Below are 64,931 nucleotides of genomic sequence, written 5' to 3' on the forward strand. Positions count from 1 at the left end.
ATGAATACCATTGGATAAGGGAATAGTGTAATAACTTTATAATAAATTATTTTGAGACTGATGTCGTTGAAGTTTTTATATTTCCAAAATTTTTGGAGATAAGGAAAAGGATCATTTTTTTTCGGGCTATTAGAACGAATCAATGGTTTTGAGGGCGAAGATTTTACATTTTTTGTCTTAAATTTAATTCTGCCCTAGATTGGAGGGAGGATAGACTATCTATCAACAAGTGAACAACCTCTCTAACAACTACAGCCTCGTCTATAACTCCTTCTTCTTCTTTAAAATTTTTTAGGTGTAATCTTGGACCAAATATAATTCAATGGCTTTGGAGCCTACCTTTGAAGTTGAAATAATCTGAATCATCAATGGTTAGAGGGCTTACACCAAACCTTATTTCTGCTAAGGTTGTCAAGTTAGGAAACATATCACAGTTCATATTATTAACTGAACAATGTAGTAAGCATACCAATCGATGCCCTTTTTTTACCCTTTACGAATATAATAATCGCTTCTATAGCAAATTCAAATTTAAGCAATTTTCTGACCTCTTGAAAAATGACGAATTTTCAATCAAAGTATGAGCTATCGGTCGTTTTCTATAAAATGATATTATGCATTCTTAGCGCCGTTTTCACGGTCGTTTTCGACAAAATAATGCGACATTTTCTCAATGACAAAATTATTTAAAATAAGGTTGATTAGGTTAGGTCAAAAAGTGCTTAAATTTGTGATAGAAGCGATTATTATATCGGAAAAATAGCATAAAAAAGGCATCGAGTGGTGTTTTCACCGTATTGGTAAGTTTATAATATGAGCTGTGATACGTTTACTGTCAAGTTTTCAAACTGTATTTCTGCTGGGGTTGTCAGATATTCAAAATTAAAACGCACTATCAAACAGTTCGTGGTAACGAACTGTAGTAAGGAGCGACCTGGCTCAATAGTAAACGAAACTTTAAAAAAATGAGTTTTGATACTAAAAGATACATTAAAAAATCGGATTTTAAGCTGATTTTAAATATATAAATAACATCAAATTTAGTTTTTGTCATCAAAAGTTACGAGCCTGAGAAAATTTACCTTATTTTGGAAAATAGGAGGTAACACCCCCTAAAAGTCATAGAATCTTAACGAAAATCACACCATCTCATTCAGTGTATCAGAGAACACTATTGAAAAAAGTTCAAGCTCCTATCTACAAAAATGTGGAATTTCGTATTTTTTGGGTGGGGTTCTTCTCCTAAATACCTCGCTCTTGATGCTAAAGTATCTTTAGTAATTTCAACAAGTAATTTCTGTAATTTCAATACGGCTTTTCTGATTCAGGGGTAATTCTGAAAGAATTGGGACAAAACTTAAGCTTTAGTGTAAAGAGCGAGGTATTAATGAGGGGAAAACCCCCTCATATACATAATAAAAATATAAGAATATAGAAGTTTCTTACGTAAGTTAATTCTTAAGTAACGTATATTTTTTACTTATAAAAACGTTCGTTAAAAATTAGAAGTTCTAGTTGCCTTTTTAAGTAACCGAAAAATTGGAGGGTAACTAGGCCTCCTTCCCCATCGCTTATTTCTCAAAATCGTCGGATCAAAACTAAGAGAAAGCCATTTAGCCAAAAAAAAAATAATGTGCAAATTTCATTTTAATAATTTATGTGCGAAGAGCCAAAAAAAAACTAAGAGCCAAAAACTGAGGGATTACCTACATAGACTGAGTCTCAAATGAAGACCTCCAAAAACTACTCTGTTTTCCCCCGCACCATCAAGGATCAGATCAGAAGCCAGCAACTGTGCTGGCTGGGCCATATCCAGTGATGTTGGCCAACCAGCTTCCACAAATCACTCTTGAAGAACAGGTTCACGTCACATGCCCTTGAGGCCAACCTTGTAAGAGATGGACCAACAACTTCCCAGTCCATAACCTCCCCAAGCTAATTTGTCTAGTGCTATATAGATCAAATTACCATCACCACATTCATCATTTGCTCAGAAGAGAATTAGGCCATGTTATACATGGCCATGAAGGCCAATCATCAAACCATGTTATACATGCAAATTGACTCCTCATAAGAGTACAAAGTCATGTTGTGTGAATTGACACACTGTTTTGCTGCGGGCACAACCCCTTATCCTGGAAAATATTATCGCCTCTTTTTCAGTCTTTGGCAAATCCTAAATCTTCATTTCAAAATACATGTTCAGACACTATCTTCTATCACTGTGCATAGCAAACTAAATTTAGTTTTGTCTTTGTGGCTATAAAACTAGATTTTCCCAGCAAAATTCTTGATTGTGTCTTGAGTAATGTACAAGTACCAAATATTTAATTAAAATGTACCTGCAAAATTTAGTTTTGTCTTTGTGGCTATAAAACTAGATTTTCCCAGAAAAATTCTTGAGTGTGTCTTGAGTAATGTACAAGTACCAAATATCTAATTAAAATGTACCTGCAAAATTTATTTTTGTCTTTGTGGCTATGAAACTGGATTTTCCCTGCAAAATTCTTGAGTGTGTCTTGAGTAATGTACAATAGGGACAAAGAAGGGGACTACCTAACTCCCCTCTTTGTTCTTTACTGTGGGGCCGTTATAGGGCGATATATTTTTTATTGATGTTTTCTGGGGGACGTAAGAATCATCTTAGGTGCATTTGAGAAAATCCTCCTTCTCTCTCTTATCAGTTTGGGGGTAATATTACCTTACTTTATCAAATCACTCAGCCTTAGTCTAAGACGCTATGTAAGTAGAATATTATTTTTACCATTCATTACGGGGATTGCTGCACTATCTGTGAGCAACACTAGGTCTACTCTGATTTTTGTTCATTCACAAGCCACCAGGGGCTTATTTGGTGGAAAAAAGATTTATTCCTACATTTGAATAAACAATTGAGAAAAACCACCCCCAAAAGTAAATTTGAATCTTTTTTTGTTTTTTAATCATTTGTGTTACACAATTGTGAGGCTAGTAAACAAGTTTAATAAATTAACAAGTTTAACAAGTAAGTTACCTTCTTTTGCCCTGAATCAGGGTGCCCAATAGAGAAACAACCAAGTCAATGGCCTGGAGCTACTGAGACAGCTCTGGCACTAACATAATTGCTGCTATGCAGTGCAATTGGAAGATAACAAGGAAAGATCCTATTTTCTTCTGGGGCCCAGGTGCCTCTACCCAGGCTTTGCTGTCGGCTCCCTCGCTTAAAGAAAACAATACAGCTAAAATAGATTCAAATTGGAGTATAAACTTCGATATTAATCAATACAAGTAAGACCATTGTATGGCAGCACTTCTTTTCAGCTCCAGAACTGGCACTTCAGTAGCTTCCTTAGCCTCAACATACAACTAATGCCAAGTGTAGTTGTTGGAAATGGATGTGTATAGAGTCTGGACCAGTGAGAAAAAAGAACTAATAGTGCCAACAGATTCAACACAGCTCGCAATGACTAAATTTAACGTATGTGCATGGCAACAAATGTAGATTGCCTGTGGTGATTTCACTCTCAAACTTGCTTGAACACTGGAGAATGGTAAGCTCATCATATTTATTCCATCGTAGAACTGTACAACAAAGCTGAATTTCATATCCATTTTGGAGCAATTGGAGAAGTGTGTTGTAACAAAAACTGACTTCTTGGTTTTGGTTTGAAGTAAAATTTTGTAAGCTCAGTATAGCAGCTTTTGAGTCACTACAAATAGCAAATTTTCTTTCTTCTTTGTCCTTTATTGCGGCCTTTTGGATTAAATCAAGCGCTATCTCTATTGCTTCAATTTCAGCTTCAAAGACTGTTGAGTATTGTTCTAGAGATCTGGATACCACTAAGTTCTTCTGAGGAACAAAAGCATCAGCTCCCACTCCCTTTCCTTCTATTTTGGATCCATCAGTATATATTAGACAGAAATTTTGAAATTTTTCTGTGATAAGTTTGTTAAATTCCATTTTTGTGTATAGTGGACTTCTTTCATTTTTTTGTTTTTTTTCTATGGTACAGGGTATTTGCATCCAAAGCCATGGTGGGGTTTCAATGGGTTTCTTATATTGCAACATTCTAGTAATAGAGAAATTCAAGCCTTCTATTCTCATCAGTGCTTCTGCTTTCTCAAATGGGTTTAGATGTTTCCTTAGTTTATTTGGGTTCATGGTATGGAATAGCCCATGCTTGACAATATGTTTCTTGATTGGATGATTTTTATCTGCTGTCCATAGTTTTGAATATATTTAAGTAATTGTACATCTCTTCTTGTTGACAGTTCTTCTATACCAGATTCAATTAATAAGAATGGAATTGGTGTGGTATGTTTTGCACCAAAAGCAATCCTTATAGCTGTGTTTTGTATAACTTCTAGCTTATTTAGCTGACCTTCATTTGCACTGCCATATATAGTGGCCCCATATTCAATTTTTGATCGTATATACTTGCTAAGAAATTCTCTCATTACTGCTGGGTTAGCTCCATACCTCCCCCTTGCCATCATTTTCATAAGATTTATCTTTTTAAGGCATGATATTTTCAGATTTTCTATATGTTTCGTAAATCTCATCTTACAGTCCAGTATTATCCCTAGGGCTTTATATTCTTTTACTATTTCTATATTTTCTCCATAAAATTTCAAAAAAGGTTGTCTGATATTTCTCCTTTGTGTTATTACCATGGCTTTTGCTTTGGATGGTTCAAATATTATATCTAGAGTACTTGCCCATGTTTCTATTTGGAGAAGTATTTGTTGGGCTTCTTTTTCAGCTTCCTCTACAGTATCCTGGACAGTCCAAGTCTTATTGTCATCAGCAAAAATACAGCCATTGCATGCATCATCTTTAATAGGAATGTCATGTTCAGATATGTTATAATAATCAGGACCAAGGACACTTCCCTGTGGAACTCCTCTTTTAATTTGAACCTTGTTTTCTAATTTTGACTCTCCAACAAGTACAGCAACTTCTCTGCCAGACATATATTCTATTGAAAAATTCATCAGTGTGCCTTGGATGTTTGCTTTTACAAGTCCATTTAATATTTGTCAGTGAACAATGTTGTAAAATGCACCTTTAACATCTAGAAATGTAAGTATCATGACTTTCCTGTTATTTAATGTGTAGAGTGAATCTCTCAAAATGCTTAGAAGACTGTCAGTTGTGCTTCTCCCTTGCCAGGATCCATTTTGAATATCCTGAAGAATTTGTGTTTTTTCCACTGTGTAAACCAACCTTTTTCTGACCAGTCTTTCATAGATCTTTCCTACAACCGGCAGAATGTTATAAATTGGTGATTTTCCACTAAATTACCAGGTTTTGGTATCATTAAAGCTATGCCTTTTTTCCAACAATCTGGAAATCTTCCCTCTTTCCATAAAATGTTAATTATTTTTAATAGTTCTTGTCTCCATCTAGTTGGAAGATTCTTCAATAATGCTGGGTGGATTCTATCAGGCCCAGGGGCTGTTTCTGGCAATTTATTTAGCACAACTTCTAGTTCTACATCTGTGAAAGGCAAATTGTATGGTTCATTACTTTCCTCCTCTGCAAGTTTTCTTGCTTTAGCAAATACTTTAGAGTGAAGGACTGTCTTTATAAATGGATCCTCTTTGCCTATGGTCTGACTTAGGTGCCTAACTCCTGCTTCAGCTTTCTTCTTGTCATCAAATATTAGCTCTCCATTAAATTGCACTGGGGTGTTTGGATTTGGAGGGTTATTTCTACTACCCATTCTTTTTATAAATCTGTAGACTTTCCCATTTCAATCTCTAAAATTTAAACCCTCTACAAACATTGTCCATGAATCACTTCAAGCATCACTTGTGGCTCTTACAAATTTTGCTTTAGTTTAATGTAGTTCTCTGTAGATAGAATTTTTCCATAGTCGTTTGCTGCCCTATTCCATGCTTTCTTGGTATTTTCACATTCAGTATTCCACCATATAGGTTCTTTGTGGCTAGTCTTCCCTTTTTTGCTCTGTGGGATGATTTTTTTTGCTGTCTCCAGCAGAAGTTGTTGGAATTTACAAATTTTGTCCTCTATGTTTTGAAAAGAATTGAGTTCTTTCTCCAGTTCAATAGATCCCAGACTTGTTCTGTACTCTTTCCAATTAACTTTTTTGAATATGAACCTTGGCTGGTTATCAATATTTGGGCTTTCAATTCTGCCTTCAATATCCACAATTACAGGAAAGTGGTCACTGATGAGGTCACTATTTATTTCTGATGTGACAGCTGTCTTAGTTGCCATTCTACCACATGCAAAGGCTAAATCAATTGTTGAATATAGACCCCTGTGTGGATTTGCCCTAGTGGGTAACGCATATGGTGTCAAAAGAATTATTTCATCTTCTCCTTCTAGGATTTTCTCCAAGGCATTTCCACTACCATTTTTATTTCCACAACCACACCAAATATCAGAGTGGGCATTAAAATCCCCAACTATTAAAAACTCTTCTGTTGGTTTTACAGCATTTTTTACTAAATTAAAAACAGTCTCCAAATCCATATTGTTTCCTTCTGGGTTATACACATTGGCTAATATCAGTGCTGGTTTTCTATATCTATACACTCTACACAACAACACTTCTACCTTCTGATTTACTAATGATCCAAAATTTAAAACCTGATGGTACACTGTCTTTTTGATGGCTGTAATCAATCTGCCTCTTCTACCTTCTTCTTGATCCTTTCTAATTATGTGAAAATCTTTCATTAAACATGTATCTCTGCTTGTCAGCCATGTTTCTTGTAGGCAGATAATATCAATTTCTTTATTCTTTGCAAAGTTCTCAATCAAGTCCTTTTTAACTCTTTTGACTGATTGAGTGTTGAATGATAAAATTCTCATTTAAGGGCTTATGTTGATTAGCTTTAGAATTTCACTTGATTCTAGTTTCTCATTGAATAATGTTATCATAAGAGAGCATAACTTCTGGACCCTTCCTTGTAATTCCAAGTCCCTCAAGTCAACCACTTCTGGTGCATTTGAAACAAAAATCACTAGCTTTGTTAGAATGTCTTTTTGGATTGTTTTGTTCATTGATCTCTCTGGCCTTTTTTTATTTAATGCATCTGCATAGGATCTATATGCTATGGAAGCCATATTAAAGCCAATATTTTTTTCTTGAGATAATCTTAAAATATTTTTATTTTGATCTCTTACCCTACAAAATCCAGAAGTAGAAGAATGGTTACCCATACAATTTACACAGCTATAATTTTGGAATTTTTCTTCTTTTAATGTTACTTTCTTAAGTTCACAATCTTTTGACTGGTGAGGACCTGCACATCTGAGACAAACTGGTTGTGGTGCCCTGCATTGTGCCTGCATATGTCCATACTTTTGACACTTGAAGCACTGGATAATAGGCCTTTGGTATCCTTGAACTTCTCTTTTCCTACCATATAGCCATAGAGCTGAGGGCAAGAGATTATTTTCAAATGTAATACAGACTGATAGGCTATCTTCTAATTGTTTTGTTTCTCTATTAAATCTTTTCAATCTTTTTACAGATTTCACATTAGCATTAGACTCAGATTCAAGATCACTTTTAATCTCTTCTTTGGTGATTTCTTTAGGTATTCCTCTTATTACTCCTTGACATCTGGGTTTAAATTCCTCTGCTTGGACTTCTGTTTCACCTATTTTCTTAATTGTCAATGCTTTTGCTACAGCAGATTCAGTTGGAAGAAATATTGTGACTCTCTTTTTATCTTTGCTCAGTTCAAATTCAAAGTGCTCAGGTTTCAATGCTTCTCTTAGGCTTAAAGTGGTTTCTCTTTCCATAGGCAATATTTTTGTTTCAACTTTGCTGGACAAGATTACTCTATTGTCAAATCTGTCAAGAATCTGGATTCCCTTATTTTTTGGGTGGTACTTAGGAGGAGCTGTGTAGCAACTTTTTGCAACTCTATTGTTTTCCTCAATGAGGGTTGGGGATATAGCTCTTTTGGCTCCTTTTCCTAAATCATGAGATAATCCTAGCTTAGGGAAATTTATGATACCCTCCACTTCTTTAGGGTTTGCACTGCCTAAATTCATGGCTTCATTTGAGGGAAGAGGTGGGTAATTTTCATCTATTGAATTCAAAATTTCGAATGAATTTGATGTAGGGACTGTAGCAATGAATCTTATAGTGTGGCTAGATATAGATTTGATGCTGACTGTATTGACTATTGTGGGGGGCTAGAGTTGTGACATATGGTGATTGTCTTGCCTGATTAAATCCTGGTGTCTGCTGTATAACCTGACCCTGGTACTGTATAGCTTGAGACATAGGTACAACTTGTGGAATAAATGTTGTGTAGCCTACATGGGGGCCTGCCCCTGCTCATTATTTGGACCTACTGCATTTGGCCCCACCATCACTCCAGGAGAGTGATGTGGATCCCAATTTACCTGAATCCCAGGTAAAACACACCACTATACCCAAAAAATTACCAAAAATATCAAACCCTCAATTCAAAAATAATATACCACGCTGAGCCGTTTTCCTCAAGTCCTTTCCTGTGTGATGCGGTATTCAGAAAGATTCAAAAAGATATCCGCGTGATAAATATTGAAAACATTTACGAATAATGTGCTTCCAAAAATGTTGTTAAATAAAAAAAAATTAGTTTTTTTTAACTAAAAGTAAAACTGAAGCTTAAACTTTGAAGTTGAAGGTTTAACTCCCCAAAACATATTTTTTTATTGCCATATACTTGCACCCGAAACTAATAAGATTAAGATAATTTGTAGAAAGCTAAAGATTGAAGAAATGTTTGACTCCATTATAAGCTTACAACTACCTCCTAATACTGAAAGGCCGATTTATAGGGTGATGATCCAAATTATGAAAAAGACAATGGAATACGAGCTAATTTATTAATGAAGATCTATTGTGCAGAAGAGAGCGAGAGTGAGTAGGAAGAGCCGTATTGGTACCAGCCGGCCTCTTGGCCTTAAACTGCTTGGGACAGGCAGCTCAAGTACTTGCACTTCCCACAAACCAAACAGAAGGGAAGAGAGGATGAAAAAGAAGGATTGCTAGTGCCATCTTGAAGTCAAAGGGGTAAAAGGACTGTATGCAGTCTGTATATCCTCATACAAATTCTGGAATTGGAAACTGAAAGTGAAAGTGTTTTTTAACGAATAGAAATTACTCCGTGTCCGAAAGGGATTGTTCCTTCCTCAACGACCCACTCTATACGCTAAATTTTGGCTGTTTCTCGCAATTCTACTTTATTAAACAATAAAAAACTTTAGTGTAAAGAGCGGGACGTTGAGAAGGGAACAGCCTCTTTCATACACAGAGTAATTTCTGTTCGTTTTAAGTTTTAATGTCGCTCCTTACTTTCTGTTGAAAAACAAGTTTTTTATTTAATTTCTGAACGTTTTTGAATTAATGCATGTTTGATTTTGGCTCTCCGCACATAAATTATTAAATTGCAATTTGCATATTAATTCTTTTTCGGCTAAATGGATTTCTCTTAGTTTTGATGCAATGATTTTGATAAATAAGCGATGGGGAAGGAGGAATAGTTGCCCTCCAATTTTTCGGTTACTTAAAAAGGCAACTAGAACTTTTTATTTTTAGCGAACGTTTTTATTAGTAAAAAATATCAGTAACTTAAGAATTAACCTACGTAACAAACTTCTCTATTCTCTTATTTTTATTGTGTATATGAGGGGGTTTTTCCCCTCGGTAATACCTCGGTCTTTACACTAAAGCTTAAGTTTTGTCCCAATTCTTTCAGAATTACCCCTGAATCAGAAAGGCCGTGTTGAAATTACTGAAATTACTTGTTGAGATTACTAAAGATACTTTAGCATAAAGAGCGAGGTATTTAGGAGAAGAACCCCTCATATGCGTAATAATGTCCTTTCGTCTGAAGTTTTAATGTTACTCCTTACTTTCAATTGAAAAATTTTTTTCATTGTTTTTTTTTATAATAATACTAGAAAATTCTGCGCCCTTTTCATTGAATTTCTCGTCCCCCATGACAAATTCCTCCAAGGAAAGATCCTCCCACATAGCTCCCTCCCCTCAACCATCCCAAACCAAAAAAATCCCCCTGAAAACGCCTGTACACTTCCCAATAACCATTACTGTATGTAAACAATGGTCAAAGTTTGTAACTTGCAGCCCCTTCCCCGGCGACTGTGGGGGAGAAAGTCATCCCCAAAGACATAGTATGATTTTTTACTATGCTGAAAAAAAATGGCTATCTTAAACTTTTGATCCATTGACTTTGGGGAAAAATGAGCATGCGAGGGGGCTAGGGGCCCTCTAATTTTTTGGTCTCTTAAAAATGGAACTAGAACTTTTTCATTTCCGTTAGAATGAGCCATCTTGTGACATTCTAGGACCACTTCGTCGATACGATGACCCCTGAAAAAAAAAAAAAAAAAAATGAACACGCACCCGTGATCTGTCTTTTGGCAAAAAATACGAAATTCCACATTTTTGTAGATAGGAGCTTGAACTTTTTACAATAGTGTTCTCTGATACACTAAATGAGATGGTGTGATTTTAGTTAAGATTCTATGACTTTTAAAGGGTGTTACCTCCTATTTTCCGAAATAAGATAAATTTTCTCAGGCTCGTAACTTTTGATGAAAAAAGCTAAATTTGATGAAATTTATATATTTACAATCAGCTTAAAATCTGATTCTTTTAATGTATCTTTTAGTATCAAAATTCATTTTTTTAGAGTTTCGTTTACTATTGAGCCAGGTCGCTCCTTACTACACTTCGTTACCACGAACTGTTTGATAGTGAGTTTTAATTTTGACTATATGACAACCCCAGCAGAAATACGGTTTGGAAACTTGACAGTAAACGTATCACAACTCATATTATAAACTTAACAAAACGGTGAAAACACCACTCGATGCCTTTTTTATGCTATTTTTCCGATACAATAATCGCTTCTATCACAAATTTAAGCACTTTTTGACCTGACCTAATCAACCTTATTATGAATAATTTTGTTATTGAGAAAATGTTGCATTATTTTGTCGAAAACGACGGAGAAAACGGCGCTGAAAATGCGTAATATCATTTTATAGAAAACGACCGATAGCTCATACTTTGATTGAAAATTCTTCATTTTTCAAGAGGTCAACAAATTGCTTAAATTTGAATTTGCTATAGAAGCGATTATTATATTCGTAAAGGGCATTAATTGGTATGCTTACTATATTGTTCAGTTAATAATATGAACTGTGATACGTTTTCTAACTTGACAACCTTAGCAGAAATACGGTTTGGTGTAAGCTCTCTAACCATTGATGATTCAGATTATTTCAACTTCAGAGGTAGGCTCCAAAGCCATTGAATTATATATGGTCCAAGATTACACCTAAAAATTTTAAAGAAGGAGTTATAGACGAGGCTGTAGTTGTTAGAGAGGCTGTTCACTTGTTGATAGATAATCTATCCTCCCTCTAACCTAGGGCAGAATTAAATTTAAGAAAAAAACTGTAAAATCTTCGCCCTCAAAACCATTGATTCGTTCTAATAGCCCGAAAAAAATTGATCCTTTTCCTCATCTCCAAAAATTTTGGAAATATAAAAACTTCAACCACGCCAGTCTCAAAATAATTTATTATAAAGTTATTACACTATTCCCTTATCCAATGGTATTCATTCGACATTACGTTGGTCCTCTGTATTAAGTCTTGGCTCTAAGTAAATTAAATCCCGTTTTACTGTTATCCGTTTTACTGATATATGACAGTATCCTTTTTGGATTTAACGTCTATCTAAAAAAATTGCTTATTTAGTCAACATCCCCGTTCTAGCCCTACAATGTTCTCGAACACTAGTACAGCGAAGAAAAAATATATAAATCAGGAGGATCAAAGTTTAACTGAATAGATATTTTCCCATTAGATCATTTAATTGAATACCATTCAGCTAACAGTTTTCGGCTATTATTTCTTCAGTTTTGACTTTCCAGTTATGAATATTAAGCGTAATAGCGACAGCATGTCAATTTAAAAGAAATAAAAATTACTTAAAAAAAAAATTCCAAGAAAGCATTCAATAAAGGAAAATAAAGTAGTAACATAATCTTAAAGGAGCAAAAATTAGCCAAATACAAAGGAGTTAAACTTCAGACACAGTTTACTACGATTTATTAATATAAAACTTCACCGATATTTCTTCAAAAGGCCAAAATGCTCTTAGCACTATAAAATACAGTATTTTTGGTACAAAATGAATCTAAAATTAAAAGTTTGATTTTCTTGCAAAGGGAAAATTCCTTTTTAACTATAGAAAAGGGACAAAAGGAAAGCTCCAACTTTGTAGCCTGACTTCAACTTTCACTGAATACCAAGTACTTTTGATACGATTCCTGTGCCTTAGACTCTATTTTTTAGTAATAATTCAGAATTTTTTAAAAGAAGGTATTATTATTCTAAGAACATATTTTGATGTGGTCTTGGAATGGTCACGTATCTTAAAAATACACAGTACTGATTTAAAAATCATTTCAGCTTCAAAAAGATACAACTTGACAAAATAACTTTAGCCAGTCCTTCTGACGTCAAGCATTAGCAAACACTATTTTTCACCCTATGATGAAGCTAGACAGCTTTTTAATTCATCAAGCGAATCTTGGCTCCAACTTTACTTAGAAACTAATACATTTCAGGCCTTTTCCACTTTCTCCTAAATTTTGTGATATAAGAAAAAAAAAGATCCAAATCGAACTGTTGCTCTGGTAACAAAATTAACAAAATAATTCGAAACACGTTCCCTTCTGCTTTCTAAAAGAATGATTGGTACAAGACTCAGCAGCACTTGGCTTTCTTTTTTTCCAAAGAAAAGATGGAAAGCTAATATTTTTTTTTATTTATTGTCTAAAGATGCTAAAACACTTAAACAAGAATAAAATACATCAGTTAACTATATTCCCTCATAAATATTGAGCTCAAATTATTAGGGAAATACACAAAGCGAATTCAAATCATTTTGGCTTTTATGGTATTATTTTTTATAAGCATTGTATGGTATTATTATTGTTAATCTATCTAATGCTTTTGGATTCGCCTGCCTAAATATTTGATAAGGAATCGGCTCTATAAATAACTACTAGCTGTGGGAAATTTGTAGCACATAAAATATTAATGGTGTCATGGGCTTACATGGCGAATTTTCATATTCTTAAATCAGCACGGAAGGGGGGAGGGACAGCCCCAATTTTATGCTTCTAAATATAAGATCAAATTTCTTTTAGAGTTATTTCTGTCGTAGAGAAGGCTAACACTCCTAACACTATAATTGGTGGAATAGTAGCACTGCCTAGGTAAAGGGTGGAATGACTTCAATGTAATTGTACAATTTTTCCTTAGGTCACTTCCCAGAGGTGATTGTGTCAAAATCCTAGAAGGAACTCACTAAGTTGAAAACAGGCTTGTAGGATCCTTTTAAATTTCAAAGTAACTAGAGAGGAACCCACCCAACCCGACTCTCAAAAATACCCTTCCACAACTCCTAAAAATATTCAAATAAAATTTTTAAATTGCCATTTTGTTCAAAATAATCGAAAGAGCCTGTAGCTATACCTCCAGGTTCGTCAAGATCCTTTAAAGCCTCAGGGACAGAGCTGTAGACTATGTAAAATGCCCATTGTTTTTATATTACGTATGTAACATATAATACAATGGTACTAAGGAAAAACCTTAAGGAAGGTTTCCTTTAAGGAAGGAAAAGGGAAGGTCTAAGGGATAGCATTCACTAGTCCTAAACAGAGAGAAACTATGTGAATGCACGGGATTTACCTATAACGTAAGAAATAAGATAAGATACTATTTCTGAAAAATTACTAGTACAAGCCCAGACGGATCACATTCACAGCTTACAATCAAAAGGCACACAAACATACAAAAAAAAATTATAAAATACAAAAACTCGCAGAATTAAAAAGGGATCAATTGAATAATAAAAAAAACAAGGACAATTTAATCTTGTGACTAAAACCTACAAAACACAATTTAGTAAAAAAAAAAATAATAAATAAAACGCAAGGAAAAAGTCAGGGAACAGTTTTTCAGGGAACAGATAATGGCATTAAGTTACAGAATTGAATGAATGTTGAGGGTGATTTTCAACAAAATAAAAAGGCACTACGTGCATCCTGGTTTGTCAAAAGCGCACCAGCAACATGTTAAAAACGGCTAAAAGTATTAATTTGAAACTTTTAGAAAGCCTTGGGGGATATTGAACCACATTAAGACACTGTATGTATCTTTGTTGCTAAATGAGTGCATTTGTAATATCTCAAGAAAGGCTAAAGATATCAAATTGAAACTTCCACGGATGGATGAGGAGACTTTTAGCTAAATTGAAAGACACTATGTGCTTCCATTAAAGTTAAATATCTGATATCTTAGGATCGTCTAAGGTATTGAGTTTAACCTTCTAGGGAAAATTGGGTAGTTAAAGTTAAAGCTAAGTTAGGTCATAGGACACTATGTGCATCCAGAATGTCCAAAGGGCGTGTTTATTTGATATGAGAGGAGGAGGGAATGGGCTTATAAGGGGAAATAGATTTTTATAGAAAAGATCCTAAAGCAGATTCTTAGTGCGAAACACTTATTTTCAGGCTGATTTGTATGAAACTTCTGACCACGAAAACACGTCCACTTGAAAGTACAGAACCAACAAAAACTTGAATCAGAAAATATTGTTGTCCTGACTCGTGAAGGCATATTTTTCTTCTTTTTTAAACAACAATTAAGACATATTTTTAATGAATGAGGCAAAAACTAATATATTTAACAATATGAGCAGTTTAAACATAGTAGAACATGATTAAATTTTTATAATAAAATAGATGATCATTATTCATCTATATTCACAGTTGTAACAGGATGGGGCCAGGATGACCTTAGTCCTATAATGGGTCCCAAATTAAACAAATTTACAATCGATTGATTTCAATAATTATTCCCACTTCATCATTCCCAATTCCACAGTCCCATTTATCTAAAAATTTTGACCTACATTCGAAAAACAAGATAGTCTTAATTCTTTATCCATTAGCGCGTGTATCGGTGACGGAAGCTGTCACTATAATAGACGAGCTAATTGATGACAAGGGACACATCGATAATTTTTTTTTTTTATTCAGTTGAAATTTTAATTTATTTTAAATTTAAGCTCTGATCGTTTTCGAATAATATTCAAGCCTAATAAACATGGTGGGTACCGACAGCACAGACATACTATTTATTGCTGTTATTAAACAAAAAAAATTATTCAACTGAGAGTAAGGAGCAATATTAAAAATGAAAACAAACATAAATTATTACGGTATATAAGGGAGTCCACCCCTAGTCAATACCTTGATCTTTACGCTTAAGTTTTTAATACTTTCAAAAGAACTATTCATTCTAATTAAATGGACTTTGTGATTCAGGGGTCATTCTAATAGAACTTGAATTAAAATCAAACTTTAGTGAATATTTAGGCGGATGTCGACCTAATAAAAAAAAAGGTTTCAAAAGGACATAAATACAATATCATAAGCATCACCACTCTATAATAGCTCGAATTATTATTGAAACTTTTAAAGGAGCTAATTCAATTCAAAATTAAAGGTTCTGGTGCCCTTTCAAGAAATTGGAGGGCAAGCAGCCCTTCTCTCATTCACACTCATTTTACAAACGTATCAAGCCAAAATTTGGAGGCAGTCAAAATTTGAAGGCAAAAGAGTTAATTGATGACAAGGGAGATATCGATGAAACTTTTTTATTCAGCTGGATTTTTTTTTAAGCTCAGTTCTGATCTTCTTCAAATAATGCCCAAACACAATAAATATGGTGGGTACCACCACAATGGACGTCCTCGCTTTTATTAAATAAACAAACAAAACAATTTTTTTTAACGGAAAGTTATGAGTCACATCAAAAATTAAAACAAACATAAATTGTTACGTAAACAAGGGGGATCGCCCCCTAGTCAATACATTTCTCTTTACGCAAAAGTTTTTAGTCCTTTCAAAAGAGCTATTTATTCTAATCAAACAGCCTTTGTGATTCAGGGGCCATTCTAAAAGAATTTGAAAAAAATTTGAACTTTAGTGTCAAGAGCGAGGCATTGACTTGGGGCGAATTCTCTCACATACATAATAATTTCTGTTTGTTTTAAATTTTAATCTTAATCCATTATTTAATTTCTGATCGTTTTTTGAATAATGCTGGGAAATCTGGCACCCCCTTCATAGAAATGTCCCTTTCGCCATGCAAACCTACTTCATGGAAAATCCTCACACGTAAAACCCCTCCCTTCCCCACCATCACCAGAAAAAAATCCCCTCTAAAAACGTCTGCATAATTCAAAATAACCAATATTTTATGTAAGCCGCGCTCAGATTTCATAGCTTACAACCCTTCCCCCGAAAACTGTGGTGGATTAAGCCGTCTTCAAAGTCATAGTTATTAGATTTTTCAACTATGGTGAACAAAATACCTATGTTAAATTTTGATAGGGGGACTAAGGGGAAAAAATAGCGTGGGAGGGGGAAATTTGCCCTCAAAATTCCTTTGGTCACTTAAAAAAGGGCACTAAAACTTTTAATTTCCGTTCGAATGAGCCCTCTCGCGATATTCTAGAAAACACTGGGTTGATACGATCACTCCTGGAAACAAAAACAATAACAAATAAACACTCATCCGTGATCTTTCTTCAGGCAAAAAAAATCCACGTTTTTAAAGACAGGAGCTTGAAACCTCTACAGAAAGCTTCTCCGACACAGTGAATCTAATGGTGCGATTTTCATTAGTGTTTATAAATTTTAGGGGTGTGTTTCTCCCCTTTTATCAAAAATAAGGCAAATTTTCTCAGGCTCGTAACTTTTGATGTGTAAACTAAACTTGACGAAACTAATATATTTGATATAAGCATATAAACCCGATCCTTCTGATAAATTTCTTGGTATCAAAATTCCGTTCTTTAGAGTTTCAGTTACTTTTAAGCCGGGTCGCTCCTTACTTACATTTTGTTACCACGAACTGTTCGAATAAAACCTGTATTACCCATTAACTTCCTTATTTGGGCCTTTGTTTAAATGAAGGGTATTCTAAGATTAATACCCCCCCTCCCCCTTTTCTATATTTATCTAAGGCCTAATTGAAATTTAGACAATTTGGATATTATAATCTTTTTAATACCGTACCTCTTTTAGGCATCTACCCTCCCCCATCTGCATTATGACCCACCACAATTCATTCATAATAGGTGAAAGAACTAAATAAAAATGAACAGGCATCTGTGGCCTCTCGGTTCAGAAAACTGTGACATTCCACATTTTTGTGTGGGAGGAACTTCAAACCTCTAAAGAAGGGTTTTTAAATATTCTGAATCTAATGGTATTATTTTCATTAAGACCAACTCACTCTTTGGGGTGGTCTCTGCCTTTTTTCTAATATCAAGTAATTTTTTTAGGCCTGTTGCTTTTGATGGTTAAAATTGAATTTAATCAATTTTATGCATTTGGAATAGACAGTACATTGGAATAAGACAGCGCAATAGAGCTATCTAAGTAAAAAGCGCGGATGGCACCATGTATTATTTATTTACTTTTTTATTTTTGACCAGGGCACTTCGTATCGAAGGAGTTGTCGAAGAAACTTTGAATAGAGGACATTCGATTGGAAATTGAAAGGGCTAGTGCCATATTTCAATAGTCGAAAGTGATTGGAGGGCAACAAACACCCCTCCCAAGCCCACCATTTCCCCAAGCACATCCAATCCACTTTTCTAGCCCCCCCCCCAAGTTCTTAAGCGCAAAAGTGACAAGTTATTCCCGAGGGAAAATAAGGTTTTTATGGAAAATGGTCGTATAAACTCCGAAAGGGGATCATTTAATTGGAAATCAGATCTTTAGTTCCCTTTTTGAGAGACAAACTGATCGGGGGCAGCCCCCGCCCCCAAGTTTTATTTTCAACAAATTCATCCAACAAAAATTTTGAGATAGCCAATTGTTCAAAATTAGTCCAAAAATCATATATTAAGGTCTTTAGGGTGAAAAAAATCCCCCAGAGTCAGGGGATAAGGGTTGTAAGTTATGCCCAAGCGGCGTATAAGATTTTTATGGAAGGGGTGATTGTGTGAACTTTAGAAGACGCTCATTTGATTTGAAATGTATAGTTATAGTTCCCTTTTAAAAGTCAAACATAATAGAGAGCAGCTAGTCCCCCTCCCTCTAGTCAGTGGGCAAAGGTTGTAAGTTATGCCCAGCACATATAAGGTTTTATGGAACGGGTAGTTGCATAAACTTTGGATCGAATGGAGCTCATTTGATTGGAAGTTTTAGCGTCTTTTTAAGAGTCAAAAGTGAAAGAAAGGAAATCAATCCCCCCCTCCTCAAGCCTGTAATTCCGCAAATAAATCCGACCGAAATTTCAAGAGAGCTATTTGTTCAGCATTGCTGAAAGGTCTAGTATTAGGGATGTCAACCTCCCCACAGTCTTCAGGACAAAGGCTATAAGTAAGGCAATTAGTTTGTTGTTTAAGCAGAGTATATGTTATTGAGAAAGGTATACATGTTTGAACTTCGCTTTTCAAAAAGACGAAGGGTATTCAGGTGAGCCTTTCAAGAATGTTGAGGGGACTATTGAACTAAAACACCGGTTTCTCACCGATATGAGCCCTTTGATGCCTGTTCAAATAGCCCCGTTCAGAAAAGTATTTTACATTCATCGCATTCAAACGGTTTCTCACCTGAATCCGTTCTTTGGTGCCTGTCCAAATGTGATGAATAAGAAAAGGTTTTGTGACAAACATTACACATAAATGGTTTTTCACCCGTATGCATTCCTTGGTGCGTTTTCAAATGTGCAGGTTGACAAAAGGTCTTGTCACATATGTCACATTTAAACGGTTTCTCACCAGTATGAATTCTTTGATGTGTTTTCATATTGTCAGCGCGAGAAAACGACTTGTCACATACATCGCATTTAAACGGTTTGTCACCGGTATGAACTCTTTGATGTGTGTTCAAACTTGCAGGTTGAGAAAAAGTCTTGTTACAAACATTACACTTAAATGGTTTTTCACCCGTATGCATTCCTTGGTGTGTTTTCAAATGTGAAGGTTGAGAAAAGGTCTTGTCACATACATCGCATTTAAACGGTTTCTCACCTGAATGCACTCTTTGGTGTTTGTTCAAATTTGAAGACTGAGCAAAGGTCTTGTTACAAACATTACACTTAAATGGTTTTTCACCCGTATGTATTCCTTGGTGTGTTTTCAAATGCGAAGGTTGAGAAAAGGTCTTGTCACATACATCGCATTTAAGCGGTTTCTCATCTGAATGCACTCTTTGGTGTTGGTTCAAATTTGAAGACTGAGCAAAAGTCTTGTTACAAACATTACACTTAAATGGTTTCTCACCAGAATGAATTCTTTGATGTGTGTTCAAACTTGCAGGTTGAGAAAAAGTCTTGTCACATACATCACATTTAAATGGTTTCTCACCAGTATGAATTCTTTGATGGGTGTTTAAACTTGCACCGAGAGAAAACGTCTTGTCACATACATCGCATTTAAACGGTTTCTCACCTGAATGCACTCTTTGGTGTTTGTTCAAATTGCCCTGTTCAGAAAAACTTTTTTTACATACATCGCATTTAAAAGGCTTTTCTCCTGTATGTACCCTTTGATGCTGTTTCCAATGCAGCTTTTGAGAAAATAGTTTGTCACATATCTCACACTTAAAGATTTTTTCTCTTTATGAGTTCTTTGATATCTTTCCAATTTTCTATTCTTGTCACTTTGCATGCAACTTTTCAAACCAGTTTTCTGATTTCCTAAACTTTTTCCTTCAGATTCCAATGCACATTCGTTTGAGAAACCACTCGTAGATGTATTCTTTGAAAAAAATAGTGACGTAATTCCCTGCAAGTGCATTCCAGACACGTGTGATGAAAAGTTACCTAAAATATAAAAGTCTATAGAGTAAAAAAACGAATAAAACAAAAAATCAAAACTAAAAAAATACAAAAAAACGCACCTTTCAATATGTTTCAAAAGTCTACAGAGAAAACAAACCCAAATAAAACAAAATTATACCTCAATAAACTGAAAACAAAAAATTAATCTTTCAATGTGTTTTAGAAGTCTACAGATAAAACAGTATATCTTTCGATATGTTTTGACAATTAATTTTATTTTCGATTCCTCTTCTCTCCCTCGTGGTGATACTAATATCAGCTTTTAAAATTAATTATTCTGATGCAATGAAAAATGCTGATGACTGCTAAGAAAAAGCTTAAACTCGGCTTCTGGAACGTCAGAACCATGTCCCAACACTCTAAGACAGAACTGGTCATAAAGCAGATGATTCAATATAAAATTAATATCCTAGCTCTTTTTGAAGTAGGACGGATGGGTATGGGCAAAAAACATACTTTACGGGTGCTGACGAGTTAGAAGAATCGTTCTCCTCCAAGGGCAAAAAGACATTCCCATTTTTGGCCTCATCAAAAACTTTGCCACCCATGGAACATTAGTCTCTCCTAAGGTAAAATTCTGTAAAGGTCCTCGAACGGGACCTAGTTATTCTGTTTATCCTCTTTTCATACCAAGGACCAAACACCAGCAAAACTAAATAAGACCAAAACCAAAAAGCACCAGAACCGTAAAGACAAGGATAAAAGCTAAAGTGCCAAAGTTTGCTGCAAATTTCGCTCAACTACAAAGGTAAAGAGACAATATTTACGTACAACAAAACTGTACAAAAATTGTTTGAGATTCAAAAAATATTGTTTATTATGTTTATCAACAAAAATTCCATTACTTTTGTTCTACTGAAAACTAAATGAATCTAAATAATTTCAATAATTTGCTGCACTTGACACACAAATCAAAATTTCAAATAAAAATTAGATTTTTTTTGACCAGTTTGGATTCCAGTCAAAATTAGCTGGAAATCCAATTTAGTTTTTAAATTGTACTGCCACTCATATCTTCGCCAATACTTCTAATACTCCGACTGCTACTTTTTAGGCTATTTTGGTACTAAGATGGTATAAAGGTATTATGGTGAGTTTTACAGAATATTGAGAAAAAATTTGAACTAAATCAAAACATACTACTTGCATGCAAGCTGTCAAAGGGGCCTATCAGTAATGTCATAAGTGTACGTGTAGTGTAATAAATTGAAACTTGTTGGATATTTTGAGGGGGAGGTTTGACTTACTCAAGAACACTAAGTGCATACTACAACTGCTTTTACTGCTACTACTACTAGTGCTATTGCTGATGCTATTATTGCTATTAAAATAAAAAAAAACTTGTTTTTTAACTGAAAGTAAGGAGCGACATAAAAACTTAAAACGAACGGAAATTACTCCGTATATGAAATGGGTTCCCCCCCCCCCCGCATACCCTCGCTATTTACGCTGAAGTTTTCAAATGTTTTAAAAATTAGAATTGTGGCAAAGAGTCAAACTTTAGCGTAAAGAGCGAGGGATTGCAGAAGGGAAAATCCATTTCATATACGGAGTAATATTTGTTCGTTTTAAGTTTTAATGTCGCTCCTTACTTTCAGTTAAAAATTTACTTTTTTATTTAATTTCTCAACGTTTTTGAATTAATGCATGTTTGATTTTGGCTCTCCGCACATAAATTATTAAAATGAAATTTGCATACTAATACTTTTTTTGGGTAAATGGCTTTCTCTTAATTTTGATCAGACGATTTTGAGAAATAAGGGGTGGGAAGGAGGCTTAGTTGCCCTCCAATTTTTCGGTTACTTAAAAAGGTAACTAGAACTTTTAATTTTTAACAAACGTTATTATTAGTAAGAAATATACGTAACTAAAGAATTAACTTACGTAACAAACTTTTGTATTATTATATTTTTATTATGTATATGAGGGGATTTGTCCCCCCGTTAATACCTCGCTCTTTGTACTAAATCTGAAGTTTTGTCCCAATTCTTTAAGAATGACCCCTGAATCAGAAAGGCCGTAGAATAAGTGGTTGAAATTACTAAAAATATTTAGCATAAAGAGCGATGTATTTATCTCCTCCTAAATACCTCGCTTTTTTTTAAGAACCCCTCATATGCTTAATAATCTCTGTTCGTTTTAAGTTTTAATGCTACTCCTTACTTTCAATTGAAAAAACTTTTTCATGTTTATTTTTTCATAGTTTTTATGGCACTTGGTATTAACCAAGTGACATACAGCAGTCGCCAATTCTGTCGGTCTGTCGGTCCCGGTTTTGCTACTTTAGGCACTTCCAGGTAAGCTAGGACGATGAAATTTGGCAAGCCTATCAGGGACAGGACCAGATTAAATTAGAAATAGCCGTTTTTCCCGAATTGACCATCTGGGGGGGGAGTGGGGGCCCGGTTAATTCGCATATAATAGAAAAAATGAAGTATTTTTAACTTATCAGCGGGTGATTGGATCTTGATGAAATTTGATGTTTGGAATGATATTGTGTCTCAGAAATCTTATTTTAAATCCCGACCGGATCTGATGACATTGGGGGGAGTTGGAGGGGGAAAACCTAAAGTCACGGTTTTGCTACTTTAGGCACTTCCAGGTAAGCTAGGACGATGAAATTTGGCAAGCGTATCAGGGACCGGACCAGATTAAATTAGAAATAGTCGTTTTCCCGATTTGACCATCTGGGGGGGGGGGAGTAGGGGCCAGTTAATTCGGAAAAAATAGAAAAAATGAAGTATTTTTAACTTATGAGCGGGTGATTGGATCTTAATCAAATTTGATGTTTGGAATGATATTGTGTCTCAGAGCTCTTATTTTAAATCCCGACTGGGTCTGATGACATTGGGGGGAGTTGCAGGGGGGAAACCTAAAATCTTGGACAACACTTAGAGTAGAGGGATCGGGATGAAACTTGATGGGAAAAATAAGCGCGAGTCCCAGATACATGATTGATATAATCGGAACTGATTTACCCTCTTTGGGGTAGTTGGGGGGGGGGGGAGTAATTCTTAAAAATTAGAAAAATGAGGTATTTTCAACTTACGAACGGGTGATCGGATCTCAATGAAATTTGATGTTTAGAAGGATATCGTGTCTTAGAGCTCTTATTTTAAATCCCGACCGGATCTGGTGATGGGGGCGGAGAGTTGGGAGGGGGAAACCTAAAACTTGGAAAACACTTAGAGTGGAGGGATCGGGATGAAACATGGTGGGAAAAATAAACACAAGTCCTAGATAGATGATTGACATAAACGGAACGGATCCGCTCTCTTTTGGGTAGTTGGGGGGGGGGGGTAATTCTTAAAAATTAGAAAAATGAGGTATTTTCAACTTACGAACGGGTGATCGGATCTCAATGAAATTTGATGTTTAGAAGGATATCGTGTCTTAGAGCTCTTATTTTAAATCCCGACCGGATCTGGTGATGGGGGCGGAGAGTTGGGAGGGGAAAACCTAAAACTTGGAAAACACTTAGAGTGGAGGGATCGGGATGAAACATGGTGGGAAAAATAAACACAAGTCCTAGATAGATGATTGACATAAACGGAACGGATCCGCTCTCTTTTGGGTAGTTGGGGGGGGGGGTATTTCTGAAAAAAAAGAGGTATTTTTAACTTACGAACGGGTGATCGGATCTCAATGAAATTTGATATTTAGAAGGATATCGTGGCTCAGAGCTCTTATTTTAAACCCGACCGGATCTGGTGACATTGGGGGGGGGGAAGTTGGGAGGGAGAAACCTAAAAATTGGAAAACACCTCCAACGAGTGGAGGGATCGGGATGAAACTTGGTGGAAAAAAAACACGAGTCCTAGATACATGATTGACATAACCAGAACGGATCCGCTCTCTTTGGGGTAGTTGGGGGGGTAATTCTGAAAAATTAGAAAAAATGAGGTATTTTTAACTTACGAACGGGTGATTGGATCTCCATGAAATTTGATTTTTAGAAGGATATCGTGTCTCAAAGCTCTTATTTTAATCCTGACCGGATCTGGTGACATTGGGGGAAGTTTGGGGTGGGGAGATCTAAACTGATGGGAAACGCTTAGATTGGAGGGATTGGGATGAAATTTGGTTGGAAAAATAAGCAAAAGTCTTGCTTACGTGATTTACATAATTGGAACGGGTCTGCTCAATTGCGGGGGGGGGGGTAATTCTGAAAAATAAGAAAAATGACGTATTTTTAACTTACGAAGGAGTGATCGGATCTTCATGAAACTTCATATTTAGAAGGACCTCGTAACTCCGATATCTTATTTTAAATCTCAACCGGATCAAGCGTAATTGGGGAGGGGCAGTTGGGGGGACCGGAAATCTTAGAAAATACTTAAAGCGGTAAGATCAGGATGAAACTGGAGCAGAAGAATAGAAACCTGTCTAAGATACGTGACTGACATAACTGGACCAGATCTGCTCTCTTTGGTGGAATTGGGGGGGGGGTAATTTTGAAAATAGAGGTATTTGTAACTTACGAAAGGGTGACCAGATCTTAATGAAATTTGATATTTAGAAGGATCTTGTGCTTTGAAGTTCTAATTTCAAATTCCGACCAGATCCTGTGATATTCGGGGGAGTTGGAGGGGGGAACCGGAATTCTTGGAAAACATGAAAATTGGAGTATTTATATCTTACGAATAGATGATCGGATCGTAATGAAATTTGATTTTTAGAAGGAATTCATGTCTCAGAGCTCTTATTTCAAATCCCGACCAGATCTTTTGACATTGTGGGGATTTGGAGGGGGAAATTTTGGAAAAACACTTGGAGTGTATGTATCGGGATGAAGCTTGTTGGATAGAATAAACAAATGTCCTTGATACGTGATTGACAGAATCGTACTGGATTCGCTCTCTTTGGGGGAGTCGGGGGGAGGGGTTCAGTGATTTGGCGAGTTCGGTGCTTCTGGACGTGCTAGGGCGATGAAAATTGGTAGGCGTGTCAGGGAGCTGCACAAATTGACTTGATAAAGTCGTTTTCCCAGATTCGACCATCTGGGGGGCAAAAGGGAGAGGAAAAATTAGAAAAAATTAGGTGTTTATAACTTACGAGTGGGTGATCGGATCTTAATGAATTTTGATATTTAGAAGGACTTTGTGATTCAGAGCTCTTATTTTAAATCTTGACCGGCATTAAGCCTCTTATTTTCCGTTTTAAATCAATCTATTGATTCATAGAATTTTGTTAGAGCTCATACCATATGATCTCTTGGCTCTTAGCTCTTCTCGCCTCGTCACAAGTGCCATATGAGCTCTTAGCTCTTGTTTTTTATAGTAATGCTAGGAAATCCTGCGCCCTTTTCATTGAGTTTTTCTTCCCCCACGACATATTCCTCCAAGGAAAGATCCTCCCACATAGCCCCCTCCTTTCAACACAACCCCCCAAACCAAAAGAATCCCCCCGAAAACGTCTATACACTTACCAATAACCATTACTGTATGTAAACACTGGTCAAAGTTTGTAACTTGCAGCCCATCCCCCAGGGACTGTGGGGGAATAAGTCATCCCCAAAGACATAGTTATTATGGTTTTCGACTATGCGGAACAAAATGGCTATCTCAAAATTTTGATCCGTTGACTTTGGGAAAAGATGAGCGTGGGAGGGGCCTAGGTGCCCTCCAATTTTTTAGGTAACTTAAAAAGGGCACTAGACTTTTCATTTCCATTAGATCGAGCCTTCTTGCGACATTCTAAGACCACTTGGTCGATACGATGACCCCTGGGAAAAAGAACAAAAAAAAACAAACAAATAAACACGCACCCGTGATCTGTCTTCTGACAAAAAATACGAAATTCCACATTTTTGTAGATAGGAGCTTGAAATTTTTGCTATAGGGTTCTCTTATACGCTGAATGCGATAGTGTGATTTTCGTTAAGATTCTATGACTTTTAGGGGGTGTATTCCCAATAAATTTTAGGGGGTATTTTCCAAAATAAGGTAAATTTTCTCAGGCTCGTAACTTTTGATGACAAAGACTAAATTTGACGAAACTTATATATTTAAAATCACTATGAAAATCCAATTCTTTTCATGTATCTTTTAGCATATAAATTCCAATTTTTAGAGTTTCGTTTACTATTGAGCCGGGTCGCTCCTTACTAGAGTTCGTTACCACAAACTGTTTTATTACTATTAGCAACACTTCTACTACAACTGTCAACATCTCCTGATCTCGTACATGGCCTCCTTGTACCACCTCCCCCTTTCAGGAGCCCTGTATATGTTTGAAAGTTAGATCTCTTAATTGTATATGCATATAACGTAATGATGCCCCCTTTTTGTAATTATATTTATCATTAGGAAAAATATACTAAACTGCAATTTAAAGAATTTTTTTTTCAAAAAAAAAGCCATACACAGAGGTGAAATAAAATAACTGGAAAGGCCAAAAACAACATATTTCTTGAGCATCTCTTCTCCATCCAAAAGAGCGAAAAATTCTGTCCAAGAACTGAACCTAAATCCATTCTTTGTTCAATGATTTCAGTTAGAATGATTTTTTGAATCGTGTACTATTATATTAAAAAATTTACAAGCTGTACCTAAACAATCCTCGTCGTTTTATCATTATAGTTCTGTGTTTTGTCAGATCATTATAGTATGTTTTATCATAGATATCTCAAAATTTCTATCAGATTTTCTCGAGGGAAAAGTGGCATGGAAAGGGGCTTAGTTGTCCTCCAATCTTTTTAGGTCAATTAAAAATGGCATTAAAACTTTTAACTTCCATTTGAATGAGGCCACTCACAATATTCTATGACCATTGGATCGATAAAATCACCCCTGGGAAAAGAAAAACAAACAAAAAAATAAACAAATAAACACGCATCTGTGATCTTTCTTCTGGTAAAAAATACAAATTTCACATTTATCAGATAGAACTCCTCAACTACAGGTGAAGAACCCTCAACAAAAGGGTTCCTGATACGATGAATCTGATGGTGAGATTTTGATTAGGATTCTATGACTTTTTGAGGGTGTTTCTCCATTTTTTTTTTAAATGATTGAAACAAATTTCAGGCTCGTAACCTTTAATGGGAAAGACTAAACTTAATGAAACTTATATATTTGTAACCAGCAAAAAATCGGATTCTTTTGATGTATCTATTGACATCGAAATTCCGTTTTAAGAGTTTCGGTTACAATTGAGCCGGGTTGCTCCTTACCCTTCATTATCATATACTGTTTGATAATAAAACTTAACAAACCACTGTCAGGTGAAAATTAAAAAATTTTCATGAAAGACTACAAAATAGTTAAGGAAAAATCTGAGCATTGACTTAAGATAAAACAAAAGTTCCATCTTAAGATTAAGTCCCTTTGTCCTATCTTTGTCCAAAATATTATCCAATACATTTCAATCACCAAAAACACAATGTTTTAGATGTACCTTCATTGTTAGAACATTTGGATTCCTGGGTGTCGTACTCAAATTTACATGGTCTTGAAATGCCAGATAAATTAAGCGAAGGAACATTTTCAGGTTTTGGTGACAAAAGATGGTTTGGATAATGAAAGGGCTTCTCGCTGTCACGTGGTAAATCATCTTCAACTTCTAAAACAAAATTTAAATTAAACAGACAAAGAAAAAATTAACAGTAAAGCTTAGTAAGTAAATCTGAAAAATCTGCCTTTATTTTTAGTTACGTGTAAAAATGTAAATATAAAGATATTATATGAATACATAAAATTAGCAGATATGCAGGTTTTTTTAACAAATTGTTTTTAAAACTCTACTTTTTGTAAAGCAAAAGAAAACCAGGAACATTAAACGAAATTCACTAACATAGAAAAAAAAAGTGAAGCCTGAAATTATAGAGGGAAAAGTAATCTGATAGCAAATAGCGATCCCCCCCCCCAACGAACCTTCTTTTTTCCAAATTTGTCCGATACAATTTTTGACATAATAATGGTTTCCAAAATAGACCCATGATAAAATAATAAAAACTCCAGGGTTTATACAGCCCCCTCCCCGGAACCTGGGGACATATAAAGTTTCTATGGAAGGAATGATCACATAAATTCGTCAGGGGCTCATTCTATTGGAAATTGAAAGTTCTAGTTCCCTTTTTAAGAATCAAAAGGGACTGGAGGGCAACTAGCCCTCCTGTCTTCTTGACCTCAAATCCACCAAATCAAATTTTTGAGATAGCCATTTCGCTAAAATAATGGGGACCTAAGCCCCTAAAACCCCACAAATCTGTAATGAGTTTAAGGTCTTTGAAAGGTTTATACTGCGAAATGAACTAAGTTGTGGTTAAATATGTTTAACTACTAATTCTTCGTAGCTCTTTCGAAAATATGGCGCATAGACCATCCGTCGAATATTTTTTTAATTATTCGATTGTAAATTGTTACCAGCAGTTATAACTTTCAGTTTTGGGAGTTCTGCTGCGGTCTCTTCTTGTAAATATGTTTCATTCAAGTCAAGTAAATGTTTTGAAATTCGTGGTATTCCAAGCTTTTTGTATCTTTGCTTTATCTATTCCCGGTGCTTCTGCACAGCAACCAAGCCAATGCCTCTTTTATTTCAATTCTTTACCATCTTCCAAAAAACACTTCTGTAAAGTAACTATACCAAGTTCTTCTTTAATGGCCTTTCTCGTCTTTCAAAATCTTTGAACATAATTTAAAAATTTGACGGAGCACTCCTATTTTCATAATATGTTGAAACATTCACTTGTGATGTCAGTAAGACAAGTTGAAACGCTGACCGTATTTATGCCCGTCTATTCAAACTAATTATAAAACAGTGCAGGAGTTTCTAATATAAAACTGATGGTAAAAACTTCTAGTGGAGACAAATAAAATGATAAAAATATCGTTTTTAAATTAATTAGAAAAAAATTAACAGTAAATTTGTTAGTATGTGTTAAAATTATTAAAATTGTATGTACCATTTTCACAGAAAAGTTGAAATAGAATTTGCACAAAAAAAAAAAACAATTTAGAAAACCAAGACAAGAAATATTTAAAAATAGCAAACTAAGATTATGTTGCTGAGTAAGGGAAATTGATAGAAACCAAAATGGATACCGTAATTCGGCTGAAAAGCCATGTCGCCATCTGGCTGTCGCCAGAAAAGCCATGACTCTTCTATGACTTTTGGCAGGTGTTTCCCCATTTTTTTGAAAATATATAAAATTTTTTCAGGCTCGTAACCTTTGATAGATAAGAGTAAAGTTAATCAAACTTATATATTGAAATCAGCATACAAATTTGATTCTTTTGCTGCATCTATTGGTATCAAAATCAGAATTGGGACAAATTTGAACTTTAGCGTACATTACAAAGAGCAAGATGTTGAGGAGAAGGCAGGCCCCTTCCTATATTCTTAGTATTTAATATATACTTAATAGCTTCTGCCCGTTTTAAGTTTAATTTTCCTCCTTACTTCCAGTTGGAAAAAACCTGTTTTTTAAATTTAACTTCTGGTCGTTTTTTAAATAATCCCAGGAAATCCGATCCCACCTCCAAGGAGAAATACTCTCCCAGTAGATATATTCTCTAGACAATTCAATCCTGGTGAAAATTTACCCAGGAAATTACCCTTAACAACTCCACGCGTAAAATTGAGACGGAAATAAGAAAGCAAGAAATAAAAAATTGTATAGATATTCTAGCGAATTCCCCCAGAGTTTAATTTTCTTTAACAAGTTCAACTCGTGGGAACTTGGATCCGCTCTCTTTGGGGGGGGGGGTAATTCTGAAAAATTAGAAAAAATGAGGTATTTTTAACTTACGAACGGGTGATCTGATCTTAATGAAATTTGATATTTAGAAGGATAATCGAATGACAAAGACTAAATTTGATGAAACCTATATATTTAAAATCAGTATGAAAATCCGATTCTTTTGATGTATAGCATCAAAATTCCAATTCTTAGAGTTTCGTTTACTATTGAGCCGGGTCGCTCCTTACTACAGTTCGTTACCACGAACTGTTTGATTACTAATAGCCACACTTCTACTACAACTGTAAACGTCTCCTGATCTTGTACATGGCCTCCTTGTACCAGTCTCAGATTCAGTCTCAGATTAAATAAAGGATAGTCTATTAGCCTATTTTTATTTTGAACTCTCTTTATTTGGCAGTAAGAACAAAGTGAAGATGGAAAGACGTACAATATTGCATCCCTATCAAATTGTAGATTTTTGATATACAGTTTAGATTCGGGATATCTAACCCTAGATGAAAAGGGGCAAGGATACAACCATAACTGGTGAACTTTATGTTTAGAAAGAGAAATTCAATGGTTGGCTCTGGTATCTGTTTTTTCTAGGCTATACTATATTCACTGATGGGCCTTATTGCATATCTTAATTTCCAATTTATTTAATCAAATTAACTAGAAGAAAAACAAACCAAAGGCTATTCAAAGCAAATCAAAAAGATTGAAAAACATTTCCTGTGTGATGTGGTATTCAAAAAGATTCAAAAAGATATCCGCGTGATAAATATTCAAAAACATTTACGCATAATGTGCTTTCAAAAATGTTGTTAAATAAAAAAAATTAATTTTTTTTAACTAAAAGTAAAACTGAAGTTTAAACTTTGAAGTTGAAAGTTTAACTCCCCAAAACATATTTTTTATTGCCATATACTTGCACCCGAAACTAATAAGATTAAGATAATTTGTAGAAAGCTAAAGATTAAAGAAATGTTTGACTCCATCATCAGCTTACAACTACCTCCTAATACTGAAAGGCCGATTTATAGGGTGATGATCCAAATTATGAAACAGACAATGGAATACGAGCTAATTTATTGATGAAGATCTACTGTGCAGAAGAGAGCGACAGTGAGTAGGAAGAGCCGTATTGGTACCAGCCGGCCTCTTGGGCTTAAACTGCTGGGGACAGGCAGCTCAAGTACTTGCACTTCCCACAAACCAAACAGAAGGGAAGAGAGGATGAAAAAGAAGGATTGCTAGTGCCATCTTGAAGTCAAAGAGGTGAAAGGACTGTGTGCAGTCTGTATATCCTCATACAAATTCTGGAATTGGAAACTGAAAGTGAAAGTGTTTTTTAACGATTAGAAATTACTCCGTGTCCGAAAGGGGTTATTCCTTCTTCAACGACCCACTCTATACGCTAAATTTTGGCTGTTTCTCGCAATTCTACTTTATTAAACAGCAAAAAACTAAGGTGTAAAGAGCGGGGCGTTGAGAAGGGAACAGCCTCTTTCATACACGGAGTAATTTCTGTTGGTTTTAAGTTTTAATGTCGCTCCTCACTTTCTGTCAAAAAAACAAGTTTTTTTATTTAGTTTCTGAACGTTTTTGAAATAATGCACATAAATTATTAAAATGAAATTTGCACATTAGTTCTTTTTTTTTTTGGCTAAATGGCTTTCTCTTAGTTTTGATCCGACGATTTTGAGAAATAAGCGAGGGGGAAGGAGGCTTAGTTACCCTCCAAATTTTCGGTTACTTAAAAAGGCAACTATAACTTGTAATTTTTAACGAAAGTTTTTATGAGTAAAAAATATACGTTACTTAAGAATTAACTAACGTAAGAAACTTCTATATTCTTATATTTTTATTATGTATATGAGGGGGTTTTTCCCCTTGTTAATATTTCGCTCTTTACGCTAAAGCTTAAGTTTTGTCCCAATTCTTTCAGAATTACCCTTGAATCAGAAAGGCCGTGTTGAAATTACTGAAATTACTTGTTGAAATTACTAAAGATACTTTAGCATCAAGAGCGAGGTATTTAGGAGAAAAACCCCTCATATGCGTAATAATCTCTTTTCGTCTGAAGTTTTAATGTTACTCCTTACTTTCAATTAAAATTTTTTTTTCATGTTTATTTTTTCATTGTTTTTTTTTTTTTATAATAATGCTAGAAAATTCTGCGGCCTTTTGATTGAATTTCGCTTCCCCCATGACTTATTCCTCCAAGAAAATATCCTCCCATATAGCCCCCTCCCCTCAACCACCCCAAACCAAAAAAAAACCCTGAAAACGCCTGTACACTTCCCAATAACCATGATTGTATGTAAACAATGGTCAAAGTTTGTAACTTGCCCCCCCCCTTCCTCGGCGACTGTGGGAGAGAAAGTCATCCCCAAAGACATAGTTAGTATGATTTTTGACTCTGCTGAACAAAATGGCTATTTTAAAATTTTGATCCATTGACTTTGGGGAAAAATGAGCATGGGTGGCGGCTAGGTGCCCTCTAATTTTTTGGTCACTTAAAAATGGAACTAGAAATTTTTCATTTCCGTTAGAATGAGCCATCTTGTGACATTCTAGGACCACTTGGTCAATACGATGACCCCTGAACAAAAAAATTAAATAAATAAACACGCACCCGTGATCTGTCTTTTGGCAAAAAATACGAAATTCCACATTTTTGTAGATAGGAGCTTGAACTTTTTTCAATAGTATTCTCTGATACACTGAATGAGATGGTGTGATTTTCGTTAAGATTCTATGACTTTTAGGGGATGTTACCTCCTATTTTCCAAAATAAGGTAAATTTTCTAAGGCTCGTAACTTTTGATGACAAAAACTAAATTTATGAAATTTATATATTTAATATCAGCTTAAAATCCGATTCTTTTAATGTATCTTTTAGTTTACTGTTGAGCCATGTCGCTCCTTACTACAAATCGTTACCACGAACTGTTTGATAGTGAATTTTAATTTTGACTGTCTGACAACCCCAGCAGAAATACGGTTTGAAAACTTGACAGTAAACGTATCACAGCTCATATTATAAACTTACCAATACGGTGAAAACACCACTCGATGCCTTTTTTATGCTATTTTTAAGATATAATAATCGCTTCTATCACAAATTTAAGCACTTTTTGACCGAACCTAATCAACCTTATTATGAATAATTTTGTCATTGAGAAAATGTCGCATTATTTTGTCGAAAACGACCGAGAAAACGGTGCTGAGAATGCGTAATATCATTTTATAGAAAACGACCGATAGCATATACTTTGATTGAAAATTCGTAATTTTCCAAGAGGTCAGAAAATTGCTTAAATTTGACTTTGCTATAGAAGCGATTATTATATTCGTAAAGGGTAAAAAAAGGCATCGATTGGTGTGCTTACTATATTGTTCAGTTAATAATATGAACTGTTTTACGTTTCCTAACTTGACAATCTTAGCAGAAATACGATTTGGTGTAAGCCCTCTAACCATTGATGATTCAGATTATTTCAACTTCAGAGGTAGGCTCCAAAGCCATTGAATTATATATGGTCCAGGATTTCACTTAACAAATTTTAAAGAAGAAGAAGGAGTTAAGATCCATAATGCATAACATGTATCAGGAAGGGTATCAAATACATATATCAATTACGTAAGTATTTAATTTACTGCTTAAATTAGGTAAGAAATTTCAGAGAATATTATAGGACAAGCTGTTAAACTAAATCACAAGATACAAAGTGCAAAGGGTCAATCTGCAAATACTCAAAAATACCTAATGACAATAAGTTAAAATATTTCAACGCATGTTAAGTGGGACATTGAACTAACTTAAAAAGCTCTAAATGCATTTAGGTTAGCTCGGTTGTATCTCAGGAATGGCTTAGAACATGGAGCTGAAGATTATAGAGAAAGTTGAGGTGAATGTTAAAATAAATCAAAAGAAAATATGTGCATCCAAGTTGTCAAAAGGCACACCTGGAATATTTCAGGAACAGCCAATGTCATTGGGTTGAAATTTCTAGGGGATAGCGACATGACCAAAAGGCATGAAGTGTATCCAGCTTTAGAAAGGGTATATCAACGAATTTCTAGAAAAGGGTAAGCGATATAAAGTGAAGTTTTTCAGGGAACAGATAATGGCATTAAGTTACAGAATTGAATGAACGTTGAGGGTGATTTTCAACAAAATAAAAAGGCACTACGTGCATCCTGGTTGTCAAAAGCGCACCAGCAATCAGTTGCTTGCCAGCATTCATTCCGTTCGGAGCTAGTGCGCGCTGGTGGATGCTATTGCTTATTTAGGATATTTGTTCTGTTTGAATTGTTTGAACACTTGCCAGTAAGTCTCTGTTTAATGGATTTTTGATTTGGTTATTAGCCAATCTAGGGGAGATTATTGAATAATTTTATGATGTCTCTTACGAAGTCGTACTTTAATCAGAAACACACTGAGCTTATGAAGAAGATTCTTAGCCTGGAAAAGGGGATTGAGGCTTTGTGAAATGAGAATTTGAAACTCAAAGAAGAAAATACGGTTCTCAAAACCGAAGTAGTAAATCTAAAAAAAGTCTTGTCTTCAAGTTGAACTTGTCTTCAACGTGCATCCTGGTTATAGGGGATAGGGGATAGCGACATGACCAAAAGGCATGAAGTGTATCCAGCTTTTGAAAGGGTATATCAACGAATTTCTAGAAACGGCTAAGCGATATAAAGTGAAGTTTTTCAGGGAACAGATAATGGCATTAAGTTACAGAATTGAATGAACGTTGAGGGTGATTTTCAACAAAATAAAAAGGCACTACGTGCATCCTGGTTTGTCAAAAGCGCACCAGCAATCAGTTGCTTGCCAGCATTCATTCCGTTCGGAGCTAGTGCGCGCTGGTGGATGCTATTGCTTATTTAGGATATTTGTTCTGTTTGAATTGTTTGAACACTTGCCAGTAAGTCTCTGTTTAATGGATTTTTGATTTGGTTATTAGCCAATCTAGGGGAGATTATTGAATAATTATAGGAACTACATAAGGAATGAGAAGTATTTTGAAACCCCGTAGAATTTAAGCATGAAGAGCGGAGAGTAGAAGATTTGGCTGCCCCCCTAATGCACGAAGTAATTTCTTGTCATTTCAAGTTTCAATGTCGCTCTGTACTTTCAGTTTAACTTTAAATTAAACTGCCATTAAGCCTACACTACTCATTAGCCTTAAACTCTCCACGGTCGTTCCACTAAAGCTTTAGTTCTTTCATAGCAACACGTCAAGAACGTGTTGCATAGCAACACTTCAACACTTTAAAAAGGTGCAACGAAGGAGGGGTGAAATCCCAAAATTATTTTGCAGGCTTAGGGCGTTTATTTCTTTTCTTTGGCGGGGAGAGGGGGTCTTTTAAGATGAATTTTTAATACCTCACTCAAAACTAATTTCTATACAACATACGGCCATTTTAAGACAAATAATTTAAAAACAAAGAGTTCAAAAAAAAAGTTTTTCAGAGAAAACTGAAGAGCCATTTTAGATAGATAATTTTTATTTGCAACAATTAAATAAATAAATATGACAAACCAGTGCACATGCCTGGTGGCATACTTTAGCACTGCAATGTTACTTACATTAGCACTGACAAAATAAAAATAAATCAAGCCAAAATACAAGCCTACAGCATCAGCATAAATATACAAAAAAAATAAACAAAAAATAATTCCCCGCAACATATTAAACACAAAACACCTAATCATTTGAAATTTAATTAAATATTTGAAAACCCGTTATTACTTACATATAAATCCTAATATGTAAAGCTTATTAAAAGCTTAAGACGAATATAAACAAAGTCCTATAATAATTCGAACCCAGAACTACCAGGATTTACTGCCAAAGAATAGTTGAAACCCAAAACAAACACAAATTAAAATAAATAGTCACAACACAAATACTGGTATCGGGCACTATATAGATGAATAGTTTAGACAAAAACGAGTAAAAACTCAAATAAATATTTAAGGCAATATTAAAATTAACAGATAGTATTACAGTCAGGAGTTTGCCCCCCCCCCAATAGTGCGTTGTAATTTCTCAAAACGTCGAAGAAAAATAAAAACAAATCATGATATGATAATAAAGATGACTGGAAAGAAATATTGAAAATGAACTGAATGTTTAACATAAAATTGTATTAATTCTTGGAGGCCTCAGCAATACAGGAAACAAAAATCACGAAAAAATTGTGATCGACGAACACATTGTTATGGGAGTTTACCTCAGCGTGAACAGTTCTATTAGAATTAATTAATTCAATTAGCAAATCATTAAAAACAAGTGAGATTACTTATTTGAATTGTTTCAACAGCGTGAACCACAACAAAACTGTCTTGCGCCAGGGTTTCGTTTTCTTGATTATTTTGTGTAAAGGCATGCAATTTCATCTAATGATATTCTTTTATTTTTAAATTTACTTATTGCATTACCATATTATTATCCTTTTACCTCAAATAGTTCAGCTGTTCAACACGTTCATCAAACAGTTCATGGTAACGAACTGTAAGTAAAGGGCAATGCGGCTCAAAAGTAACCGAAACTCTAAGAAAAAGAATCTTGATAACAATGGATACATCAAAAAAGATCGGATTTTAATGCTTATTCGAAATATATAATATTCATAAAGTTTAATTTTACCTCTCAAAGGGTACGAGACTGACAAAAATTTGCCCTATTTTTGAAAAATAGGGAAACCAACCCGGAAGAATCAAGTAATCATAATGAAAATCACACCATCAGATTTAGCATGTCAGAGAAACGTACTGTTGAGGTTTCAAGCGCCTATTTTGTATTTTTCGTTAGAAAAAATATCAAGGAAGCGTGTTTATGTTATTGCCTTTTTTTGTTCGTTTTCCCCGGGAGTGATCGTATCGAACCAGTGATCCTAGAAGATCGGAAGAGGCTCGTTTCACCAGAAATCGAAAGTTCTAGTGCGCTTTGTAAGTGACAAAAAAGTATTGGGGGGCAGTTAACCCCTCTCCCATGCCTCCTTTTCTTCAAAGTCGACCGATCAACATTTTGACATAGCAATTTTGTTCAGCATAATCGAAAGATCTAAAAACTATGTCTTTGAGGATGACAAAACGCCATAGACCCCAGAGAAAAGGCTGCAAGCTAACTTTGCCCAATGTTTACATTTAGTATTGGTTATTGGGAAGTATACAGAAACTTTTCGAGGGGAGGGGGATTTTTCTGTCGGGAGTGGGGTAAATTAAATCAATGATCAGAAATTAAATAGCTAAAAGTAACAGAAATTATTACGTATATGAGGGGAGTTGCCCCCTCGTCAACACCCCGCTCTTTGCAATAAAGCTTTTTTTGTGAGAACTTAAAAAAGCTTATTATTCAAGTAACTGATATTTCAGGTACGGCTTAGGGTATTAAGTTTAAATCTAGGGCAGAAGGGCGTATTCTGAATTATCAGAAAGGCGTATCTGCAATATTTTACGAACGGCTGACGGTATAGAGTTGAAACTTCCAAGGAACGTTGAGGAGGGTAAAAAAGTAATTCAAAAGACATCATTTTCAAACAAATTGTCAAAAGGGCGTACTTTTGGTACTGAAGAACGGCCAAGGTTACCATGTTAAAACTGTCATGGAGTGTTGAGAAGAATGCTAAGAAAAATTCAATGAAAAACCTGCATCCAGGTTGTTAAAAGGGGGTATTTTCAGTGTCACTAGATTAGTAGGATATCAAGTTGAAAGTTTCAGGAAATACTAAGAGGGATATTCATGTGACTCAACAGATACTTTCATTTTGTATACAAGTTTTTTTCTTATTCAAGTTTTCTGTTTTTGGCCTTTATTTTTTCTGTTTCTTTTTTCACAAAAAATGAGTTCATCGTTCTGTTTGCCTAGTTGCTGTCCACATGTCATTGTTATGAAGATGCCAAGCTGGGTGGTGGGTGGCGCATGATGTATCATAGTTTGTATGTTTTTTTTTTAATTTGTCTGACTCTAGTTAGGGTGACATCTCCTCCTTGGGTGAGCGACTATTTCATCTTCAAAATAACCCAATTGATGTTCTTAGTTTGATAAATAATTCAGTAGGTCAGTCTAACAAATCACCATCAAATCCCCATTTTTCAGTTAGTAGTAAATACGTATCTGATTTAGATCGAGTATCCAAACGAGATGGTATATTCTCTATACTTCAGCTTAATGTTCAGGGTCTTTACTCTTCGTTTGATGAGTTGAAAAAAAATAGTGCGTAGTGGCCACCCTGACTTCATTGGTCTTTGTGAGACTTTCGTTGATTCAAAAAATGAATCTCTATTGCATCTCCCTGGGTACAAGATGGAATATTTGAATCGAAGTAGGATGGCTAAAGGTGGCCTTGCTGTTTATGTTTCGGAATATCTTCCGTACTCTGTTAGACATGACCTGGCAAGAAATGAAGAAGGAATTTTTGAATCCATATTTATTGAGATTAAAACCCAAGCTAAAGCTTTGATTGTTGGTAATATATACCGGTCTCCTAGTGGGTCTGTTCCCTCTTTCCTTCAGATTCTTGATGAGGTCTTGGAAATAATCCAACTTCATTCATGTGAACTTGTAATTATGGGCGACTTCAACCTTAATTTGTTTGACCGGAGGTCATCCTCGTCCTTGGATTTTCTTTCGACAATGCTCGCTTGTGGAACACTGGCTTCTGCATGCATTCCAACTCACATAACTAGCACTATCGCTTCTTTGCTTAATAATATTTTTTCATCTTTGACGTTGGTGCGAAATTCTATATTGATGAGTGATATCTCAGACCATTTTCCTGTTTTTTCCATGTACGATTTTTCCGATTCATTGCCAAGGAGGAGCCAAGAAGCTGGTTTTTCCTCTTTAAAATTTAATGATCAGGGCTTGCATATTCTTAGGTCACGGTTGGCAGGTCGTTCGTGGAGTATTTCTGAAAATGGATCTGACATAGATTCTTTGTTTAATTCGTTTTATGATTCTTTGAAAGAAGTTATCTTTGATACATGTAATGCACCCCAGTCAAATCCAGCATCGAAAAGAACAACCCCTTTGAATCCTTGGATGACCCCTGGACTCCTTAAAAGTTGGAGGAAGAAAAATTATCTTTGGAAGGCTTACAGATGCTCTAAGCCATTTTCGCGTGATTCTCGGCTTCAACTTTTCAAAGCTTATAGAAGAATTTACAATTCGCTTTGCCGAAGGGCTAAATCGTTATTTTATCATAGAAAATTCTCTGCGTGCGGTAAAGACATTAGGAAGACATGGCAAGTAATCAATTCTGTTATTAGGCCATCTTTTCTGCCTCCTTCTGTCCCTTCAAGTGTTGTGATTGACTGGGAAAATGTAGAGGGTGAGCTAAAAGTTCAAGATGCGTTTACTTCCTATTTTGCTAATATCGGCAAAACTACAGCCTCTTCTGTAAGTCCTTCTTCTTCTCTACCTGATTTTAGGTCTTATCTAGGACCACCTTGTCCTAAATCAATGGCATTGGAACCTGTCTATGAAGCTGAAATAGCCAGAATTGTCAATTGTTTGAGGGGTTCTTCATCATCTGGCCCAGACCGTATTCCGACTAAGGTTGTCAAGTTCATTCTTCCTGTCATTGTGTGTGCCCTCACGAGACTTGTCAATCTTTCTTTTGAAAATGGTGTCTTCCCAAGTGCTCTAAAGCGTGCTCGTGTTATCATCCTTTTTAAAGGTGGATCAAGGAATGATCCTGCAAATTATCGTCCCATATCTCTTTTATCAGTGTTTAATAAAATTTTTGAAAAAGCTATGCTTTCTCGACTTCTTGATTTTCTTAATTCTAAACACTTTTTTCATGATTTTCAGTTTGGTTTTAGGGCGAAACATTCAACTGAGCATGCATGTGCAACTCTCTTGAATTATTTAAATTCAGCTCTTGACTCTGGTTTGATACCTGCTGCTCTTTTTCTTGATGTTCGAAAAGCGTTTGACTCATTAAAACACAAGATTCGTCTTCTGAAAATGTCCCATATTGGTATAAGAGGGAATGCTTATTCATGGTTTCTATCATATTTATCTGATCGAGTCATCTCGGTTCATCCGGACTTTTCTAATCCTTCTGGAATAGAGTCTGGTGTTCCACAAGGATCTGTCATTGGGCGAATACTCTTTTTAATCTACGTCAATGACCTTATTAATACGGTTAAAAATTTAAAACCTACCATTTGCTATCGTCTTTGTCAACCAGTATCCGTCACTAGCTGTGATAAGAGTTTGTCCTTACCGGATACACTTATTGGTTTTGCTGATGACAGTACTTTTGGCACAACTGGTAGAACTGAGTCTGATCTTCGTTCAAGGATGATAGCCCTTTTTGAAAGAGTTATCCAGTGGTTTGATGTGAATTATCTTGGCTTAAATGTCGAAAAGTCATGTTTTCTCATTTTCTCCAGTCTCAAAGGCTTGCCCTGATTTAAATGAAATAAATGTATCAAGAGGTTCTCTAAGTAGACCTAAGGATCGTTACGTTCGATTCCTAGGCATCTTGCTTGACGAAAATCTTTCGTTCAAGCATCATATTGACCTGATTAAAATGAGTCTCCAGGAGTCTCGGAATCCTTAGAAAGCTCAAATATATATTTCCAGGGTCGATTCTTAGACTCTTGTTCTGCAGCCTAGTTCAGTCTTATGCTTCATATTGTTCTTTTATTTGGATGTCAACTTTTCCCTCGTCTCTGAAGCCACTTTCAAAACTTTATGATAAAGCAAGGACTCTTATTCAGGAAACTAACCGTTTTTCACTTAAACCCTTGCTTGATTTGAAATCTCTCTATTTTCTTTCTTGTTCTTCTTTCGTTTTTTTACAGTTGCACGGCCATCTTCCTGCTGTCCTATGTAATAATATATCTTTTGTTTCTGATCAATCGACTTATCATCTCCGCACTTCCAACAATTTACCGGTTCTTCACACACCGTCAGTGAGGTCTGACTTTAACCCTCTGACAGCTTGCAACAGGATCTGGAACACGCTCCCAGAGTTCGTACGAAACTGCCACTCGTTTGGTATGTTCAAAAATTATGTTAGAGATTTTCTAGCTAGTAAATAATTTTGTTTGTTTGTTGTTTTTTTTGTCCCTTTATTTTTTATTCCGGTTTCCCTTGGAGTTGATGTCTCTGGATTGAGTTGGATATTTAATTGAGTTGGTGAAATCATGTGCTACCCTAGCTTGTCATTTTTTGGAGATTATTAAGGTGGGCGACTCAATTTTGTTTTCTGTTTATATTTTTTTGTTGTTGGTATTTTTTCTCCCCTGTTCTTTCCGGCCATGGAGCTTTATGGGGGAGATTGTCTTGAAGTAATTTTTTGTTTATGAATTTTAATGTTAAATAAAGAACTCAGAACTCAGAACTCAACATGTTAAAAACGGCTATAAGTATTAATTTGAAACTTTTAGAAAGCCTTGGGGGATATTGAACCACACTAAGACACTGTATGTATCTTTGTTACTAAATGAGTGCATTTGTAATTTCTCAAGAAAGGCTAAAGATATCAAATTGAAACTTCCACGGATGGCTGAGGAGACTTTTAGCTAAATTGAAAGACACTATGTGCTTCCATTAAAGTTAAATATATGATATCTTAGGATCGTCTAAGGTATTGAGTTTAACCTTCCAGGGAAAATTGAGTAGTTGAAGTTAAAGCTAAGTTAGATTATAGGACACTATGTGCATCCAGAATGTCAAAAGGGCGTGTTTGCAATCTCAAGGGTTTGGCGAAGTATTACATTTATGGCGTAAGGAACCCAGTTGAAACTTTATTTGACTGAGGGATCAAGTGAACTTGAAGTTTTTATTTGATATGAGAGGAGGAGGGAATGGGCTTATAAAGGGAAATAGATTTTTATAGAAAAGGTCCTAAAGCAGATTCTTAGTGCGAAACACTTATTTTCAGGCTGATCTGTCTGAAATTTCTGACCGCGAAAACACGTCCACTTGAAAGTGCAGAACCAAGAAAACTTGAATCAGAAAATATTGTTGTCCTGACTCGTGAAGGCCTATTTTTCTTCTTTTTTAAACAATAGTTAAAACACATTTTTAATAAATGAGGCAAAAACTAATATATTTAACAATATGAGCAGTTTAAACATATTAGAACGTGATTAAATTTTTATAACAAAATAGATGATCATTATTCATCTATATTCAAAGTTGTAACAGGATGGGGCCAGGATGACCTTAGTCCTATAGTGGGTCCCAAATTAAACAAATTTACAATCGATTGATTTCAATAATTATCCCCACTTCATCATTCCCAATTACACAATCCCATTTATGTTAAAATTTTGACCTACATTCGAATAACAAATTAGTCTTAATTCTTTATCCATTAGCGATCTATGTTCCCACTTTCTTTTACTCTATTTTTATGGTGCCAAAAAAGACTGGCAAAAAAATTCTTGTACCTAGTCGGAGCTTGTGCTAAAAAAAGTATAAAATCAGGCAAGTTTTATGCTTTCCACAGAAATCTAGCCTGCAACTTCTGGCTTACCAGCAAATTCCTCGATATATCTGTGCTTGAATAGGAATCAGTTGAAATCTAGCTAAGTGTCTGTTTTGGGGAACCGGTGGTTTTGGTTTAAATTTCAGCAAAGGTGAAACTTTGAAACATCTTTTCTGGTGTTATAAAACTCATTGCTTACCGACATTAGCATCTAATGGCTGCCTACATTAAAATGTGCAAAGAGTAAAGACACAGTATCGGGAATCTAAGAGTTTTTCCTGATTGGGGATGTTGGGCCTTTCAGTACGAGAAACAAGTTTAACGGTTCTGCAACTGATTATGAGTTTAGTTTTAAACATGGCTCCCAAACAGTGTGTATCGGTGACGGAAGCTGTCGCTATAATAGACGAGCTAATTGATGACAAGGGACATCGATAAAATAAATTTTTATTCAGTTGAAATTTTAATTTATTATAAATTTAAGCTCTGATCTTTTTCGAATAGTGTTCAAGCCTAATAAACATGGTGGATACCGCCAGCACAGACATGCTATTTATTCCTGTTATTAAACAAAAAAAATATTTCAACTGAGAGTAAGGAGCAATATTAAAAATGAAAACAAACATAAATTATTACGTATATAAGGGAGTCCACCCCAAGTCAATACCTTGATCTTTACGCTTAAGTTTTTAATACCTTCAAAAGAAATATTCATTCTAATTAAATAGCCTTTGTGATTCAGGGGTCATTCTAATAGAACTTGAACTAAAATCAAACTTTAGTGAATATTTAGGCGGATGTCGAGCTAAATAAAAAAAATGTTTTCAAAAGGACATAAATACAATATCATAAGCATCACCACTCTATAATAGCTCGAATTATTATTGAAACTTTTAAAGGAGCTAATTCAATTCAAAGTTAAAGGTTCTGGTGCCCTTTCTAAGAGTAACAAGAAATTGTAGGGCAAGCAGCCCTTCTCTCATTCACACTCATTTCACAAACGTATCAAGCCAAAATTTGGAGGTAGTCAAAATTTGAAGGCAAAAGAGTTAATTGATGACAAAGGAAATATCGATGAAACTTTTTTATTCAGCTGGATTTTTTTTTAAGTTCAGTTCTGATCTTCTTCGAAAAATGCCCAAGCACAATAAACATGGTGGGTACCACCACAATGGACGTCCTCGCTCTTATTAAATAAACAAACAAAACAATTTTTTCAAATGAAAGTAATGAGTCACATTAAAAATTAAAACGAACATAAATTGTTACGTAAACGAGGGGGATCGCCCCCTAGTCAATACATTTCTCTTTGCGCAACAGTTTTTAGTCCTTTCAAAAGAGCTATTTATTCTAATCAAACAGCCTTTGTGATTCAGGGGTCATTCTAAAAGAATTGGAACAAAATTTGAACTTTAGCGTCAAGAGCGAGGCATTGACTTGGGGCGAATTCTCTCACATACATAATAATTTATGTTTGTTTTAAATTTTAATCTTAATCCATTATTTAATTTCTGATCGTTTTTTGAATAATACTGGCAAATCTGGCACCCCCTTCATAGAAATGTCCCTTTCGCCATGCAAACCTCCTTCATGGAAAAATCCTCCCACGTAAAGCCCCTCCTTTCCCCACCACCACCAGAAAAAATCACCTCTAAAAACGTCTGCATAATTAACAATAACCAATATTTTATGCAAGCCACGCTCAGAGTTCATAGCTTACAACCCTTCCCCCGAGAACTGTGGTGGATTAAGCCGTCTTCAAAGTTATAGTTATTAGATTTTTCAACTATGGTGAACAAAATGCCTATGTTAAATTTTGATAGGGGGACTACGGGGAAAAAAATATAGCGTGGGAGGGGGAAATTTGCCCTCAAAATTCCTTTGGTCACTTAAAAAAGGGCACCAGAACTTTTAATTTCCATTCGAATGAGCCCTATCAGGATAATCTTGAAAACAGTGGGTTGATACGATCACTCCTGGAAACAAAAACAACAACAAATAAACACGCATCCGTGATCTTTCTTCAGGCAAAAAAAATCCACATTTTTAAAGACAGGAGCTTGAAACCTCTACAGCAGGCTTCTCCGACACACTGAATCTGATGGTGCGATTTTCATTAGTGTTTATAAATTTTAGGGGTGTGTTTCTCCCCTTTTGTCAAAAATAAGGCAAATTTTCTCAGGCTCGTAACTTTTGATGTGTAAACTAAACTTGACGAAACTAATATATTTGATATAAGCATATAAACCCGATCCTTCTGATAAATTTCTTGGTATCAAAATTCCGTTCTTTAGAGTTTCAGTTACTTTTAAGCCGGGTCGCTCCTTACTTACATTTCGTTACTACGAACTGTTCGAATAAAACCTGTATTACCCATTAACTTCCTTATTTCGGCCTTTGTTTAAATGAAGGGTATTCTAAGATTAATACCCCCCCTGCCCCTTTTCTAGATTTATCTAAGGCCTAATTGAAATTTAGACAATTTGGATATTAAAATCTTTTAATACCGTACCTCTTTTAGGCATCTACCCTCCCCCATCTCCATTATGACCCACCGCAATTCATTCATAATAGATGAAAGAACTAAATAAAAATGAACAGGCATCTGTGGCCTCTCAGTTCAGAAAACTGTGAAATTCCACATTTTTGTGTGGGAGGAGCTTCAAACCTCTAAAGAAGGGTTTTTAAATATTCTGAATCTAATAGTATTATTTTCATTAAGACCAACTCAATCTTTGGGGTGGTCTCTGCCTTTTTTCTATAATCAAGTAATTTTTTTTAGGCTTGTTGCTTTTGATGGTTAAAATTGAATTTCATCAATTTTATGCATTAGGAATAGATAGTACATTGGAATAAGACAGCGCAATAGAGCTGTCTAAGTAAAAAGCGCGGATGGCACCATGTATTATTTATTTACTTTTTTATTTTTTATCAGGGCACTTCGTAACGAAGGAGTTCCCGTAGAAACTTTGAAAAGAGGTCATTCGACTGGAAATTGAAAGGGATAGTGCCATATTTCAATAGTCAAAAGTGATTGGAGGGCAGCAAACACCCCTCCAAAACCCAAAATTTCCCCAAGCGCATCCAATCAACTTTTTTTGAAAGGCATTTTGCTCAACATAAATGAAAGGTCCAAAAATATTGTTTATGAGGAGGACATCCTCCCCAGAGCCCTCAGGGCAAGAGTTGTAAGTTATGCTCTGGGGGAATAAAGCTTGTATAGAAAGGGTGATTGTAAAAACTTCGGAGTGGCTCATTGCATTGGTAATCATAAGTTTTAGCTCCTTTTTAAGATTGAGAGTGACCAGAGGTTGGATACCCCTCCCCGTACCTGGTATTTTCTGGAAATACAACTTACAGAAATTTTGACATGACCATTTGCTGTCGTAGAAAATTCGAAAAAGGCTCATTCGATTGGAAATTAAAGGGGCTAGCAACCTTTTTTATGTTTAATTATGTCTTTGAGGATGACTAACCCCCTACCATCGTCGGAGCAAGGGTTGCAAGTTATGCCCTGGGGGCATATAAGATTTTTATAGAAAGGGTGGTCGTATAAACTTCGAAGGGGCTCACTGGATTGGTAATTATACATTCTAGTACCCTTTTTGAGATTCAACTTGATCGAAGGGCAGATATTCCCCCCCTCACACCTCGTATTTTCCCAAAATACATCTGGTGGAAATTTTGATATTACCATTTGTTGTCGTATTAACTTTAAAAAAAGGCTCACTCGATTGGAATTTGAAAGGGCCTTTTTCAATAGTCAAAAGTGATTGGAGGGCAACATGCCCCCCCCCAAGCCCATCAGTTTCCGAAACGCATCTAATCAAAATTTTAAGGTAACCACATTGTTCAACTTAGTTGAAAGGTCTGAAAATTTTTTTGTAGGGGATAAAGCCCCCCCCCAAAGTCCCTAAACACAAAAGTGATAAGTTATTCCCGAGGGCAAGTAAGGTTTTTATGGAAAATGGTTGTATAAACTCCGGAACGGGCTCATTTAATTGGAAATCAGATGTTTAGTTCCCTTCTTGAGAGTCAAACTGATCGGGGCCACCCCTCCCTACGTTTTATTTTCTACAAATGCATCCGACAAAAATTTTGACATAGCCATTTGTTCAAAATTAGTCCAAAAATCATATAATAAGGTCTTTAGGGTGGACAAAATCCCCTAGAGTCAGAGGATAAGGGTTGTAAGTTATGCCCAAGCGGCATATAAGGTTTTAATAGAAGGGGTGATTGTATGAACTTTAAAAGAGGCTCATTTGATTTGAAATGTATAGTTATAGTTCCCTTTTAAAAGTCAAACATGATGGAGAGCAGCTAGCCCCCCTCCCTATGGCCAGTGGGCAAAGGTTGTAAGTTATGCCCAGCGCATATAAGGTTTTTATGGAACGGGTAGTTGCATAAACTTTGGATCGAATGGAGCTCATTTGATTGGAAGTTTTAGTGTATTTTTAAGAGTCAAAAGTGAATGAAGGGAAATCGATCCCCCCCCCCCTCAATCCTGTTATTCCACAAAAAAAATCCGAACCAAATTTCAAGAGAGCTATTTTGTTGAGCATTGTTGAAAGGTCTAGTGTTAGGGATGTCAACCTCCCCACAGTCTTCAGGACAAAGACTAAGTATGACAAATCGTTCGTTGTTTACGCATAGTATATGTTATTGAGAAAGGTATACATGTTTGAACTTTGCTTTTCAAAAAGACAAAGGGTATTCAGGTGAGCCTTTCAAGAATGTTGAGGGGAGTATTGAACTAAAACACCGGTTTCTCACCGATATGAGCCCTTTGATGCCTGTTCAAAGAGCCCCGTCCAGAAAAGCATTTTTTACATACATCGCATTCAAACGGTTTCTCACCAGTATGAATTCTTTGATGTGCGTTCAAACTTGCAGGTTGAGAAAAAGTCTTGTCACACACATCACATTTAAACGGTTTCTCACCGGTGTGAATTCTTTTATGTGTGTTCAAACTTGCAGCGCAAGAAAACGTCTTGTCACATACATCGCATTTAAACGGTTTCTCACCTGAATGTACTCTTTGGTGTGTATTCAAACTTGCATGTTGAGAAAAAGTCTTGTCACATAAGTCGCACTTAAACGGTTTCTCACAGGTATGAATTCTTTGATGTGTTTTCAAATGCTGCTTTTGAGAAAATATTTTGTCACATACGTCACACTTAAACGGTTTATCACCAGTATGAATTCTTTGATGTATCTTCAAACTTGAAGCGCGAGAAAACGTATTGTCACATACATCGCATTTAAACGGTTTCTCACCTGAATGCACTCTTTGGTGTCGGTTCAAATTTGAAGACTGAGCAAAGGTCTTGTAACACACATTACACTTAAATGGTTTCTCACAGGTATGAATTCTTTGATGCGTTTTCAAATGTGCAGGTTGAGAAAAGGTCTTGTCACATACATCGCATTTAAAAGGCTTTTCTCCTGAATGTACCCTTTGGTGCTGTTTCAACTGCTTCTTTTGAGAAAATATTTTGTAACATATCTCACACTTAAATGATTTTTTCTCTTTATGAGTTCTTTGATATCTTTCCAATTTTCTATTCTTGTCACTTTGCATGCAACTTTTCAAACCAGTTTTCTGATTTCCTAAGCTTTTTCCTTCAGATTCCAATGCACATTCGTTTGAGAAACCACTCGTAGATGAATTCTTTGAAAAAAATAGTGAAGTAATTCCCTGCAAGTGCATTCCAGACACGTGTGGTGAAAAGTGACCTCAAATATAAAAAGTCTATAGAGTAAAAAAAAGGGAATAAAACAAAAATTAAAACAAAAAAAACAAAAAAAAACACCTTTCAATATGTTTCAAAAGTCTACAGAGAAAACAAACCCAAATAAAACAAAATTTCATACCTCAACAAACCGAAAACAAAAAAATTAATCTTTCAATATGTTTTAGAAGTCTACAGATAAAACAGTATATCTTTCGATATGTTTTGACAATTAATTTTATTTTCGATTCCTCTTCTCTCCTTCGTGGTGACACTAATATCAGCTTTTAAAATTAATTATTCTAATGCAAAGAAAAATGTTGATGACTGCTAAGAAAAAGCTTAAACTCAGTTCTTAATTCTTTTAAAAATTAGAATTGTGGCAAAGAGTCAAACTTTAGCGTAAAGAGCGAGGGATTGCGGAGGGGAAAACCCATTTCATATACGGAGTAATTTCTGTTCGTTTTAAGTTTTAATGTCGCTCCTTACTTTCAGTTAAAAAAACAAGTTTTTTTATTTAATTTTTGAACGTTTTTGAATTAATACATGTTTGATTTTGGCTCTCCGCACATAAATTATTAAAATGAAAGTTGCACATTAATACTTTTTTTGGGCTAAATGGCTTTCTCTTAATTTTGATCAGACGATTTTGAGAAATAAGGGTTGGGGAAGGAGGCGTAGTCGCCCTCCAATTTTTCGGTTACTTAAAAAGGTAACTCGAACTTTTAATTTTTTACGAACGTTTTTATTAGTAAAAAATATACGAAACTTAAGAATTAACTTATATAACAAACTTTTGCATTATTATATTTTTATTATGTATATGAGGAGATTTGTTCCCCCGTTAATACCTCGCTCTTTGTACTAAATCTTAAGTTTCGTCCCAATTCTTTAAGAATGACCCCTGAATCAGAAAGGCCGTAGAATAAGTAGTTAAAATTACTAAAAATATTTTAGCATAAAGAGCGATGTATTTATCTTCTCCTAAATACCTCGCTCTTTTTTTACAACCCTTCATATGCTTAATAATCTCTGTTCATTTTAAATTTTAATGCTACTCCTTACTTTAAATTGAAAAACTTTTTCATGTTTATTTTTTCATTGTTTTTTTTTATAGTAATGCTAGAAAATCCTGCGCCCTTTTCATTGAGTTTTTCTTTCCCCATGACATATTCCTCCAAGGATTACTAATAGCAACACTTCTACTACAACTGTCAACGTCTCCTGATCTTGTACATGGCCTCCTTGTACCACCTCCCCCTTTCAGGAGCCCTGTATATGTTTGAAAGTTAGATCTCTTAATTGTATATGCATATAACGTAATGATGCTCCCTTTTTGTAATTATATTTATCATTAGGAAAAGTATATTAAACTGCAATTTAAAGAGTTTTTTTCAAAAAAGAAGCAATACAAAGAGGTGAAATAAAATAACTGGAAAGGCCAAAAACAACATATTTCTTCAGTCGCATCTCTTCTCCATCCAAAAGAGCAAAAAATTCTGTCCAAGAACTGAACCTAAATCAATTCTTTGTTCAATGATTACAGTTAGAATGAATTTTTGAATCGTGTACTATTATATTAAAAAGTTTACAAGCTGTACCTCAACAATCCTCGTCGTTTTATCATTATAGTTCTGTTTTTATCAGATCATTATAGTAAGTTTTATAATAGATATCTCAAAATTTCTAAAGGACAATTTCCAGGAAAAAGTGGTGGGGAAAGGGGCTTAGTTGTCCTCCAATTTTTTTAGGTCACTTAAAAAGGGCATTAGAACTTTTAATTTCCATTTGAATGAGGCCACTCACAATATTCTATGACCATTGGATCGATACGATCACCCCTGTGAAAAGAAAAACAAATAAAACATAAACAAATAAACACGCATCTGTGATGTTTCTTCGGGTAAAAAAAATACAAATTTCACATTTATCAGATAGAACTCCTCACCTAAAGGTAAAGAATCCTCAACAACAGGGTTCCTGATAGGATGAATCTGATGGTGAGATTTTGATTAGGATTCTATGACTTTTTGAGGGTGTTTCTCCATTTTTTTTTTTATTATTGAAACAATTTTCAGGCTCGTAACCTTTAATGGGAAAGACTAAACTTAATGAAACTTATATATTTGAAATCAGCAAAAAATCGGATTCTTTTGATGTATCTATTGATATCGAAATTCCGTTTTAAGAGTTTCGGTTACGATTGAGCCGGGTCGCTCCTTACCCTTCGTTATCATATACTGTTTGATAATAAAACTTAAAAAACCACTGTCAGGTGAAAATTAAAAAATTTTCATGAAAGACTACAAAATAGTTAAGCAAAAATCTGAGCATTGATTTAAGATAAAACAAAAGTTCCATCTTAAGATTTAGTCCCTTTGTCCTATTTTTGTCGAAAATATTATCCAATACATTTCAATCACCAAAAACACAATGTTTTAGATGTACCTTCATTGTTAGAACATTTGGATTCCTGGGTGTCGTATTCAAATTTACATGGTCTTGAAATGCCAGATAAATTAAGCGAAGGAACATCTTCAGGTTTTGGTGACAAAAGATGGTTTGGATAATGAAAGGGCTTCTCGCTGTCACGTGGTAAATCATCTTCAACTTCTAAAACACAATTTAAATTAAAGAGACAAAGAAAAAATTAACAGTAAAGCTTAGTAAGTAAATCTGAAAAATCTGAGTTTTTATTTTTAGTTACGTGTAAAAATGTAAATATAAAGATATTATATGAATACATAAAATCAGCAGATATGCAGGTTTTTTTCACAAATTGTTTTTAAAACTCTACTTTTTATAAAGCAAAAGAAAACCAGGAACATTAAACGAAATTCACTAACATAGAAAAAAGTAAAGCCTGAAATTATAAAGGGAAAAGTAATCTGATGGCAAATAGCAATCCCCCCCCCCAACGAACCTTCTTTTTTCCAAATTTGTCCGATAAAATTTTTGACATAATAATGGTTTCAAAAATAGACCCATGATAAAATATTAAAAACTCCAGGGTTTACACAGCCCCCTCCCCGGAACCTGGGGGCATATAAAGTTTTTATGGAAGGAATGATCATATAAATTCGTCAGGGGCTCATTCTATTGGAAATTGAAAGTTCTAGTTCCCTTTTTAAGAATCAAAAGGGACTGGAGGGCAACTAGCCCTCCTGTCTTCTTAACCTCAAATCCACCAAATCAAATTTTTGAGATAGCCATTTCGCTAAAATAATGGGGACCTAAGCCCCTAAAACCCCACAAATCTATAATGAGTTTAAGGTCTTTGAAAGGTTTATACTGCGAAATGAACTAAGTTGTGGATAAATATGTTTAACTACTAATTCTTCGTAGCTCTTTCGAAAATATGGCGCATAGACCATCCGTCGAATTTTTTTTTTTTAATTATTCGATTCTAAATTGCTACCAGCAGTTATAACTTTCAGTTTTGGGAGTTCTGCTGCAGTCTCTTCTTGTAAATATGTTTCTTTCAAGTCAAGTAAATGTTTTGAAATTCGTGGTATTCCAAGCATTTTGTATCTTTCCTTTAGCTATTCCCGGTGCTTCTGCACAGCAACCAAGCCAATGCCTCTTTTATTTCAATTCTTTACCATCTTCCAAAAAACACTTCTGTAAAGTAACTATACCAAGTTCTTCTTTAATGGCCTTTCTCGTCTTTCAAAATCTTTGACCATAATTTAAAAATTTGACGGAGCACTCCTATTTTCATAATATGTTGAAACATTCACTTGTGATGTCAGTAAGACAAGTTGAAACGCTGACCGTATTTATGCCCGTCTATTCAAACTAATTATAAAACAGTGCAGGAGTTTCTAATATAAAACTGATGGTAAAAACTTCTAGTGGAGACAAATAAAATGATAAAAATATCGTTTTTAAATTAATTAGAAGAAAATTAACAGTAAATTTGTTCCTTTCAAAATCCTCTTCAAGTATGTGTTAAAATTATTAAAATTCTATGTACCATTTTCACAGAAAAGTTGAAATAGAATTTGCACAAAAAAAAAAAACAATTTAGAAAACCAAGACAAGAAAAATTTTAAAAATAGCAAACTAAGATTATGTTGCTGAGTAAGGGAAATTGATAGAAACCAAAATGGATACCTTAATTAGGCTGAAAAGCCATGTCGCCATCTGGCTGTCGCCAGAAAAGCCATGACTCTTCTATGACTTTTGGCAGGTGTTCTCTATAAGTCATTCTTATAGAATTGGGACAAATTTAAACTTTAGCGTACATTACAAAGAGCAAGATGTTGAAGAGAAGGCAGGCCCCTTCCTATATTCTTAGTATTTAATATATACTTAATAGCTTCTGCTCGTTTTAAGTTTTAATTTTCCTCCTTACTTCCAGTTGCAAAAAAACCTGTTTTTTTAAATTTAATTTCTGGTCGTTTTTTAAATAATCCCAGGAAATCTGATCCCACCTCCAAGGAGAAATACCCTCCCAGTAGATATATTCTCTAGACAATTCAATCCTGGTGAAAATTTACCCAGGCAATTACCCTTAACAACTCCACGCGTAAAATTGAGACGGAAATGAGAAAGCAATAAATAAAAAAAATTGTATAGATATTCAAGCGAATTCCCCCAGAGTTTAATTTTCTTTAACAAGTTCAACCAGTGGAAACTTGCCTCCCACTGAAAATTTCCCCGTGAATAAAAAAAACAGCAGGAAATTCGTCTTTTCATCCTAAAATGTACGTATGCCTACCAATAATAAATACTATGGGTAAACAATGGGCAATTTTTATAGCTTGAACACCTTTCAAATGAGGCTGTATTATGTTACATCCAAAGGCATATTTACTAGATCTTTCAACTATATGAATAAAATGGCCATCTATAAATTTTTATCGGACAATTTTGGGGGGAAAGGGGTAGGGAGGGGGCCTAATTACCCTCCAATCTATTTGGTCACTGAAAAAAAGGCACTAGAACGTTTTATTTCCGTTTAAATAAGCCCTTTCACGATATTCTAGGACAACTGGGTCAAACCTGGAAGGACACCTGGAAAAAGAAAAAAAAAACAACAAACAAATAAACAAGCATCCATAATCTTTCTTCTGCCAAAAAATATAAATTCCACATTTTTGTAGATAGAAACTTCAAACCTCAACATTAAGGTTCTCTGATATGCTAACTCTAATGGTGCGATTTTCATTAAGATTCTATAACAATTAGGGGGTGTTTCACCCATTTTTCGAAAATACGGAAAATTTTCTTGAATTTATTTTGATGTACCTATTGGTATCAAAATTCTGTCGTTAGAGTTTCGGTTACTTTTGAGCTACGTCAATCCTTACCTACCGTTCGTTACCAAAAACTGTTTAATATTGAAACCTACCAAACCACTTTCAAGTAAAAATTTAACAATAGCTAAGAGCTCATATGGCACTTGTGACGAGGCAAGAATAGCTAAGAGCCAAGAGCTCATATGGTATGAGCTCTAACAAAATTCTAAGAATCAATAAATTGATTCAAAAGGAAAATCAGAGGCTTAATGTTCTAATTAAATCTAATTAAATCAAAATTCTAAGAATCAATAAATTGATTCAAAAGGAAAATCAGAGGCTTAATGCCGGTCAGGATTTAAAATAAGAGCCCTGAGTCACGATGTACTTCTAAATATCAAAATTCATTAAGATCCGATCACCAAATCGTAAGTTATAAACATCTGATTTTTTCTAATTTTTCCTCTCCCTTTAGCCCCCCAGATGGTCGAATCTGGGAAAACGACTTTATCAAGTCAATTTGTGCAGCTCCCTGACACGCCTACCAATTTTCATCGTCTTAGCACGTCGAGGAGCACCAAACTTGCAAAAATCGCTGAGCCCCTCCCCCCAACTCCTCCAAAGAGAGCGAATCCAGTACGGTTACGTCAATCACGTATCAAGGACATTTGCTTATTCTATCCACCAAGCTTCATACTGATTCATCTACTCCAAGTGTTTTCCAACTCCCCCCAATGTCAAAAGATCTGGTCGGGATTTGAAATAAGAGCTTTGAGACATGAATTCCTTCTAAATATAAAATTTCATTAAGATCCGATCACCCGTTCGTAAGATAAAAATACCCCAATTTTCACGTTTTCCAAGAATTCCGGTTTCCCCCTCCAACTCCCCCCAATGTCCCAGGATCAGGTCAGAATTTAAAATTAGAGCTTTAAAGCACAAGATCCTTCTAAATATCAAATTTCATTAAGATCTGGCCACCTTTTAGTAAGTTAAAAATACCTCAATTTTCAAAATTACCCCCCCCCCACCAACACGATCAAAGACAGCAGATCCGTTCCGGTTATATCAGTCACGTATCTTAGACGGGTTTTTATTCTTCCCATCCAGTTTCATCCTGATCTCTCCGCTTTAAGTTTTTTCTAAGATTTCCGGTCCACCCCCAACTTCCCCCCCCCAATGATGCTGGATCCGGTTGAGATCTAAGATAAGAGATCTGAGTTATGAGGTTCTTCTAAATATGAAGTTTCATGAAGATCCGATCACTCCTTCGAAAGTTAAAAATACGTCATTTTTTTCTAATTTATCAGTATTAACCCCCCCCCCAATAGAGTAGATCCGTTCCAATTATGTAAATCACGAATCTAAGACTTCTGCTTATTTTTCCCACCAATTTTTATCCCGATCCCTCCAATCTAAGCATTTTCCATGATTTTAGGTTCCCCTACCCCAAATTCCCCCCAATGTCACCAGATCCGGTCGGAATTTAAAATAAGAGCTTTGGGACACGATATCCTTCTAAATATCAAATTTCATTAAGATCAGATCACCCGTTCGTAAGTTAAAAATAACTCATTTTTTTCTAATTTTTCAGAATTACCCCCCCCCCCCCGAAGAGAGTGGATCCGTTCTGCTTATGTCAATTATGTATCTAGAGCTTGTGCTTATTTTTCCCAAAAAGTTTCATCCCGATCCCTCCACTCTAAGTGTTTTCCAAGAATTTAGGTTTCCCCCTCCTATGCTCCCTCCCCCCTCAATCTCACCAGATCCGGTCGGTATTTAAAACAAGAGCTCTGAGACACGATATACTTTTAAAAATCAAATTTCATTGAGATCCGATTACCCATTCATAAGTTAAAAATACGTCATATTTTTCTAATTTTTCAGAATTAACCCCCCCCCCGCCCCCAACTACCCCAAAGAGAGTGGATCCGTTTCAGTTATGTCAATCATATATCTAGAACTTTTGCTTATTTTTCGAACCAAGTTTCATCCCGATCCGTCCACTCTAAGTGTTTTCCAAGATTTTAGGTTTGCCCCTCTCAACTCCCCCCCAATGTCACCAGATCTGGTCGGGATTTAAAAGAAAAGCTCTGAGGCACGATATCCTTCCAAATATCAAATTTCATTCAGATCTGATCAACCGTTCGTAAGTTAAAAATACTTCTTTTTTTCTATTTTTTCCGAATTCCCCACTCCCCCCCAGATGGTCAAATCGGGAAAACGACTATTTATAATTTAATCTGGTCCGGTCCCTGATACGCCTGCCAAATTTCATCGACCTAGCTTACCTGGAAGTGCCTTAAGTAGTAAAACCAGGACCAACAGACCGACAGATTTGCGATTGCTATATGTCACTTGGTTAATACCAAGTGCCGTAAAAATAATCATGAGAGACTGCAAAAACACCTACACATTGGATTAAGATACAAAAAAAGTTCCATCTTAATATGAATTCCTTTAGTCCTATTTTTGTCCAATAAAATATTATCTAACATATATAAAAAAACAACCAAACAATATTTCCAATGTACCTTCATTGTTAGAACGTTTGGATTCCTGGGTGTCGTATTCAAATTTACATGGTCCTGATATGCTAGGTAAATTGAACAAAGGAACATCTTCACGTTTTGGTGACAAAAGATGATTCGGAAAATGAAAGAGCTTCTCGCTGTCAACTGGTAAAACATCTTCAACTTCTAAAACAAAATTTTAACTAAACAGACACGCGTAAAAATGTAAAATATACAGACATTATATGTATACATAAAATCACATGTATGTGCTGTTTTTTCAAAAATCGTTTTTAAAAATCTACTTAATATAAACCAAAAGAAAACAGAAACCTGAAATATATAACAAAATTCTCATAACTACAAGTTCCTGGATAAGTGTTGCTGAGCTAAATTGACCAAAAATCATATGACAAAAACTCCCGGGATCACACAGCCCCCTACCCCAGATCCTGGTGACAAGTAATTTAGGTTATGCCTCCGAGGCATATTAGGTTTTTATGGAAGGGATGATAGTAAAAACTTCAGAGGGGGCTCACTCGACTGTAGATCGGAATTTCTAGTTCCCTTTTTGAGAGTCAAAATTAACCTGATGGCAACTAGCCCCCTCTCCTTCCCTAATAGGCCATCTTTTCCCCAAATACATCCGATAAAATTTTTGGGATTTTTATTATATCCAAAATTGATTAAAAATCAAATAGTAAAAATTTCAGGGTTTAAGGATCCCCTCAGAACCCGGGGGTACATAGGTTTTTATGGAAGGAATGATCATATGATCATATGTTCGTCGAGGGCTCATTCTATTGGAAATTGAAATTTCTATTTCTCTTTTTGAGCATCAAAAGGGACCGATGGGTAACAAGCCATCCTGGCTTCTTTACCTCAAATCAATCCAATCAAATTTTTGAGATAGCCATTTTGTTAAAATAAGTCAAAACATCATTCTATAATCAAGTAATCTTTTTTAGGCTTGTTGCTTTTGATGGGTAAAATTGCATTTTGATGGGTAAAATTGGGCTAGTGCCATATTTCAATAGTCGAAAGTGATTGAAGGGCAACAAACACCCCTCCCAAACCCACCATTTCCCCAAGCACATCCAATCAACTTTTCTAGAAAGGTATTTTGTTCAACATAAATGAAAGTTCCAACAATATTGTTTTTGAGGAGGACACCCCCCACAGCCCTCAGGGCAAGAGTTGTAAGTTATATTCTGGGGGGATAAAGCTTATATAGAGAGGGTGATTTTAAAAACTTCAGGAGCTCATTGGATTAGTAATCAGAAGTTGTAGTGCTTTTTTAAGATTAAGAGTGATCAAAGGGTGGATACCCCTCCCCATACCTTGTATTTTCCTAAAATGCAACTTACAGAAATTTTGACAAGACCATTTGCTATTGTAGAAACCTCGAATAAAACTTCATTCGATTGGAAATTAAAGGGGCTAGTAACCTTTTTTATGTTATTTATGTCTTTGAGGATGACTAACCCCCCACCACCGCCTGGGCAAGGGCTGCAAGTTATGCAAGTTATGCATCTGGTAGAATTTTTGATATTACCATTTGTTAGTAATTACCACTTTAAAAAAAAAGGCTCATTCGATTGGAAATTGAAATTGCCAATAGTCAAACGTGATTGGAGGGCAACATGCCCCCCCCCCAAACCCATCAGTTTCCGAAAAGCATCTAATCAAAATTTTAAGGTAACCACATTGTTCAACTTAGTTGAAAGGTCTGAAAATTGTTTTGTAGGGGATAAGCCCCCCCCCCAAGTCCTTAAGCGCAAAATTGATAAGTTATTCCCGAGGGAAAAAGAGGTTTTTATGGAAAATGGTCGTATAAACTTCGGAAGGGGCTCATTTAATTGGAAATCAGATGTTTAGTTCCCTTTTTGAGAGACAAACTGATCGGAGGCACACCCCCTCCCCCTACCTTTTATTTTCTACAAATTCATCCAACAAAATTTTGAGATAGCCAATTGTTCAAAATTAGTCCAAAAATCATATATTAAGGTCTTTAGGGTGAACAAAATCCCCCAGAGTCAGGGGATAAGGGTTTTAAGTTGTACCCAAGCGGCGTATAAGATTTTTATGGAAGGGGTGATTGTGTGAACTTTAGAAGACGCTCATTTGCTTTGAAATTTATAGTTATAGTTCCCTTTTAAAAGTCAAACATGATGGAGTGCAGCTACTCTCCCTCCCTCTAGTCAGTGGACAAAGGTTGTAAGTTAAGCCCAGCACATATAAGGTTTTATGGAATGGGTAGTTGCATAAACTTTGGATCAAATGGAGCTCATTTGATTGGAAGTTTTAGTGTCTTTTTAAGAGTCAAAAGTGAAAGAAAGGAAATCAATCCCCCCCCCTCCTCAAGCCTGTAATTCCGCAGAACAAATCCGACCAAAATTTCAAGAGAGCTATTTTGTTCAGTATTGTTGAAAGGTCTAGTATTAGGATGTCAACCTCCCCACAGTCTTCAGGACAAAGACTATAAGTAAGGCAATTAGTTCGTTGTTTAAGCATAGTATATGTTATTGAGAAAGGTATACATGTTTGAACTTCGCTTTTCAAAAAGACGAAGGGTATTCAGGTGAGCCTTTCAAGAACGTTGAGGGGAGTATTGAACTAAAACACTGGTTTCTCACCAATAAGAGCCCTTTGATGCCTGTTCAAATAGCCCCGTTCAGAAAAGCATTTTTTACATACATCGCATTCAAACGGTTTCTCACCTGAATGCGTTCTTTGGTGCCTGTCCAAATGTGATGAATAAGAAAAGGTTTTGTGACAAACATTACACATAAATGGTTTTTCACCCGTATGCATTCCTTGGTGCGTTTTCAAATGTGCAGGTTGAGAAAAGGTCTTGTCACATACATCGCATTTAAACGGTTTCTCACCTGAATGCACTCTTTGGTGTTGGTTCAAATTTGAAGACTGAGCAAAGGTCTTGTTACAAACATTACACTTAAATGGTTTCTCACCAGTATGAATTCTTATATGTGTTTTCAAATTTGCAGCAAAAGAAAACTTATGGTCACATACATCGCATTTAAACAGTTTCTCACCCGAATGCACTCTTTGGTGCAGGTTCAAATTCGATGAATAAGAAAAGGTTTTGTTACAAACTTTACACTTAAATGGTTTTTCACGCGTGTGCATTCTTTGATGTGTTTTCAAATTTGCAGGTTGAGAAAAGGTCTTGTCACATGCATCGCACTTAAACGGTTTCTCACCGGTATGAACTCTTTGGTGCCTGTTCAAACTGCCCTGTTCAGAAAAGCGTTTTTTACATACATCGCATTTAAAAGGCCTTTCTCCTGAATGTACCCTTTGATGCTGTTTCCAATGCAGCTTTTGAGAAAATTGTTTGTCACATATCTCACACTTAAATGATTTTTTCTCTTTATGAGTTCTTTGATATCTTTCCAATTTTCTATTCTTGTCACTTTGTATGCAACTTTTCAAACCAGTTTTCTGATTTCCTAAGCTTTTTCCTTCAGATTCCAATGCACATTCGTTTGAGAAACCACTCGTAGATGGATTCTTTGAAACAAATAGTGACATAATTCCCTGCAAGTGCGTTCCAGAAAAGTGTGGTGAAAAGTGACCTAAAATATAAAAGTCTATAGAATAAAAAAAAACGAATAAAACAAAAAAATCAAAACAAAAAAACAAAACAAAAAAGGACCTTTCAATATGTCTCAAAAGTCTACAGAGAAAACAAACCCAAATAAAACAAAATTTCATACCTCAATAAACCGAAAACAAAAAATTAATCTTTCAATATGTTTTAGTATTATAGAGATAAAACAGTATATCTTTCAATATCTTTTGACAATTGATTTTATTTTTCGATTCCTCTTCTCTCCCTCGTGGTGATACTAATATCAGCTTTTAAAATTAGCTATTTTAATGCAATGAAAAATGCTGATGACTGCACAGAAAAAGCTTAAACTGGGCTTCTGGAACCTGAGAACCATGTCCCAATACTCTAAGAAGGAACAAGTCATAAAGCAGATGATTCAATATAAAATTGATATCCTAGCTCTTCTTGAAGTACGACAGACGGGTATGGGACAACAAGAGCTAAGAGCTCATATGGCACTTGTGACGAGGCGAGAAGAGCTAAGAGCCAAGAGATCATATGGTATGAGCTCTAACAAAATTCTATGAATCAATAGATTGATTTAAAAAGGAAAATAAGAGGCTTAATTCCGGTCAAGATTTAAAATAAGAGCTCTGAGTCAGAAAGTCCTTCTAAATATCAAAATTCATTAAGATCCCATCACCCACTCGTAAGTTATAAATACCTAATTTTTTCAAATTTTTCCTCTCCCTTTTACCCTCCAGATGGTCAAATCTGGAAAACGACTTTATCAAGTCAAATTGTGCAGCTCCCTGACACGCCTACCAATATTCATCGCCCTAGCACGTCCAGAAGCACCAAACTCGCCAAATCACTGAACCCCTCCCCCCAACTCCCCCAAAGAGAGCGAATCCAGTACGATTCTGTCAATCACGTATCAAGGACATTTGATTATTCTATCCACCAAGCTTCATCCAAATTCCTCCACTCCAAGTGTCTTTCCAAGATTTCCCCCTCCAACTCCCCCCAAAGTCAAAAGATCTGGTCGGGATTTGAAATAAGAGCTCTGAGACATGAATTCCTTCTAAAAATCAAATTTCATTACGATCCGATCATCTATTCGTAAGATATATATACCCCAATTTTCATGTTTTCCAAGAATTCCGGTTTCCCCCTCCAACTCCCCCGAATGTCACAGGATCTGGTCGGAATTTGAAATTAGAACTTTAAAGCACAAGATCCTTCTAAATATCAAATTTCATTAAGATCTGGTCACCCTTTCGTAAGTTACAAATACCTCAATTTTCAAAATTAACCCCCCCCCAACTCCACCAAAGAGAGCAGATCCGGTCCAGTTATGCCAGTCACGTATCTTAGACAGGTTTCTATTCTTCCCATCCAGTTTCATCCTGATCTCACCGCTTTAAGTATTTTCTAAGATTTCCGGTCCCCCCAACTGCCCCCCCCCCCCAATTACGCTTGATCCGGTCGAGATTTAAAATAAGATATCTGAGTTACGAAGTCCTTCTAAATATGAAGTCTCATGAAGATCCGATCACTCCTTAGTAAGTTAAAAATACGTCATGTTTTCTTATTTTTCAGAATTACCCCCCCCCCCCTAATTGAGCGGATCTGTTCCAATTATGTAAATCACGTATGCAAGACTTCTGCTTATTTTTCCAACCAAGTTTCATCCCAATCCCTCCAATCTAAGCATTTTCCATCATTTCAGCCTCCCCCCCCCTAAAAACGAACCAAGAGCCTGTGTATGTACCTGCAGTCCTTTGAGTCTGCAAGGCTATCGAAATATTCAACACCAGACTTTAGAATAATATTGATTACCTTACCCTTTTGAATTATCGACACCGTTCTTTATAGGTAGGAATTTTTTCATACACTTCAGTTACAATTTTATCCTTATCTTTTGACATAGATTCTTGAATGACTTCCATTTCTGCTCATCAAATTCATGGAAAACGTTTTAAATACGTATTTAAATTGCACATTTGAAAAGGCGGCCTTTGCAATAACTTGGGTCCGCGTTGTCTGTGCCCAAAGGACATGGGAACTAATTAAAAGTCAATAGCTAAGTTCATGAATGTGAAATCATCATTGATGACTGTCACAGTGTAAAAATATTTTCCCTTTACAGTGCTGACTGCATAGATGACTGGAACAGTTACATCCGCAGGACTTTGCTTCTTAGGGAATTCCAATTTCGTCAGCAATAGTTACAGCTTAGGGGTATAAGCCTAGAGAAGGAAACATGTTAAGAAAACATTTCATAATGCGCACAATAGCTATAGCAAACACCTTTTGCATGGATCCCCCCTATACTTTACCGCCAAACCCCCTTCCCCTAAAAAGCAAATATATAGTCCATATATAAAACCAATGCATTCTGTCACCCATCACTTGTTTTCCGGTTCTTCTTTTAAACAGTTAATTCAATTAATAAGTACAAGGTATGAAACAAGAGAGACGCATTGGGGGAATAGAGGGGAAATATATAATTTCGACTGTATATTTACACATTAAGGGGGGGGGGGTAAAATATAGGGGGTTCCATGCAAAATATGTTTGCTACAATTGTTATGCATATTGTAAATTGTTTTCTTATCATGCTTCCTTCTCAAACATATTTCCTTCTTAACTCTTAAGTTAAAAATACCTCATTTTTCTAATCTTTCAGAATTAACCCTCGCCCCCACTCCCCCAAAGAGAGCGGATCCGTCCCGGTTATGTCAATCACGTATCTAGGACTTGTGCTTATTTTCCCCACCAACTTTCATCCCGATCCCTCCACTCTAAGCGTTTTCAAAATTTAAGGCCCCCCCAATGTCACCGGATCCAGTCAGGATTAAAAATAAGAGCTCTGAGACACGACATACTTCGAAACTTCAAATTTCATTAAGATCCGATCAATCCTTCGTAAGTTAAAAATACCTCATTTTTCTAATTTGTGCAGAATTAACCCTCCCAAACTCCCCCAAAGAAAACGGATCCGTCCCGGTTATGTCAATCACGTATCTAGGATTTGTGCTTATTTTCCCCACCAACTTTCATCCCGATCCCTCCACTCTAAGCGTTTTCAAAATTTTTGGTCCCCCCCAATTCCCCCCAATGTCATCGGATCCAGTCAGGATTAACAATAAGAGCTCTGAGATACTATATACTTCCAAACTTCGAATTTCATTAAGATCCGATCACTCCTTCGTAAGTTACAAATACCTCATTTTTCTATTTTTTCAGAATTAACCCTAGCCCACCCCCAAACTCCCCAAAACAGAGAAGATACGTTCCGGTTATGTCAATTATGTATCTAGGACTTGTGCTTATTTTTCCCACCAAGTTTCATCCCGATCCCTCCACTCTGAGCGTTTTCCAAGTTTTAGGTTTCCCCCTCCCAACTCCCCGCCCCCGTCACCAGATCCGGTTGGGATTTAAAATAAGAGCTCTAAGACACGATATCGATCTAAACGTCAAATTTCATTGAGATCCGATCACCCGTTCGTAAGTTGAAAATACCTCATTTTTTCTAATTTTTAAGAATTACTCCCCCCCCCCAACTACCCCAAAGAGAGCGAATCAGTTCCGATTATGTCAATCATGTATCTGGGACTTGTGCTTATTTTTCCCATCAAGTTTCATCCCGATCCCTCCACTCTAAGTATTTTCCGAGATTTTAGGTTCCCCCCCTCCAACTCCCCCCAATGTCATCAGATCCGGTCGGGATTTAAAATAAGAGCTCTGAGACACAATATCATTCCAAACATCAAATTTCATTAAGATCCAACCACCCGCTCATAAGTTAAAAATCCTTCATTTTTTCGAAAATAGCGACGAATACCACACTGCCTTTCCATAACAAACAAATACAACGTAGAGACATTAGGGAAAATTTCGAGACAGTGGAAATTATTTCTGTAGATATTTCGGCCCTATGTCCAAGGGCCGTCTTCAGCACAATACAAGAATAAGAGAGAAACTATGTATATATATAAAAGAACTATATATCAAATATAGTATATATTATATATACTATATATATATATATATAGTATAACTATATATATATCAAAAGAAAATATATATATCAAATTGTGAGGATTAAAACTGAATAATTAAAAACACTTTTTAAAACTTTTTTTTAAAAATAGCCCTAGCATCCTTACTTCATCGAAGTTCAACCAGGACTGGCGAAAAGAATGAAATGAGAATATAAGCTCATTCAAACTGAAGAGAATAAAATGATTAGATGCAATTTCTTAAAGCTAATCTTGCTTGTTTAGCAGCCTGTCTCAAAGGCCTTTTCGTAGTTGGTTCAGTACCATTATAAATCGGTTTAGTAAAATATTTTGTTAGATCATTTTTAATTAAATTTGAGTATAAAGAATTTAGTGAGTATTCCCCCAAGTCCCTGTTCAAAGAAATATTATTATTTATTTTGAGATTAATTTCGATTGATTCTCGAACCACCTGTTTTATTCCCAAATAATTACTAATGAGTGAAGAGTTTTCAAAAAGTATCATGTGGGACGGATTATTAAATATATGCCAACCTAAAGCAGAATCAAAGGAGTTGTTGGAACTATTTGAAATTAAGGCCTTGTCTATGTCATTTTTATGCTGTTGTAACCGTTTGTCTAGATTCTGATGGGTCCTGCCGACATAGTATTTTCCGCAATCACATGGTATTTGATAGACCCCTCTTTGGCGAGTAACTGGGGTCTTATCTTTACCCGAATTTAAGAAATTGATGATTTCAAAATTATTAGTAAAAACTACGTACAGATTATTTTTTGTGCAAATATTTTTTAATTTTGTTGTGATCTTTGGGATATACGGAAGATAGACAATATTTGAGGGCTTATCAGTAGCCTCACATTGTGAAGTATCTTCTTCGATTTTACAAGAATGTCTTTTTATTCTACGATTAATTATTTTATTGACAAAAGGAATGGGGTATCCATTACCAAAAAGAATACCTCTGATAAAGTTTATTTCTGCATTTATATATGAATTGGAGCAAATATTCAGGGCACGATCAATGAGGCAAGTTACAACTGCTCTTTTAACTTGTGGGGGGTGATTTGAATTAAAGTGAAGATATCGATTGTTTTGTGTTGGCTTTCGATATATAGTAAAATCCAGTTCATCAGCATTGCGAATAATTAATACATCTAAAAACGGAAGTTTATTTTCAATTTCAACTTCTAGGGTGAACTGCAAATTTCGGTCATAAGTGTTAAGATGATCTAAGAAGCCCCGAAGCTCAGCTTCCCCATAATTCCAAAGTGAAATTACGTCATCCATGTAACGACCCCAATAGACGTGTTTTGCTCCAATTCATATATAAATGCAGAAATAAACTTTATCAGAGATATTCTTTTTGGTAATGGATACCCCATTCCTTTTGTCAATGGACAATGGACAATTCCTTTTTGTCATTCCTTTTGTATGGGCAAATTGCGCTTCTTTCCGGGTATTTAAATGTAATTTATATCTTAAAGACTTGGGAATAAGGTTTTCATTTCTACAGGATTCTAAAAAATTTTGTTGATTGATAATATTAGCATGTTTTTTACCTAGACTAATAAAATAAAAGATATCATAGGTCAACTGCTCCCCATAAGCTAGACGAAAATAGCGACGAAGACCACACTGCCTTTCCATAACAAACAAATACAACGTAGAGACAATAGGGAAAATTTCAAGACAGTGGAAATTATTTCTTATTCCCAAGTCCTTAAGATATAAATTACATTTAAATACCCGGAAAGAAG

General features: G+C 35.4%; 2 protein-coding genes across 3 annotated transcripts; both read right to left on the bottom strand.

Annotated features, from left to right (window-relative positions):
• Window positions 1-14,020: 14,020 nt before the first annotated feature.
• On the bottom strand, window positions 14,021-29,059 carry LOC136028466 (zinc finger protein 665-like). The gene is made up of 3 exons (XM_065706308.1): window positions 28,972-29,059; window positions 27,326-27,490; window positions 14,021-19,700 (listed from the first exon to the last, which is right to left on the bottom strand). Exons 1-3 carry the CDS (start codon window positions 29,057-29,059, stop codon window positions 18,652-18,654), a joined length of 1,302 nt encoding a protein of 433 aa, XP_065562380.1. The 3' UTR covers window positions 14,021-18,651.
• Window positions 29,060-44,671: 15,612 nt separating this feature from the next.
• On the bottom strand, window positions 44,672-59,403 carry LOC136027931 (zinc finger protein 271-like). Of its 2 annotated transcripts, XM_065705383.1 has the most exons (4): window positions 58,289-59,394; window positions 55,590-55,754; window positions 50,261-50,425; window positions 44,672-47,816 (listed from the first exon to the last, which is right to left on the bottom strand). In XM_065705383.1, the coding sequence occupies exons 1-4, from the start codon at window positions 59,304-59,306 to the stop codon at window positions 46,834-46,836; spliced, it is 2,331 nt and encodes a 776-aa protein (XP_065561455.1). In that variant the 5' UTR covers window positions 59,307-59,394; the 3' UTR covers window positions 44,672-46,833. The 2 variants fall into 2 exon arrangements, with proteins under 2 accessions (XP_065561455.1, XP_065561456.1); XM_065705384.1 differs by lacking the exon at window positions 55,590-55,754 and having other exon boundaries at window positions 58,289-59,403.
• Between the last annotated feature and the right edge of the window lie 5,528 nt (window positions 59,404-64,931).

This window comes from Artemia franciscana, chromosome 6, assembly GCF_032884065.1.
Source record: "Artemia franciscana chromosome 6, ASM3288406v1, whole genome shotgun sequence".
NCBI classification, from domain to species: domain Eukaryota; kingdom Metazoa; phylum Arthropoda; class Branchiopoda; order Anostraca; family Artemiidae; genus Artemia; species Artemia franciscana.

Excerpts from the sequence above, each read along its gene's own strand:
- LOC136028466 (XM_065706308.1), bottom strand. The coding sequence starts at position 29,059 with ATGGGGAAACACCTGCCAAAAGTCATAGAAGAGTCATGGCTTTTCTGG. Across the intron at positions 27,491-28,971 it reads GGCTTTTCAGCCGAATTACG|AAGTTGAAGATGATTTACCA; the intron begins GTATCCATTTTG and ends ATTTTGTTTTAG. Across the intron at positions 19,701-27,325 it reads CAAATGTTCTAACAATGAAG|AAAAAATCTTTAAGTGTGAG; the intron begins GTACATCTAAAA and ends ACTCATAAAGAG.
- LOC136027931 (XM_065705383.1), bottom strand. The coding sequence starts at position 59,306 with ATGAAATTTTGTTTTATTTGGGTTTGTTTTCTCTGTAGACTTTTGAGA. Across the intron at positions 50,426-55,589 it reads CAAACGTTCTAACAATGAAG|AAGTTGAAGATGATTTACCA; the intron begins GTACATTGGAAA and ends ATTGTGTTTTAG. Across the intron at positions 47,817-50,260 it reads CAAATGTTCTAACAATGAAG|GTCACTTTTCACCACACGTG; the intron begins GTACATCTAAAA and ends TTTATATTTGAG.